Source organism: Cricetulus griseus, chromosome 2 (genome assembly GCF_003668045.3).
Source record: "Cricetulus griseus strain 17A/GY chromosome 2, alternate assembly CriGri-PICRH-1.0, whole genome shotgun sequence".
Classification (NCBI taxonomy): Eukaryota; Metazoa; Chordata; class Mammalia; order Rodentia; family Cricetidae; genus Cricetulus; species Cricetulus griseus.
In genome coordinates, this window is record NC_048595.1 from 172,931,106 (window position 1) to 172,999,038 (window position 67,933).

The window sequence follows — 67,933 nt, forward strand, 5'->3', positions numbered from 1 at the left end:
TCCACAGGCATGCCAAAGAATGCACATACAAGACACACACACACACACACACACACACACACACACACACACACACACACACACACCACACACACACACACACAAAAATAAAATGAACTGCATTAAAAATAGTGTTTTGAGAAGTTTTGTTTTCTTTTTATTCTTTGGTTTGTTGAGACAAAGTCTCACATGTAACCCTGGATGGGTGGATGGGTTTGGGCAATGATATGTCAGATGTGTGTCACCACACACAGCTGCTTTGAGGAAAACATGGGCTATTATCACAACAGTAGACAAAGAATCCCTGGCTATTTATTTGAGTGACATCTTTAAGCAAGACAGCCTTACTAATGTGCTAATTTTTATCTGGGGTTGCTATCAAACAATATAGAGTAGGCCTGTTGTCCCAGCTGTGTGTGTGTGTGTAACAGACTCTTACCATGTAGCTATCTTCCAACTCACAGTCATTCTACTTCAGCCTCCTAAATGCTAGGATTACTGGTATGTGTCATTGTCTTCTTGCTCCAGAATAATTTTAACATTTATTTGTGTGAGACGTCAGGGAACAACTTTCAGTTTCCTCTATGTGTGTCTGGGGATGGAACTCAGGTTGTCAAAACCTTTACACATGGAACCATCTCCCCAGTCTTTCAGCCTCTTCTCACGTGGTAAAGTAGCCTCAATTGGAAGTATATTTCTGTGACAACTGCGCCCTCTTGTGGTAAAATAGCTCATGGAGAAAGGCAGGCTTTTGGAGAAATGCACTCAAAAGAACCTGGTGACTTAACTGAGAGTTTAAAACCAGAGCTAAAAGGAAAATGCTTAGTGTCTTAACTACAGTGCAGATATGATTAATCGATTTAGTTGAAACCAAACATATGATTATTTTATTTATTTGTTTTGAGACAGGTTCTTATTTTGTAGCTGTCGCTGTCTGGAACTTGGTGTTTAGATCAAGCTGACCTTGAACTTGAAAAGATCCTCCTGCCTCTACCTCCCCAATGCTGGAAGCACTGTTCTGTTTTGGTGTTTAGTTTTTATTGTTGTCAGATGTAAAATATTGGCAAGACCGGAGAATGAGCTTGTAGTTACTAATGCAGGGAAAGTGGTCTGTCTGACCTACTTAGGAAGTAAGTTTCAAATGTGACCTGTTCTTACAGTTTGAATGGGCATCTCACCATTGGGAATTCCTGTGTAGGATACTTTTATACAAAACTCAAAAGAGGGCTAGGTGTTGGTGGTGCATGCCTTTAGTCCCAGCACTTGGGAGGCAGAGGCAGGCAGATCTCTGTGAGTTCAAAGCCAGCCTGGCCTACAGAGCCAGTTCCAGGACAGCCTCCAAAGCAATACTGAGAAGTCCTGTCTTGAAAGCCCCCCCCCAAACAAAACAAAACTCAAAAGAGGTATGTGGGGGAATATTCCACATAAATAAAAGTGGGGAAGGTGGAAAGAGAGTAACCCATGCTTCCAAAGAAAGATCTGACTAGAAAATCTGGCTCATTCATGCAGTGGACTATTACAGAATCATACACATTGACAGAAATTGTTGGGTGAAAATAAGAGATGATGGAATGGGCTAATTATTACAGTTTCCTTCCTTCCTTCCTTCCCTTCCCTTCCCTTCCTCCCTTCCCTTCTTCTTCCTCTCTCTCTTTTGGTTTTTAGAGACAGGGTTTCTCTGTGTAGCTCTGTCTGTCCTGTAACTCACTCTGTAGACCAGGCTGGCCTCACACTCGGAGATCTGACTGCCTCTGCCTTCCTGATGCTGGGATTGAAAGAATTTGACACCACTGCCCAGCTACATACAGTTCCCCCACCTTTCTCCCCGAGACTGTGTAACCACCCTAGCTATCCTGGAACTAGCTCTGTAGACCAGGCTGGCCTCAGATCACAGAGATCCATCTGCCTCTGCCTAGGATTAAAGGTGGTACCCTTAAAGAAACCCTGCCTTGTGGTACCACCTTCCGTTTTTCTCTTAAAGACAAGTCCCTCTACATAACCCTGGCTGTCCTGGAACTCACTGTATAGTATAGACCAGGCTGTCCTTGAATTTACAAAGACCTGACTGCCTTTGCCTCCCCAACTGCTGGGATTAAAAGATGAGAGCTATAATACCTGGTTAAATAAGTAAATCTTTTTTTAATTTTCTAAAGAATTTTATTATTTATCTGTGAAAACAGAAGATCATATACATTAGACCACAATATGCATCTTGGATTTAATTACAAATAAATCAGGTTTAAATAATACTAAATAAGTAAATATTAAAAAACAAAAACAAGCTGGGCGTTGGTAGCGCACACCTTTAATCCCAGCACTCGGGAGGCAGAGGCAGGTGGATCTCTGTGAGTTCAAGGCCAGCCTGATCTCCAGAGTGAGTGCCAGGATAGGCTCCAAAGCTACACAGAGAAACCCTGCCTCGAAAAACAAAAAACAAAAAACAAAACCAAAAAAACAAAAACCAAAAAACCCAGAAAACCACAGGTGAACAGAGTCCTGAGGAATGACACCCAAGGTCAACCTCTGACCTCTGGTCTCCACAAGCATGTGTACACATGTGAACACTCCCATTCACATTTGCAGTGAGCACACACACACACACACACACACACACACACACACACACACACACACAAATAAAATGCAGTAAAATAAACAGTTCCTTAGATTAGAAAATGAACAAACCAGCAAATCAAAGGAGGGGAAAAACCCACACCACAACAAAATAATGAGAATCTATGAACTCTGCTCATTGACAACTCTCAACATCAGTAGTCTTAACTGCCCAATAAAAAGACACAGAATAACAGAATAGATTCAAAAACAGGACCCATCCTCTGCTATATCCAAGAAACACACCTTAATATCAAGGATAAGTACTAACTCAGGGTAAAAGAATGCTAAAAGGTTGTGGTGGGAATCTAGCAGTTATTGTATCTAGGTTAAACGTTAGAATATAACAGTTATTTCTGTACCTAGGGTAGAATGTATTCGTGTTTGTTGAAGATACCTAGCTAGACCTTGAAATTGTAGTAAAGAACAGTATTGTTTTCTATGACTTATAGAGTTGTTTTTTTCTGAAGGGGTTTTCCATCTGTTGTGTCACTACGGTCACACTTGGAAGTCTTGATTTATTGGGTACTGCACACAATACACAATAAGTCCTTGTCCTGTGTTTCAGCTATGTTGCATTTCTCAGAGCCTACTATAGGTGTTGTTGAGCGCTGGTGGAGACACACTGTCCTGGCTGTTATTGATTGTGTTTTTACACTGGTGTCTAGGCATCTGGATTTGGAATGATTATAGTAATTCTGGTTGCTAATATCTGGTCTTGTGTTTGTTGGGTGGGTGTTCTGTTCTTTGATTCTGTTGCTTTCTTGATTCTTTGGAAAGTGTGGTAGCTGTGGGTTTCCTGGTAAGAAATGCTTCTGAGATCCTGCCAGGTGTGGGTACCACGGTCCCATAGCATGTGTTTCCTGGTATTGGGACTGACACTTAGGGATGGAGGTGGCCTAGAAGGGGACCGAGGCACCTCAGGAGGTTCGCAGGAGGCAGGAAAGCAGGGTGTGCTACCAGGAACTGTTTAGTCTGATAGGAATGAAGGCAGAAAGGGAGGGGAGGCCACAGCAGTAGTCTGATACTGGGCTGTGGATGAGACTGAGGATTTGGTTTCAAAGGGAGGAGAGACGGGAAAGATTTAAAGCTCTGCTACCTACTTCCCTGGCTTACTCTCTTTTCTGGCAGACTTGGCTGGCAGGTTCCCAGGGAATGTCTGCTGGAATTGGGGGCTGGGATAACAGGATGAGTGGAAAAGAAGGATGGAGGAAGATCTGACTGATCTCCTGGAGGTGGGGACAGAGAGCAGGGGAAGCTGCCTCAGGTGCTATAGAGTTGGGGATGATGGGGAAGGATTGGATTTGGAGGAGGAGGGAGAGTGAAGGTCTGAAGCTCACCTACCTGTTTTCCTGACTGGTGTGGCTGGTGGGGTCCCAGGCAATGCCTGCTTTCCTGGCTGGGCTTGCCAGCTGGTCCTTTTCCTTTTTGCTTTAGAGACAGGGTATCACTATGTAGCTCTGGCCCGCCTGTTCTGGAACTTGCTGTGTAAAATAGGCTGGCCTTGAACTCACAAACTCACAGAAATCCATCTGCTTCTGCTGCCTCAGTGTGTCACCATGCCTGGCCCACCTCAAATTCTTTTTTTCTTTTTAAAAATACATTCATTTTTGTTTCTGTGCATTGGTGTTTTGCCTGCATATATGTCTGTGTGAGAGTGTCAGATCCCCTGGAACTGACTGGAGTTACATGCAGTTGTGAGCTGCCATGTGGGTGCTGGGAATTGAACCTGGGTCCTCTGGAAGAGCAGCAAGGGCTCTTAACCACTGTGCCACCTCTCCAGCCCCCACCTTAAATTCTTAAGAGTAGCATCATACTGGACTGAAAGTGGGGAGACACAAAGGTGTTTTTGTATATTACCCTAAGTAGCACATGCGTTACAGTCATGTGGTTAAGGATACATTCTTGAGAAGTTTTCTTTTCTTTAGGGAACATTCAGTTTTGAATACTGTCCTTAGTTGTCAGACTTCTGTCTAACACCAGGGGTGATTCTCTTTTACTTTCCTAACAACACTAATTTGATCTTGCATTTGGAGCTGTGTGGGGAGCTGTGTGTCTAGATCACCCCTGGACTTCTGTTCAAGTCGGCAGGCCAGTGACTGAGTCTGCTATGGTATATCAGAAAACATCCTCAGTGTAAGTCATTTGAGCATCAGTGTGCTATCATTGCTGATCAGGGCCAGGGTTGGTTCATTCAGCAGCTGGGAGATGTCTTCTAGGTCAAGGGCCTCTTGACTTCATTACTCTATCTTTGTCAGTAGCTGATTTTCCTCTAATTGGCTGCATTTGGACCTATAAGATTATAAGTACTATGTTTTCTTTTTTATTTTAAGTCAGGTTTCAAATTTACATGAATTTTTTAAAAGCTTTTGGGACAGGAAACAGGCTCTGCTGTCCCCCAGCTGGGCCTTGAACTCCTGCTCCTGCCTATACTTACAAGTATGCACTACCAAATCAGTGTCATTCAATAACTTATCTTTAATAGGGTTCAAACTTTGTAGTTGTACAGTTCTATGACTTTTTTTTTGAGACAGAGTTTCTCTGTGTAACAGCACTGTCTGACTGCCTGGTTTTCCTGGAACTCTCTTTTTGTAGAACAGGCTGGCCTCGAACTCACAGAGATCTTCCTGCCTCTGCCTTCTAAATACTGGGATTAAAGGTGTGCACTAACACCACCCAGCTAGTTCTATGAATATAGTCATATAGGTAACATATGTTCTATGACTGGGCACAGTGGGCTTGAACCTGGTAATACAGATGTCACTTGAACACAAAGTCATAATGAGCATCACCAAAGCATGAAAGCATGGAGAAAGATTCATTGCAGTAGCAAGGAGAGCACAGGTGTTATGTCCAAGGCAGGGCTCTCCTAGAACAAAGGAACCATGGGATGTTATTCAGGGAGTCTAAACAGTAGCCTTATTCTGAAGTACTCCCTCAATTGGGGAGTATGACACTGAGCATGATCAGTTTCAGGTCATAGTTGAACAAACGATAGGGACCCGCGTTTGGGGATGTGCTTAGCTGAAGGTTGTAGAGCACGAGCATAAACATGGAAGCAATGGGGCCATTGAGCTGGCTCAGTGGTGCCGCCAATAGTGAGCACATGAGCTCAATTCCTAAGTCCCAATAGGTGAGAGAAGAGAACACTGTCACAGGTTGTCCTTTGAACTTCACACATGTATGTGACATTGTGCGCTCCCACACATACGTACTTACACATACACACAGATAAATACTTTTTTAAAAAAACCCAAATTTAAAGTGATGCACAGGAATGCCTCTTTCACCATGGACTTGGCTGAAATGGAAGGAAAGGACACTTGGAAGTGTGTCACTAGGACTCTGCTCCTGAGCATGCCTGCCTTGCTTAGTGGCTACCAGGTCCACACAGCTAGGGACAGGACAGTTTGTTCCACCCCCATTCCAGGTCCTCCTTTCTGAAATGGGAGGCGCTCTTGCAGTTTGGGCAGTTGTGAGAGAAGCGGCTCCTTGATGGGAAGGAAGGAGAAAGCTGTCAGGTAGACATGCAGGAGAGCTTGCCATAATCTCTACAGCAATCATTGCAGGTGTTTGTTTCTGCCAGGGTCCAAGGAGGTCCTGCTCTTATGCTTTGTGGATCTGGAAACCAAGGCTCTGAAGACTTTGGTTCTGTGCTCCAGCCAAAGTTTAGGGGAGCCTTGAACTTGGGTCTTACTACAGTAGTAGCTCGGTTTCCAGAACCACGTGAAAGACATCATCAGAAACTGAACTTATGACTTATGACCAAAATAAGAGCGAACAGGGAACTTTCATAACTGGCAATGCCTAGACGCCTCTGCCACAAACGAACCATTAAGTTAAGCAATTGTCCCTAAGACTCATTCAATAAAAAATGTAAATATAGGGCTGGGGACATGGCTCGTTTGATACAATGCCCAGTATGCATGAAGCCAGGATTCAACCATCAGTACCACATAAATTTGGCATAGTGATGTGCTCCTGGAATCTCAGCACTCAAGAGGTGAAGGCAGGAGGATCAGGAGTTCAAAGATCAGCCTCTGCCTCTTAAGAGCCCAAGGTTAGCTAGGAATGCAGGAGATGCTATCTCAGTATATACATATACATTTGCATACATTAACAGTTGATTATGTTTAAAATATTTACTTGATATTCTGGAATAGCACAGAAAAATTTCCTCCTTGAAGGGCAGGAGTGTGCCTCTGTATAATTCTTTTTTTTTAAAATTATTTATAAGCTGGTCATTGGTGTCGCACGCCTTTAATCCCAGCACTCGAGAGGCAGAGGCAGGTGGATATCTGTGAGTTCAAGGCCAGCCTGGTCTACAAGAGCTAGTTCCAGGACAGCCTCCAAAGCCACAGAGAAACCTTGTCTCGAAACCCCCCCCCCCAAAAATTATATTTTATGTATGAGTGCTCTGCATGTATGCCTGCATTCCAGAAGAGGGCATCAAATAGAAGAGAGCATCAGATCCCATTACAGATGAGTGTGAACCACCATGTGGTTGCTGGGAATTGAACTCAGGTCCTCAGGTCCTCTGGAAGAGCAGCCAGTGCTCTTAACCACTGAGTCATCTCCCCAGTATTGCCCCTGTAGAATCAGTCCGGGCTCCATGAGACTGTCTCCAAGGGGGGTGGGCAGAAAAAGAAAATTAACTTTATATTGTTATTAGCAGATACCATCTTTTCTTCCTGCTTCCCTTGGAATCAGAAACGAATGAGGAAACATTCCTTAAACTATATAAATGTCTGAGAGATCAACTAGCCCTGTGTTTTGCCACCCAGAGTCCCTGGGCTGTCCTTGGGTTTCTGTCTGCTCTGGTGGGCACTATAAGATTTTTCCTTATGGAGTCACCCAGTGGCTCATGGGAGATTCCATATCCACTCTCCAGTAGGGTAAATCACTGAACGGAAGGCTGGCTTTACCGGGCTGTTTTCAACAATAGCATTCATAGTATTCTGCGACAATTTCACGCGTCTACTCTCCAGCGCTACGTGTTATTAACTGAAATACCTAAAGATGGCGCTGTGGGTCCAAGAGAAAGAAAAGAAAAAGCTTCGGTGCCTGGGCTAACCTTCCTGATGATCTGGAAGCCTCAAAATGCATTTACACCCCTCGCCCCCGCCGCAGATTTGCTTAAAAATGCCAGAATGAGCATGTGCTTAGAAAAATCATTTGCTTTTTAGACCCCCCCCACCTCTACCCCCAGCTCCAGCCCCCAACTTGGTAAAAAAAATTGCAAAGGGAAAGGATCTAGCCAGGATGGAGTGGATGACGACACACACGTGCCCTTTGGAAAAGCTGCGACTGTCATACGTGACAGCCTAGCTTAAAGGACAGAGCTGAGTGCAAGGGAATGGGGGGAAACCAGATGAAACGAAGTGAGAAGCGAACACAAATAATTGACACCAGAAGTCAACTGCTGAGCTTTTTGGAATGAGGTGAGTGTGTTTCCATGTGATGAGCATATTTTTGTATCTTTCTCCAGCTGTTAATTGAAAGTCAAAAGCTTTGACTCTGGGATTGTCCCAGATCAAAGTCTTCTATGAACATAATCTAGTCTCTGTAGCAGTTTTTCATGGTCACAATTTTCTTTCATTCTCACATATCAACTATGTTAGAACCAGAGATGCTCCCTTAGGAGAAGAAACAGAAAGCAAGGGTGGTGGGAGGGGTGGGGGTGGCTCACTGATCCCCAGTACTACAAAAGCAAGCAAAACAAGGAGATAAAGAGGTTAGAGGGCAAAAGAGTTAAGGCAGAGGGTGATGACCAGATCTGAGATGTCAATGGCTGTCTACCACCTGGGCTGTTGCATCATCCTTTTTGATTTCAAGGAAGCTGTTTGCTTATGAGACTTCTTCCTGACTATTGGGGTTATAGGCCTGGATCACCATGGCTTTTTTGTTGATTGTTTTTGGGACAGGGTCTCACCATGTAAACTTGGCTATAACTTGTTATATAGACCCGGCTTGCTTCAAACTCACAGAGATCCACCTGCCTCTGCCTCTAGAGCATTAATGATGGGATGGAAGGCTTGTGTACCACCATACCCTGTCCACTGTGTTTGGTTTTTACATTGTACTGGGGATTGAACCTAGGGTTTTACGAATGCCAGGCAAGCACTCTACCAACCGAGCTACAGCTGTAGCCAAGTTCAGTTCAAACTGGTCTCAGATTCATGATCCCTCTGTCCCTACTCCCTTTGGCATGTCTCACCATAATGTTAGCTTTTTATTTTGTTTTGGAGAAGTCACACTATGTTGACTATGAAAGCCTTGAACTCACAACCTTTCTGTCTCAGCTTCCCCAGTGTTGGGAACACAGGCACATGTCACCACAACATGGACATTTGGAGATGCTTTAAATGTATGTGTAATCAAGTTGGTCCACACATTGAAAGGATGGTTCTCCAGACATGTGAGCTCTTCTGGTCCAGTTCAACCCGCTGCCAGCACCCTTCCCAGAAACACATTCCTTTCCTGTGGCAAGCCCAGTTCTTCTTTCTGTACTGTGCCAGTAAGGAGCATCTGGTTGCCATTGGCTTGGTGAATCATTAGCTTGTTGAATGGGAAGCATCATCTCTGAATGGCAAAGCAACCTGTTCCCTCCCCTTTCACCAGAAACTGTGTCCTCTGGGCTATTAATGTGGCTTTGATGGGGTTGAAAGCTGCCTGAGGCCTTCCAGGCCCTCTTACATAGCATAACCTTAAGCGGCTCTGTGTGTCTGTGAGGTCCCTCCCCCGCCCCCCCAGACAGGATTTCTCTGTGTAGTCTTGGATGTCCTGGAACTCACTCTGTAGACCAGATTGGCCTTGAACTCACAGAGATCCGCCTGCCTCTGCCTCCTGAGTGCTGGGATTAAAGGAGTGCACCACCACTGCCCTGCAAGTGTCTGTGAGTTTTGATGTCCATGGACAGAGCCTCTGTGTTTCCTTCTGGCTTCTGGGACCTACTCATCACCTGGTCATTTTGGTGGCAGCCTCCTACAGTTGGAGTTCTTACTAAAGGACACCAGAAAGATGATTCTGGTTCCTGTTTGCTTCTGGGATCTGAGTTCTCACTCAACTCTTAAAAAACCCGAATTCTCCCTCTCTCCCAAAGGTGCAGGGATTTTGGGGTTTGTTTGGGTGCTCAGGGAAAAGTATCTTGGAAGAGAAGAAACAGTTGGGGCACTGGTTGGCAATCTGTCCAACTATTTGCAGTGCCGGGATTTGGGGGTGTAAATAATTACAGCAATCATGGCTTTCCAAGAGAAGATTGGGATTCAGATAATTCTGGTGTCCTCCCTCTTAGACAACCTTGTGTTCAGGTGGCTTTAGTTTATGACCTTCTGGGACCATTTAAAGCTATATTCCATTTAGAAAAGCCAACAGCATAGAGTTCATGGATACACGTCATCTGTTTCCTCAGCAGGCAAAACAATCCTGCATTTATTTAGTGAGGTTCTTCTTTTTATTGCTTGCTCCCCTACACACACACACACACACACACACACACACACACACACACACACACACATACACACCCTGCCTTATTTTGGGTAGAAATATTGGAAAAATAATTAGTTATCATAGTTTTGCTTCTAGGTGTATCAGCCAACACTCCCCTGGGGATGAGCAGTCTCTAGCATAAACATATGGACATTACTCTTAATGAACTGAATATTAGTTCCATAACATCAGCTAGTGTACAGTCCATATGCAAATACCCACACGTTTCCTCAAATGATTTTGTAGAGCTAGCCCATTTTCTATTCCAAAATCCATTTTCAGTTATTTGCACGGGTATCGTCAGTCCCTAGAGTCTTTTTCAGCCATTCTTTCAACTTTCTATCATCTTTCAAGACTTTGACTTTTTTTTTCTTCTTCTAAGGATTCAGGCCAATTGGTCTTGTAGAGTGTCCCATAGTCTGAATGGTCTGATTGCTTCCTTATGGTTAGATTACAGTGGAAACAGCCATGCCAAGAAATCTGCACTGGTATTCTTGCTTGGTTCTTACTACATCACATCGGGAGGTCCAAGCGTTCATGCCGAGTTTGATTCCTTTCCTAAGACAATGACCACCAAATACCTCCAAGGCAAGATGCAGTTTCTCTGACTACATGGTAAGTAATACATGAGTGGTTTTTGGGATCTGTAGGAATAGCTGGTCCTCTAGTAGGCTTTCATCTGGTGGCCTTGTCTGCAGTTCATCTTTGCATGAACAATACAGGAGGCTGCAAATGACAATTTTCTAATTTTATCCTTCCTCCAATTTATTAGCTGATATTGTAGAATATTCCTTTTCCCTCCAATTAATGAGAGGGGTTACCAGCTGAATTACTTACCCTTCTTGTAGTTGTGATCAAACATATGAATTAACTAAGGGAAGAGGAATTTGTTTGGGCTCAATGTTTGAAGGTATGGACATTTGTGGCAAGGACGACACAGCAGCAGCATAGCTTTCTTTGATGGCAGCAGAAGCATGTATCTGCTTCTTCACATCCAGGTGGATCAAGAGGTGGATCATGACATGCTTTTAATCCCAGCAGTCAGGAGGTTGGATCTCTGTGAACTTGAGAACAGCTTGGTCTGTCGGGCAAGTTCCGGACCAGCTAGGGATACAAAGTGAGACCCTGTTTCAAAACAAAGCAAAATAGAACACATCAAATGTGAGCCTGCACACACACACACACACACACACACACACACACACACACACACAAACTGTCAAGTAATTATACATTGCTCAACATGAAAATTAGCTTTTCTCTGCCTCGCTCCTCCACCGCCAGGATTTTCAGTCTTTAGATAAAAGCATTTTCACCTAAATACTTCAGTTATTTTTCCTGGTCTCTATTTCCATATTCTCCATCTGTACATCTGTACATTCTTATACTAATTTAAATGTCATGTTTTAAATATTCTCTCATGACTTCTTTACTCAGAAGATGCTTTGCTGAAACTGTTTCTTCTCTTTAGTCTTTCTTCTCCCACTCTGTCCTCTTTCTGACCACTGTAAATCTGTCACAGGTCTTGGCGAAATTGATATTCATGTGTACAGATGAGGGGTGAACAATTTTCTGTTTTGCTTAGAGATAATAGACATTTTCTTTTTCCCATTTGCTTAGTGGTCTTTGCATCATTAATCTACCCTCATCATCTCAGGCAGCAGAATAAACGTTTTAGGATTTCAAACACATCTCTCAAGCCTTTCTGTTTTTCTTTTTGAAAGGTCTCTTCTGGAGTCTTTCTCCTGAGTGTGTTGGTGGCTCTCAAGGCCTGCTATAAAGCTACAGCCCTGGGATATCCTCTGGCTGCCACTCTGGAATTTTCTCTCCTGGTTCATCTCATTCCCTGGATCCCACAGCCTTGTCGTCAAAGTCATTTTCCTTCTCCTCCTCTTCCATTCCTCTCTGCTCGTCCTTCTCCTTCTCCTTTTTCTTTGATTCTGGGTCATGTAGCCAAGGATGCCACTGGACTCCTTATCCACCTCCCCAGTGCTACAATTCCAGGCCTGTGCCATCATGCCCAGCCCCATGTCATCCTTCTTGGTTAGTTTAGTTATCTAACTCATTTCATATTCCAGTGGATTCCTAAGAAATGACGGTAGGAGGATAAATATTTAAAAACACTCCGTGTATAAAATTATGTTAAAAAATTATGTCAGGTACGGGGGCTGAAGAGATGGTTCAGTTGCTAAGGGGACTGACTGTTCTTCCAGAGGACCTGGGTTCAATTCCCAGCAACCACATGACAGTGAACTACTCTAAGATCTGACCCCCTCACACAGATATACATGCAGGCAAAACAACAGTGCAGATATAATAGAAATAAATAAATTATAAAAGAGTCAGGTATAGTGATGGACATCTATGATCTCAGCTGAAGCAGGAAGCTTGTAGGTTTAAGGCCAGCCTGGGTGGCATAGAATCACATTTTGAAATAATGATTCTAGTTTCTGTTCACTTCTGGGGTTTTTATGAAGGCATCTGTTGGCTTTCTACACACTTTTGGGGGTCTTGCTTTTGAACTTATGTTTTAAAAGTTCATAGTGATTTGTTTGTGTGAATTTAAAAAGATGGCTTAGTCATCTAGTAGGTTCTTCTGGACTACAAATTGATGTGCTTCAGTTATGCAGAATTTCCTTGAATTGTTTCCTTTGAAAAAGTTTTTGGTGTGTGTGTGTGTGTGTTTCTATGTCATATGTATGCAGGGGCCACAGAGGCCAAAAAGGGCATGAGATCCTCTGGAGCTAGAGTTGCAGCAGTGTTGGGAACATAATTGGAGACCCCTAGAAGAGCTGGAAGTGCTTTTGACTACTGAACCTTCTCTCCAGCCCTTTGAGTTTTTTCTTTTACACCTATCTCTCCATGTTTTCTTTTCCTGGTATACTCTTTTTCCTATTGTGAGGATGTTGAGCCACTCATGCTAATTTAAACTTTCCATCTTCTCTACTTTACCCCACGTCTTCAGTTTGCAACCTTTTTTTTTTTTTCTGCGCAATTTCCTCAATCTCCCTTCCAATCCTGTTATTGTGGTTTTCAGTTTTGCCACAATAATTTTAATTTGCAAGAACATTAGTCTCTGCTTCTTTCACACCTGTAATCCCAACATTTGGGAGATGGAAGCAGGATGTTTCATGAATGAAGCATTCTCTTAGTGTCTTTGTGCACTTTATTATTTTTTTTATGGAAAATGTTCTCTTTCTGTGTTGTCCTTTTCTTGATAACTCCTTTATTCACGGAGTTTGAACTTATGTTTATTTATTTATTTATTTATTTATTTATTTATTTATTCATCTATCTGTTTTTTACTTAATTTTGAGACAGGGTCTCACTATGTGGCCTCCATTGACCTGGAACTTGCTGTGTGGTCCAGGCTCAGGCTGACCTTGATCTCGGAGAGATCCTGCTGCCTCTGGTGCACCTGCCTCTGCCTCCTGAGTGCTGGGATTAAAGTCAGGTGTCACTCACTCTCCCTTCTTTTTCTGAACCTGGTTTCTGGAAGGATCTCTCTTTACAGCCTCTCTTGCTTCTGTCTGGGAAGTTAACCTTGCCTTTGCATCAGGCCCTGTGTTTAAGACCACAGTCTCTGAGCTTATCTTTACTGACGACAGTTTTATCAAGGGGACACTCAGAAGGCATCTTGTAAGAATGAGGTGACTATAGTTATAATCTGTTGCAAAAGACTTGATATTTGACCTTTTGACAGATGTTCTTTTTGCTTTTGGCAGCTGTCATATTTCAGGGATAGCAGTCAATTACAGCCACCTGAGTGTGACTGCACGGGTGGTCTAAGGTGCTATTATCAATGTTCTTTATAATGACAGCTTTTCACACAGAGTAGTGTCTGGCCGGTGCCACTTCCTCAGGTTTCATGAATGTGCCCAACCTGACAAACAGCACCAGAACCTACAGGAAGCCCTATCCTATTTATATGATGCCTTTTTCTCTCATTCGTAACCATCCTCCTAAGTAGTAAGGGAACAGAGAAGCCTGGAATATGAGGAGAAACCCTGTGATGGGAGAGGCTTTGCAACTTGCTGTGAACATTTTTTTTTTCCTTAAATGACGGGGTCTCATGGAGTCCAGGATGGCCTTGAGCGAACTAGTTGTGTGGCCAAGGATGACCCTGAATTTATGATCCTCCTGCCTCCATTTCCCAAATGCTGGGTATACACGTGTGAGCCACCACAGCTGACAGTAGATACTTTATCCTGTTGGGGTGTTTGGATTATTAAGAAGGGAAGACACTCAACAACAAATATCTCCCCCTTTTTTCTGCTTCTGAGCTTGAACTCAACCAAGACAAACAAATGGATATTAAAATAAGAGCTTTGTTTTCTGATGATGCTGACCAGAATATGAGGCTTCAGATATTTATCTTGTGTGATGGCTAATTTTATGTCAATGGGACACAGGCCAGAGCCATCTGAGAAGAGGGAAGAAGCTCCACTGAGAAAGTAAGATCAGGCTGTAGGCAAGCTTGTAAGGCATTTTCTTTCTTTCTTTCTTTCTTTCTTTCTTTCTTTCTTTCTTTCTTTCTTTCTTTCTTCCTTCCTTCCTTCCTTCCTTCCTTCCTTCCTTCCTTCTTTCCTTTCTTTTTTTTCAAGACAGGGTTTCTTTGTGTAACAGCCTTGGCTCACCTGGAACTCACTTTGTAGACCAGGCTGGCCTCAAACTCATCGATCTGCCTGCTTCTGCCTCCCTAGTGCTGGGATTAAAGGTGTGCGCCACCACCACTGAGTAAGATATTTTCTTAATTAGCGATTGATGGGAGAGGGCCCATTCTATTGTGGGTGGTGCCATCTTTGAGCTGGTGGTCCTGGGTTCTATAAGAAAGCAGGCTCAGCAAGCCATAGGGAGCAAGTTAATAATAAGCATCTCCCCTCTATGGCACCTGCATCAGCTCCTGCTTCCAGGTTTCTGCCCTGCTTGAATTCCTGTCCTGACTGCCTTCATTGATGAACCGTGGATGTGGAAGTGCCATGGTGTTTCACCACAGCAACAATAACCCTAAGACTTGTCAATTCATACTCCTGATAATTAACACAGATGAAAACTCTGGGCTCCTGTGTGCAGACAAATCATGGTATAAATGTCACCACACTATAAGGTCCATATCAAACCGTAATGAACTTTCTTGGCAAAATGTCTTCTCTCAGAATGATGTTGGAAACTTCATACTCAGTTCCACAGTCCTGGGAGTTGGTGGCAGATAAGAGGTGATTAGGTCACATGAGCTCTGTGGCCATGAATGGACTAAGGTCTTATTTTTTTTTAATATTTGTTTTATTTTATGAGCCGGCACATATGTCTGTGTGAGGGTGTCAGATCTTAGAGTTACAGTTGTTAGCTGCCATGTGGGTGCTGGAAACTGAACACAGGTCCTCTGGAAGAGCAGCTAGTGTTCCTAACCACTGAACCATCTTTCCAGCTCTCTGTTTTTGAGACAGAGTTTCTCTGTGTAGCTCTGTTTGTCGTGGAACTCACTTTGTAGACCAGGCTGGCCTCAGACTAGGAGATCCACATACCTCTGCCTTCGGCATTCTGGAATTAAAGGCATGGGCCACCACTGCCTGTCTTGCCCTTTCCCACCCCATTCATTCTCCACTTCTTAAACTTTTAAAATGAACTATTCTTTCCCTAGCTGCCTGGAATGCTAGTTCAAGCTGTGCACTGTTACGATAAATCTTTCTGCCAAAAGCCGCTTGAACCCCACCACCACGTGTGAGCTTTACGCCAGCAGCCCGCCCGAGTTAGGCCCAAATGAATACACAGAAACTTGTATTAGGTTCAAAGCTGCTTGGCCAATGACTAGGACTTCTCATCTGCTAGCTCAGTTTTAATTATCATAAATCTATATATGAGACTTATCTTATCAGACGCCTTGTTGGCGTCCTCCCTTGCCAGTGGATCACATCCTGCGCTGGAGGAGGCAAAGGGAAAAAAGGGCCCTTCCTGTTTCTCCTTCGCTTAAATATGAGTCTCCTTGCTATGTCACTTCCTGCCTGGATCACCACTTATCTACTACATTTCCCAGAATCCTCTTTGACTCCTAGTCCCATCTAACTTGCTGTCTCATTGGCCAAACAGTATTTTATTTAACAATCAATAAGATAAACATACACAGTACATTCCCCATTAGTGCACTGTAGCTAAAGGCAGGTGGAAGGACTTTCGTTGTTAGTTCTTTTGGGCTACAAACATCAGGCTCCAGGTTTTACTGTGATATTCCAGGCCTGGTTCCAGTTTCTGAGCCCAAACAGAGATATTAGGGTTTGAGAGTTCAACAAATGCATTTGCCCAGCTTGTGAAACAAGTAAGAAACAAGAAAGATGAGCAAGTGAAGACCAAAATGTTAGCAAATGCTGATTAAGCCTATGGGAGAATGTACCATCTGACCAGTGGTTTTACTGATAAGCTACCCTTAAACCAATTAGCCACAGGCTCAGTGTGCTGACAAACAGACCAGAGAGTGCTCTGTGTGTTGGCCATTGCATCTGAAAGAGACACACAGAAAGAGCAGAGCTGCAGGCTGGTGGTGGTCGACACATTTATTTGTTTTTCCGAGACAGGGTTTCTCTGTAGCTTTGGAGGCTATCCTGGAACTCACTCTGTAGACCAGGCTGGCCTGGAACTCACAGAGATCCTCCTGCCTCTGCCTCCCGAGTTCTGGGATTAAAGGTGTGCACCATCATTGCCTGGAGGGTCCACACATTTAATCCCAGCACTTAGGAGGCAAAGGCAGGAGGATTGTTTTAAGTTCGAGGCCAGCTTGGTCTACAGAGAGGGTTCCAGGACAGGCTCCAAAACTACAGAGAAATCCTGTTTCAAAAAACAAAACAGAAAGGCTGAGCATGCTCAGTTCCTTCTCAAATTTGGGGCTGGTAAATCACTGCTCTCATATTTCTGGTTGTGAGCCTAGTCTTCAACAGCTAAGCCATCTCTCCAGCTCACATCGCTGCTTTTCCCGAATGGAGCAGAAGGATCAGGAGTCTCTTCCGCAGCCTTCCTGTTGGGAACTGTGCAAACACTCTTACATGTGGGACAAATCTGAGGATAAGGATGAAGATGTGTCTCCTCCTGACACTGATCTGGATTTCCTCAGTTGAAATCACATGTGAAAACTGCTTGTGCGTTATACTAGTACTAAGAGGCACCAAAGGGCTACAACTGTGCTAGGGAAATCAAGACTACAAATCACCTGACTTAAAATGAAACAGGGAATCACAGTGGAATTTTGTTACCTAGATATTCTTCTATTTTTGTTTTGTTTTGAGGCAGGGTTTTATGTAGTCTCAGCTGGCCTTTAGCACATTTTATAGCCAAGGATGACCTTGAACTCTTGATCTTCCTGCTTCTGCTTCCCAAATCCTTGGATTACAGGTGTACACTCTTCTATTTTAAGTAGATACTAACCAATAATCACACTTCTCTGCCTTGCCCCTATATTATTATACCCTCATAGGGAAAGCAAATAGAAATACAAAAGTGTGTTCCAGTCATTTAAGATAATAACATGCATTCTAAAATAAATGCCTGTGGAGTGCATAGATGTAGAGGTGAAAGTAGGTAATTTGCAAATTATGTTCTATGGTGATTCAGGTATTCCCTCTGTTAATTTAAGAAGAAAGAAATAAGGAGAGAACCACTTGATATCACTGGGGAAAATGGAACTCATTAGATTTTGTTCCAATTCATGTGACTCTTGGCCATACACCACAAAAAGGTAAAATTACTGAACTGGTCAGAAAATCACCCAGAATCTATTTCCTGATGTTTAAAGAGAAACACTCTTCACAAGGGTACTGACTGCTAATACACCTTACAGTTGGGAAAGATTTTTCTATTCTCTCTTTTCATTTCCTGTTTCTTATCTTGTGTTCTTAAATTGAGGCCATTCCTTGGCCAGAACAGCATGATTCTGTGTGCTCTGCCTTCTGCCTTTTATCAAAACTTTGTCTGATTCTTCTCAGTTAATCAAAACCAGGAGAGAAAATTCCATGAAAGGACAGAAGTTTTCCTTTTTTTCTTGTAAGGATCAGTCACTCTGTGTGTGTGTGTGTGTGTGTGTGTGTGTGTGTGTGTGTGTGTGTGTGTGTGTGCTCACATGCTCACGAATCCAAGTTCACACATGTAGGGGCCTGTGTGGCTTCGTGACATTGCAGGTGGTACTCATGTTAAGACCCTTAACAGCACATCCACATGGGTCAGTGGTGTGCAGCATGAAGGACTTTTAAGAAAGCATCGATGTAGTTAACATTTGAGACCCTTGAGGAAGTGACCGTTTCTTGTCCCCTCTGGGAGTATGATGTGGAGTTCTTGGGATTGTGAGTTTTGTCAACCTGACACAATGTAGAATCATGTGGAGAGAAGTGTCAATGAGGAATTCTCTTGATTGGGTTGGCCTAGTAGGCACTCCTGTGGGGGATTTTCTTACCTGGGTTGACTGATGTGGGAAGACCCACCCTGAATGTGGGTGTCACCACGTCAAGGATTGGGCCCTAGACTGAATACAAAAGATGAGCTGACCACCATGTGTATACATTAATTCATTGCGCTCCACTTGCTTTTGACTGTGGATGTACAACAATCAGTTCTCTCAAGCTCTTAATGCTGTAATTTCCCTGCTATGATGAAGCATACCCTGGGATTGTGACCTGGAATGGACCCTTTCTCTTCTAAGTTGTGTTTGTCAGGGTATTTTAGCATCACAACCAGAAATGAAACACTGACAATACACATGGCAGGATCTTTGGTGGCATGAATAAAGTTGACAGACATGAAGCCCACTTAAAGGTTTTAGCACTGAACTTCTGTTTTTCACTAAACATGTACTTAAGATTTCCATTTGTGGGTCCCCAAAAGGAAATTATTTGACCATGATCCTTTTCTACTAGGTTCAAATCCATCATGCTGAGATTAAACTGTTTTGTCATAGTGATGGACACATGTCAGTGACGTCAGCCTGACTGGTCTGCTGGGCAGTGTCCTGACCTGTGACCAACAAAGCCATCAAAACATACAGTAGCATTCTTTTTGACAGTTATAGGAGCCCCACTCTTATCCATTGTTATCCTGTATGTGGTCACTTATGGTCTGCAGATATTATACTGCAATGAAGAATCAGGCTATTATGAGGGAGGCATCCTATACACATAACTTTTATTACTATTATATTACTAAAATTTTGTCATATTTCATTATTAATGATTGTATTAATTTTCTTGTTGCTGAGACAGAAGATACTTAAGAGAGGAGGGCTTTCTTTTGATTCACAGTCCCAGAGGTTACCACCCATAATTCCAGGGAGGGCATGGTGGCAAGATCAGCTTGGTTTATGGTGGTGAGAGTTTGCAGTGCCTTTTGTTCATTTCTTGGTGGATCAGGAAGCAGAGAGCTCTGGTTGAAACAGAAAAAGATCGCAACTCAAAGTCTGCTTGTGGTGGCCCATTTCTGCTGGTTAGGTCACAGACCTGGGGAGTCAACATGATCTCAAAAACGTGCCTCAGCTGGGGGTCAGTCTTCAGTCACCTGAGCCTCTGCAGGCACAGTTCATATTCCAGCCACACAGTCAAGTTAATTTCTTGAACAAGTCCAACTGTGGGTCTCTGTAGTTGTTCTCAAAACTGCAGGAGGTAGCTTCTCTGATGCTGGCTGAACAAGACATGGATCTATGAGTACTTATCTATTCTATTTCCCTTTCCTGGGTACATTCATCCCTTGTTCCTATTCCCTTACTCTACACCTAATTTCTGTGGTTATACAGATAGATTGTAGCATAGTTATCAAAGAGCGAACACCCACATATAAGTGAACACATACCATATTTGTTATTATGGGTCTGCTTTACCTCACTCAGGATGATTTTTTTTCTAGTTCCATCCATTCACCTGCAGATTTCATTCTTTCAGTGGCTGAGTAATATTTCCTTTCTTCCTTCCTTCCTTCCTTCCTTCCTTTCTTTCTTTCTTTCTTTCTTTCTTTCTTTCTTTCTTTCTTTCTTTCTCTCTCCCCGAGATAGGGCTTTGGAGGCTGTCCTGGAACTAGCTCTTGTAGACCAGGCTGGCCTTGAACTCACAGAGATCTGCCTGCCTCTGCCTCCCAAGTGCTGGGATTAAAGGCATGCGCAACCACCGTCCAGCTTCATGGTGATATATTTAAGTTCACTTATGTATACAATCATATTATCTGCAAAAAGGACAGTTTGACTTTTCTTCCTATTTGGATTCCCTTGATCTCTTTCAGTTGTCTTATTGCTCTAGCTAAGGTTTCTAGTACATATTGAAGGCAAAGTAGCAGAAGTGGTGAGCAGGGTTTGGTCAGCTGTGAGCGTGACAGAAAGAACTTTGGGAAATCAGCTTCAGAGAGAGGGCTCATTTTATTGTTCCAGGTATATAAGGGTTCTTAGGGTTATGGGTGGGAAGGGCTGATTGGTCCGCATATAATTATCATATGAGTGGGAGGAAAGAGCAGGATTTGTGTGCTGAGTCATACAGCGCTGGGCTGGCAGGTGCTCTGTGCAGAGTCATACTCTGAATAAGGTCAGGCACCTGAGCTTAGAGACACTCTCCAAATAAGCTTAGTCAGGAAAGGGGAGTCCTACTGAGAGAGGGAGTCCTCCATTTTGCATTGAACTCAAAGAGCTATCCAGACATGGTGGATTGCAACCTTAAATGTAGGGTTCTCTAACATCTCCCCCTGTTTTATTTCATGATGGAGCGGTGTCATCATAGGATTTGAGAGCCTTATAACCTGTATTGGAGGGGTCCAGGGTCTGACAGTGGACCATAACTTGGTGGTGGTTATTCTAGCAATGGTGTTAATCTGTCATTGGAGAAATTGTGTAAGACAGGGAGCAAGCTTCAGAATAAAACATAGCATCTCCTAATACTATGCAAGTCTCCCCATGTCCAGCAGTTATTAAATCTAGGGCCTTTCTGTTTTGGAGTACAACTCCTGCTAGGGAGGTTGTCTGTCATTGAAGAGACTCAAGGCTGTTTGTGGCTATGGCTAGTAGTCACTCGAGTTCCTCAAGTTTTTATAGGTAGACCTGAGGGTAAATCATAAGAGTTAACACAAGGGCTAATGGTTCCTTGACACCAGAGAAAGGCAGGGAGCTAGCACAGATGGTTTTAGTAACAGTGATGTTGGAAGAGCACCTAGGGAGGGATTGAGAAGGGGGTCCCACAAGGCAGAGGGGGAGGTAGGAGTCATAAAAAGGGGGGGGTGTCACAGAGCTTTTGTAGAAGAGGGGGTATTGAAGAAGTATCTTGTGAGGGCACGTTAATGGGAACAACTGTAAGCAATGGCTGAGAAAGTGAAGCACAAAAGAAACATCCAGAAGCATTAGGTGGTTGGGTTGAGCCCTTGCCTGGTGACCATAGGCCTAGGACAGGCTGTCAGTGCTGGCTTCAAGGAAAGCTAGCCACTCCCTTTGTGCAAGGGCTGGCTTTACCCTGGGAACAATGCCTGAATTATGAGAGCAGATAGGTAATAGGGACATGAGTGCTAGCTAGAGGGACATAAGCTGCAATGCTGGGCAGAACAAACAGGACTGACTCTCTACTGCTGCTGAAAGCTAACAAGGAAAACCAGCATGGGCAGCTGACAGTGCATGGGAAGTAGGATGGGGGTGGGCATCTGATGGGGGGGCTGTGGGCTGAGAGGGAGAAGACAGAAGAAGAGGACCACTCCACTACTCGTGGATAAGAACAACTATTTCCATTGCCTAGACTCCTTCTGTGAGCCACAGCTTGAGAATTAGACAGAAACAAACAAACAAAAAACAAGAACAAACTCAACAACTACAAACAACTAAGTGAATGGACAAGCAATATCAGGTCATTACCAGTGTAAGCAGTCTGATTCATCTGTTGTGATGCTGCTTACTTTTCATTTGTTTATTGTTGTTGTTTGAGATAGGGCCTCTTTTTTGTAAAGTTTTTGTTTTTAAAGATTTATTTATTTATTATGTACACAGTTTTCTGTCTGCATGTATGCTTGCATGCCAGAGGAGGGCACTATTGCAGATGGTGTGAGCCACCACGTGGTTGCTGGGAATTGAACTCAGGACCTCTGGAAGAGCATCCAGTGCTCTTAACTTCTGAGCCATCTCTCCAGCCCCGAGTTAGGGTCTCTTTAGCTTAAGCTGGCCTCAACTCATTAGAGAGCTGAGGATGACCTTGAGCTTCTTCTTATCCTCCTGCAGCCATCTCCCATGTTCTTGATTCATATTTTCTACCTACAAATGAAAATGTTTGCATAACTATACTTCACCTGTAAAAAGGTAACATGGCTGGGACAACATGATTTCACACTATGTAATTTTTAGTAATTACACATGGAATATAAAGGCATGTAGGTGGAGTTTTCCTGTCTTGCTAGTCAGCTCCCAAATAAGTACACAGAGACTTAATATTAATTATAAATGCTTGGCCCATAGCTCAGGCTTATTACTAACTAGCTCTTAATTTTAAATTAACCCATATTTCTTATTTATACTCTGTCACATGGTGGTACTTTTTTCAATATGGTAAGATCATCTTGCTTCTCTCTGAGAATCCTCCTGACTCTGGAGACTCTGCCGTTCCTCTTCCCAGCATTCCTCTGGCCCCCAAAATCTCAACTAGCTCAGTCCTCTCTTCATAGCTGACACATCATCATTTTAGCATCTAGCCTTCTAATGTGTCCTTCACAAGCAAGGGGACCAGGGACAAGTGATGAACCTAAAAGGGAAGGGTGAAATCCTGCTCTTGCTATATTGTCAGACTTTTGATGAGGCTGCCACTGCTGAAGATACTGGCTTCCAGGTAAAGTAGGACCCAGGATTCCAAACTTTCTTGTTTGTCTCAGAAACAGCATGCAGAGCAAGCCTGTCTTAGGTAGCCCATGGTCAAGTCAGTTACCACACAGCTTCTTTCTATGTGATGGCACACTACTGAAATTCACGTGATACCGATAGCCACTGTGCAGTAGTCACTCCAAGGCCTCTTAACAGAAGGCTTTTCTAATATCCCACAAGAGCTATAATGCAATTGTTGCTGACCATTGATTGTCTTGCTCTAATGTCTCCTAAATAATAATAAAGTTTAATAATAAAAACTCTATTCTCATTCAGGAATATGTTTCTTGTTAACTGATATATGATATGAAAATAAATTTCCCTCTTGCAAAAAAAGAAAAAAAAGAAAAAGAAAAACCCTTGCCTATCTATCAGCAAGTCAGCTCTTTATTAACCAATGATAGTAATACATATACATATTGTGAAAAAAGATTGTTCTACAACAGAAACGTGCCTCTGTTTTCATTTTTACATTTTTATCAATTAAAGGAGCCTGAGAAGTGAGGTAGAAAAAGAAACACACAAAGCCATGGAAGAAGAGCTGAGATGGTAAGGACAACAGGGCTTCCATAGAAAGACAGGTACCCCAGCAGTTAGGCCTGCAGGTTAAGCAGTGGAGGGCAGGAGCACTAGCTGCTGTTTTGCACACTAAGACATGCAGCTAGGGGCTAGAGAGATGGTGTAGTGATGTGAAAAAAAAAGGCCCCCAAAGGGAGTGTCACTATTAGGAGATGTGGCCTTGTTGGAATGGGTGTGGTCTTATGGAAGAAGAGTGTAACTGGAGGCAGGCTTTGAGGTCTCATATATGCTCAAGCCATGCTCAGTGAGACAGACCATTTCCTGTTGCCTGTGAGTCAAGATGTAAGAACTCTCAGCTCCTTCTCTAGCACCATGTCTGCCTGCATGCTGCCTTGCTTCCCGCCATGATGATAATGGACTAAACCTCTGAACTGCCACCCCAATTAAATGCCTTCCTTTACAAGAGTTGTCATGGTCATGGTGTTTCCTCAAAGCAATAGAAACCCTAACTAAGACAGATGGCTTAGTGGCTAAGACCATTTATTGCTCTTTCAGGGAGTCTGGGTTTGATTTCCAGAACATATGGGGTGGCTCACAATCATAGTTCAGGGACTCTGATGTTCTCTTCTAGCCTCTCGAGGAGCAGACTCGATGTCATGCACAGACATATGTGCAGGTGTAATACTCACACACATAAAAAACAGAAAGACTTGCCAGTTATAAATGCTGCTTGTGTGGACCTCAAGTTTGGCAGGATGATATGTGGGTCAACACAACTGTTAACACCTTTCTTTACCTCTTTTAGAATAAAGTGAGAGAGGCAAAAGCTGCAAAGGAACAAGGGTTTATCCAACTCACAATCCTAGGAGCATGTTGTGGGTTCAGAGCCAGCTCCGAGTTTCAGCTGACTGCCAGTGTCCTTCAGCCAGCCAGATGGAATGCTTTCGAGGTACCATCTCTTTATTCCTTGGAGATGGAGGATTTGCCTTTGGGAAATAAATATACATCATGTCATACAAATGGAACACAATGTCCTCAGTCTTGTTGTTCTCTGGAGAAGCAGACATTGTCACAGGCTCTGCCAAGAATATAGCAAGGCGGGGAGGGGAAGACATCAGTGAACGGACTTCAGGCATGAGAGGTTTGGAGACTTTTATGTAGATAGCTAGGCTAGGAGTCTGCAAGCTGGAGGCACCTCTCTTGGGACACTCACATTCAGGACTCAACTCTTAGTTGTTTTGCTTTTTACTATATTCAGGAATCCATGAAGATAGAACCAGCCAAAAACAAAGGGCCAAGTCAAAAAAAAAAATGAGTTCAAGGTCCTTAGAAGCCAAGAGCTCAGCTAGAAAGAAATGGGAAACTAGTCTAGAGGTGGAAATGTAGCATTTCCTTTCAAACCTGTGTTTCTTCTCCCTCCCTCCCTCCCCTGCCCCTCTCTCTCTCTTCCTCCCCCCCTCACTCCCTTCCTCCTTCTTTCCCTCCTTCCCTCCCTTCTTTCTTAAAAGAAAAAGTAGAGGCCGTTGTGTCTCTGACACCATACACCTATGCTGAAGCAAGGAACTGACTGATTTGAGATTCTCACGTGAAAACAAACAAACAAACAAATAAAAAACCAGAAAAACTTCATTAAGAACCAAAGGAAAGTACAGGGGAAGGATTTGTAAAAAAGGTCAATGAGCAGGTAGAGATGTGTGTAATCAGGAGGCACAAATAGCTATATGAAGAATCAAAGCAGCAGCTGGAGAGATGGCATGCACTTTTAATTCCATTACTGGGAGGCAGAGGCAGGCGGATCTCTGTGAGTTCAAAGCCAGCCTGGTCTACAGGGTGAGTTCCAGGACAGCCTCCAAAGCTACACAGAGAAACCCTATCTTGAAACCCCCCCCCCCAAAAAAAATAAAAACAGTGATTTTTCAGGCTGGTCAGGGTTACCTAGTGAAACCTTGTACCAGGGGTGGGGGAGAGGGTGAGGGTGAGGGAGAGGGAGGGGAAAGCAGGGAGAGAGAGAGAGAGAGAGAGAGAGAGAGAGAGAGAGAGAGAGAGAGAGAGAGAGCATGATGTGTGTGTGTGTGCACATGCCACAGTGCAATGTGGAGGGCAACTTTGTGGAGTTGACAGCTCTGTGGAGTTTGTTCTCTCTTGTCACCTTAAGTGGGTTCTAAAAACTGAACTCAGGCCACAAGGCTTTCATGACAAAGTTACCTTCATTTGCTGAGATCTTTTCCAGTCCCAGGAATATTTTAAAATTTAAATTTATTCTACCTCTATGTAGCAAGCAATATGGGAAAGTATTAAATGATTTATATTTTGTGTATCTTTTTTTTTTTGTCACAGTACTGGGGGTTGAACCCAGGGCCTTGATGATAACGCTAAGCAAGTGCTGCACCACTGAGGTCCATGTGGGATCTATGTGAGAATGATAGTAGTTTTGCTGGCTAGAGTAGGCTCAATGAAAGCTTTTGGTTGCTAGAGTACACTCTATGAAAGACTTGATGGCTTCAGTGGGCTCTATAATAGCATTTGAAAGTTACAGTGAACCCCACAAAAAGTTTTGATTATTATACCAGCTCTATGACATGTTTTGATAGCTAGAGTGGGATCTATGACAGGTTTAGAAAAATAAAGTAGGCTTGATGCTGGCTTTTTACTACTACAGTGAGCTCTAAGATATCTTTGGAAAATGACAGCGGGCTATGACATCCTTTGATGACCACAGTGGGCCCTATAACAGATTTTGACAACTGTGGTAGCTTTGTGATAGCCTTTAACTGCTACAGTGGATTCCATGACAGCCTCTGATAGTTATAGTGTGCTATATGACAGCTTTGGAAAACTACAGTGACATATATGATATCCTTTGATGGCTACAGTGGGCTGTATGATAGCTACAACCAGCTTTGATAGCTTTTGATGAATATGGTGGGCTCCATGAACGCTTTTAATGGCTATCATTTCTTCTATGACAGAATTGACAAGTATATCAGTCTCTCAGACAGTGAACTCTATGGAAGCTTTTGATTGCTATAGTGGTGTCTATGACATCAATTGATGGCTATGTTGGTTTCTATGACAGTCTTGTAGCAACAATGGGATCTATGGCAGTTTTTAAGGGCTTCATGGGGCTTTATGACAGTTTGTGATGGTTACAATGAGTTCTATGGTAGCTTTTGATACCTACAATGGGCCTCGTGAAAATTTTTGACTTGTATACCAGGTTCTATGGCAGGTTTTGATGGGGGAAGCAGTACCCTGACAGGTTTTTATAATTACAGTGGATTCTATAATGGTGTTTGATGGCAGAAGTCAGCTCCTGGAGAACCTGTGACTGCTATACCAGGATCTATGACAGGTTTGGTAGTTAAGGCAAGAGCTAGTGCAGGTTTTGACCACTATATTTGAGCTCTAAGACAGCTTTTGAAATCACAGAAGATATTTGGACTTAGCCTGGGTCAGCACAAATATTTCCTATTAAACCCAGAAGAATGATGATTAAAATGCTTTTGGCCAACATGCTCTTACATGCTCCTTGGTACTGAGTGTTTTCCAGTTCAGCATAAAGACACTGATTCTGAGTTCTGACCTGGTCAAGGGGAGGCTTCTTCACTGCTGAACTCAGCACATAGGCTGCATCACATAGTGTAGAGGTATCTTGTTCCATCAGTGGACTTGGCATGGCTTCAGGTGTGCAGACGTGACCCCTTATAAGGAAGAGGAGGTGTTGGCTCTCTCTCTTGGGTGTGATCAGAGCATCCTGAAGATACCACTTCAAGATACCACTACCACTGCCTTTGCCTCCTGAGTGTTGGAATTAAAGGTGTGTACTGCCACCATCCAGCTTGTGTTGATTTTTGACTCAATAGTTTCCAAAAGATTTGAAGTAGCTCCAAAGAATAGCCTTTCTTAAATGAAAAAGAAAACCTTAAAGTTCTCTTTAAGGCTTGTAGGAATGTTGCTCCCTGCTCCCCCTCAAGTTCTGACTATCACAGGAACAGAGACCAGCAAGGCTCAGCTCTGCAGACTTGAGACTAACCTCTGGTACTTAGTTGGCTAGCCCAAGACAAGATATCTATTGTCAGCTCCAGTATCAAACACTAAACTTCCTGACAGGTTTTCTTTTTCATTTAAGAAAGGCTATACTTTGGAGCTACTTCAAATCTTTTGGAAAGTATTGAGTCAAAAATCAACACAAGCTGGATGGTGGCAGTACACGCCTTTAATTCCAACACTCAGAAGGCAAAGGCAGGCAGATCCCTGTGAGTTCCAGACCAGTTTGACCTACAGAGAGAGTTCCAGGACAGCCAGAGTTGTTACATAGAAAAACCCCCGTCACAAACAAACAAACAAACAAACAAACAAACAAACAAACAAACCAGACACATTTGAGCAGAACTGTAACATGGATGTCACAGATGGGTTATGGCTCTTCTAGAGCGGACCTAGCTGGAATTGGGCTTCCACATACATCCCATGTCACTATCAAAGAGTTACTCCACAGCACTGCTGGTATGTTTTAAGGGGGCTTTAATGGAAGGACCAGAAACCACTGTATCCTCCTCACTATAAGTGCTGATGTACAGAGAGCAGCAGATATTTCTCTGATGACCTGGATTTGTTTGGTCTCTAAAATGATTATGAACAATAAGAAATATGAAAGGTTGTATTTTTTCTTCCAAATAGCTTTAAAATGATCTCCCAAGTGTTAACATTCCAGCAGTGAAAGGACTGATAATTAAGACCAGAAAGTGCATGTCAGAAGCAAATAGATAAGAACACAGAAAAGGAGAGTTCAGAGGAGGCAGCTAATAAGCCCCACAAAGGAGACTTTAATGGGGAGGCCCCAGGAACAAATGGTGGAAGAACTTCCAAACATCATTGTCAAAACCACAAGAGATTTACTAACTACTTAAAAAATCATTTTATTTTATGTTTCATTTTATGTGCATTGGTGTAAAGGTGTCAGATCCCCTGGAACTGGAGTTACAGACAGTTGTGAGCTGCCGTGTGGAACTGAACACGGGTCCTTTGGAAGAGCAGTCAGTGCACTTAACCACTGGGTTAAGAGCCATTTCTCCAGCCCCAAGATTTAATAACTAATTTTTATAAAATAAAAGAAATTAGGATTTTTATGTATTTAGAATGTAGTAGGATTGTGTATTAATTTAATAGACTCAAAATCAACCAAAGTTGATAGGATGGATTACTTCCTGCCTCATTTGGGATACTCCCTTTTTCTGGGTTTATTGATTCACAAAAGGTTGAAGCTTTATATAAACGATGAATGGCATTGTATTAAGAATGAGGGAATGGCTGTTGAGATAGATGACTTAGTGGATAAAGGCATCTGCCATCAAGCCTGTGACCTGAGGTCAATCCTCAGGAACCATGTATTGCGTGGGAATCAAGATTCACTAGACTCAGTATAGGTTAAGTGAAGTTTATTCTGGGAGAATGCACTTACACAAGAGGTGGGCGATCGCTGCTGGTTCCAGCTCCAAGGATCCTCCCAGGCTGTTCCCTGTGACCCGATCAGCCGCAAGAGAGGGCAAGCCGGTCCCAGACCCCAGACCAAATTCCACACGGTCATGTATGCACCTGTGACCACAGCCAAATGGGCATGGTCAGCGCCACAGGTGTGTCTGTTAGAACTCTCACTACACTCATGTGGGGGTAGGAGAGTCTCTACTTACCCAAGTTGTCCACTAACCTCCACACATGAACATGTGTGTGCATTGGGAGCTCACAGAAGGAGTTTTTTTTTTTTGTAGTAAGTCTTGAATTTTTTTATTTGAATTAGAAACAAGATTGTTTTACATGTTAATCCCAGTCACCTCTCCCTTCCCTCCTCCCCTACAACCTCCCCCAACTAAGACCCTATCTATCACATATCCTTTCTGCTCCCCCTGGATTGTGAGGCCTTCTATAGGGTGTCATCAGAGTCTATCATATCCTTTGGGATAGGGCCTAGGCCCACCCCCATGTGTTTTGGCTCTAGGAGTATCACTCTATGTGGAATGGGCTCCCAAAGTCCACACCTATACTAGGGATAAGTACTGAACTACTACAGGAGGTCCCGTAGATTTCTGAGGTTTCCTCAATGAAACCCATGTTCCTGGGGTCTGGATCAGTCCCTTGCTGGTATTCCAGCTATCAGTCTGGGGAGCAAGAGTTCCCCGATGTTCCGGTCAGCTGTTTCTGTGGGTTTTACCAGCCTGCTATGTACCCCTTTGCTCATCACTTGTCCTTCTCTGCAACTGGATTCCAGTTCAGTTCACTGAGTAGTTGTGGGTGTCTGCTTCTACTTCCACCATTGCTGGATGAGGGCTATCCGGTGGTATATAAGTCAGTCATCAATCTCATTATCAGGGGAGGGCATTTAAGGTAGCCTCTCCTCTGTTGCTTAGATTGTTGGCTGGTGTCATCTTTGTAGCTCTCCAGACATTTCCCTAGTGCCTGATTTCTCTGTAACCCTAAAAGGTCTCCCTCTATTATGGTATCTCCATTCTTTATCTTCTATTCTTCCCCTGACTCAATCTTTCTGCTTGCTCATGTCTTCCTCACCCCTCCTTTTCTCCCCTTCTCATTCTCCTAGCTCCCCCCCTCTTCCCATGCTCCCAATTTGCTCAGGAGATCTTGACCCTTTCCCCTTCTCCAGGGGACCATGTATGTCTCTCTTAGGGTCAGAAGGAGTTCTTAAAGTGTGAGCAAGAGAGATCTTTGGGCTGCTATGGCTACTGACACACTCACAAAGCACCAATGCGTAGAATAGGGCACAACAAGTGGAATTTGCTGGGAGGCCAGAGGAAGACGACTGAAAACTCCATCATTTGTTCACTGTTTGGAGGAGAAAGGAATTGGTGTCTCACTTTGTTATATAAGGCTGGCCCCAGGCACAATCTTGCAATCTCTCTCTCTCTCTCTCTCTCTCTCTCTCTCTCTCTCTTTCTCATTAGGCAAGAGCAATCATGGCAGTAGTCACAGTGGCCAGGTGTTCTTGATTATTTTGTAGTCACTCTATGAAGACTGGGCATAATTATTAGCTTTCCTCATAAATAAATGAAAACTATATCTGCTAAGTACTAAGCCATCTTTCTTAAATACAAAATAACATTTTTATTTTTATTGGAAATTCATACACTTAAATAATACATTTCAATCCTATCCCTCTACTACCTCCCCCAATTCTCCTTGGTATTCCCCCATCTGTCTCCCAATGTCACGTCCTCATTTTTTATTGTTATTCACAACATACTGGTTTCAATTAGTGCTCCTTTTATGGGTGTGGGGCCATCCACCGGGGACTGGGCAACCCAGTAACAGCCACATTCTCAAAGGAAAGTGTCCCAAATTATTTTCTATCTCTTTGTACTTTGCAGTTCTAGGCACTGAGCCCATGGCCTTCTGTGCAAGGCAAGCACCTACTAATCTATGTCCCCAGCGCCAATTTTTTTTTTTTTTTTAGGCAGGGTCTTGGTATATAGCCCCTGCTGTCCTTTAACTAGAAATCCTTCTGTCTCAGCTCCTGAGTCTTGGGTTTAAACATGTGTGCCACCACATTTATCTGCTACCAACCGGTCAACCAGTACTCTGGTTCTATGGCCAGGAGATACAGTGTATTCTTTCTCTTTTTGTATCCCTTCCCAACCTCCACTGCAGGGCAGGATGTCTGATTAGAAGTTTTCTAAAGCTTCATTGAATTTAATACAGGGTTCACAGCAGGCATTTCAGTAGTGTTTGTAGGCTGTCAAACATGAGCTAAGAGCTGGAGCTTTTGGTTGCTTCGAGGTTACCTGTGAATGTAACCGATGTGCCTCAAGAAGGTGAGCAGCAGGAGGGAAGACGATGCAACGCAGAGAACACAAAGCAAGGACCACTTGCTTTCACTCATTCCATTCTTATTTCTGCTAATAACTGCTTCTCCTTGCCACTGGCAAGGAGAAGGAGGCTAAAGGGAATAGGAGTTACTCCGGCTCCCCACATAGCTAGAAAGGAGGTCACTTTGCACCAACTACTCTGCAATAAAAGAAAACAGATATACAGTACAGCATTCCACTCAACAAAAGCCAGAACTGACATGTGTGTTTCAAGGGGAGGAGAGATGTCTAACTGATTTTCTCATTGTCTATACATCAATGACTCATAATTTATTCTTAAGACGACTTCAGAGCTCTAAGAATATATGACATTGCTAATTTGCTCTGTGTCAGTTTCCCCCCATGGGTTCTTTCTACTATGCATTCGCTTTCAGGTACCGTGAGGAAGGTTACTTCTCCAACCCATAAATTCTTCCCAACACTACCCAAGCGTGGACAGCAGGACCAGATGTTTGAGAAGGCCTGGAGGAACCTGCATCTGAATTCAATATCATCAAAATGAAAGAGGGTCAAGAGTTTAGGAAACCGTATAAAGCAATAACCACACAAGATATTTTATTAATAAATTCTATCCAGTTTTGACATGTACTGTCATACATCATAAACATAACTGGTACACTTTTCCTATCATTTGTTGTGAATTTCTGGATCTAAGACTACTTCTTTAGTACAAAGGGAACCAGTACATTAGATAGAATTGTGTTAACAATAAATGTATAAATACATTAACTGTAAAATGGTATATAAGACTGGGATTGGAATGTAAAAATAAATTAATAAAAAAAGCAAAAATGGCACATGATTAATAACTATATGCTTGATACAAAATACTTTCATCCGACTGGGCATTGGTGGCGCACGCCTTTAATCCCAGCACTCGTGAGGCAGAGGCAGGAGGATCTCTGTGAGTTCGAGGCCAGCCTGGTCTCCAGAGCAAGTGCCAGGATAGGTTCCAAAGCTACACAGAGAAACCCTGTCTCGAAAAACCAAAAACCAAACCAAAACAAAACAAAAACACAAAAAACAAAAAACTTTCATCTGAAGGTCTTATAACAGTAGTATATAGTTTGGGTGTGGATAGCAGTCTCTTTATCTGGGAAAGTAGAGGAACTGAGGGAGAAAATATTTATTGACTGACTTTGGAGCTTTGAATTTTAAGAGGGTTGTTTCTTACCTAATACTAAAAGTGTTCTAGTTTGTGAAGAAATTTTACATTTTCCTTAAAGCCTTCAAAATGTCTTTAAATTTATTTTATTTTATGTGAAAAAATTTAACTGTATTTGTATATTTGTGCAGGATAATGTGCTCTTGAGTGAGGTTGCCTAGGAAGCAAGAAGAGCTGGAGCTGGAGTTACCTACACGGGTGCTGGGAACTGAACACGTCTTCTGCAAGAGCAGTAAGTGCTCTTTATTGCTAAGCCATCTCTGCAGCCTCCTACATTCATTTCTAAAATGTTGCATACCTGGTGTAATAATACACATTTTGGGAGACATTCACCTGGTGTAATAATACACATTTTGGGAGACATTCCTTATCAGATAATAGCATTTTATGATGTTGGAAACAGACAAGAACAAAGTATTGGTGGGGGTTGGATAAACTAACTAGCTTGATTGGGTCTTCCTGCAATGTGGGACTATATACATAGATGCAGTGTATCCATAGATCAAGACATACTGACGGGTGGTGATGGTGCACACCTTTAATCCCAGCACTTGGGAGGCAGAGACAGATGGATCTCTGTGACTTCAAGGCCAGCCTGGTCTCCAGAGATAGTTCCAGATCAGCTAGGGCTATTACACAGAGAAAACCTTGTCTTGAAAAACAAAAACAAAAGACATACAATGTGTCCCCTGAATACACATATTTTGTATTATGTCTATTTAATTGACCTGTCAATTAAAAACAAAAAAAGGTCATGCAAGATGGCTCAGTGGGTAAAGGCACTTGCCACCAAACATTACAACCTGAGTTCATTCCCCAGGTCCTACCTAGCGGAAGGAGAGAACTGACTCCTGAAAGCTGTCTTCTGCCACACATGTGCACCCACCACCTTTTTTTTTTTGAATTACAAACAAGATTGAATTACATGAAAATCCCAGTTCCCTTCTCCCTCCCTTCCTCCCCTATCACCCCAACTAAAACCCTACCTATCACATATCCTTTCTTCTATTCTTCACCTGACTCAACCTTTCTGCTCCCTCATGTCCTCTGCATCCTTCCTCTTCTTCCCTTCTCATTCTCATAGCTCCCTCCCCCATCTTCCCATGCTCTCAATTTGCTCTGGAGATCCTGACCCTTTCCCCTTCTCCAGGGGACAAAGTTTGTCTCTTTATTTTATTTTTTATTTAATTTTTACAAATTATAATTTCACATGTCAGGGTCCTCCTTGTTTACTAGTTTCTCTGGCAGTGTGGATTGTAGCCTGGTTATCCCTTACTCTATGTCTAAAATCCACAAAATCTGTAGCACTACTATATACGATGACACATTGGTGGAGAAAGAAATCAGAGAAACATCACTCTTTACAATTGCCACAAACAACGTAAAATACCTTCGGGTAACACTAACCAAAAAAGTGAAAGACCTGTACCGTAAGAATTTTGAGTCTCTAAAGAAAGAAATTAAAGAAGATACCATAAAATGGAAAGATCCCCCATGCTCTTGGATAGACAGGATCAATATAGTAAAAATGGCAATCTTGCCAAAAGCAATCTACAGATTCAATGCAATCCCCATCAAAATCCCAACACAATTCTTCACTGACCTTGAAAGCACCCACCACCTTTATACACACACACACACTCACTAAAACAAAGGAACAAACAAACAAATATAAAAGAAGCCCAAAACACGGAATCCAAACTCAGTGAAGGGAGCAAGCCTCCAAGGCTTGGGAGAGGAGGCAGGAATCACTGAGCCCACACCCAGTGGGGCCCAGAACCTCAAAGCTCTGGCTGCTGGAACATCCTCCAGCTTCTCCATTTGCACGAGAGGCTTTTGACTTTCAGTCTGAGAGCAATAAATGCGGATTTATGAATGATCTCACACTTCTCCCCTCCAAGGCACTCAGCTGCCTTTTGATCTCCAACTGGAAACATCTGAGCTATAGTTGCTCTGTGAGACTCTTCTCCTCAGCCACAGAGGCAGCAAAATGACTTGCTGAGCTGTGGCACTTGTGCTTCCCAAGGAGGGTCCCGGGACAGCTATGTTGCCTCCTCCTAAGTCGCATGGCGTTCCTCGAACCTGGATATTTGTGTGGTTGTGGTTCCTTCCAGGGAGTTGAGGCAGATCACCGAGGATGGTACTGTGGCATATTTATCCACTGAATTCACAGGCAGGTCTGGAATGAAACAGTCCCTGACATCAGGGGAAATCAGGTTGTGGCGTTCACATAATCAACTTTACAGCAGAGAATTCAGCACACAGCCCACCTCTTTCCAGGTTCTGCTTTCAGTCAAGCTCAGGTAAAGTGTGGGTGGAAAACAGAAAAGCTAGACCTTGGCACCAGTTTTGTTTGCACTGTGTGCTTAGCCTGTACAACACAGACTCTCAGTAAAAATTGCTGGAATGAACACACTGTAATAATTAGGTATTAGAAGAGAAGTGTTTGGACTGGAGATACAGCTCAGTAGTGGAGTGCATGCCTAGCATTCGTGAAACCCTCATATTCTAATCCATCCATCCATCCATCCATCCATCCATCCATCCATCCATCCATGTATGCATGCATGCATACATACACACATACGTTTTCTAATAGTAAATACTTGTGATTCATTATTTATATATTGCTGTATAGCATTCAAATTATTGTTTCTAATATTCACTGTGATGACTTCATTATTTATTTATTTGTTTGTTTATTGGGATGTTTTGTTTTGTTGCACAGTCTGGTGAGAGTCTCTTGTATTGCTGGGAATGAAGGTTTGTTCCATGAAACCCATGATTTTAATGTTTTGAGCACAGTGCTAAGGTTTTATTAATATTTGTTTTTTAGAATTTTTATTCTCTTTTATACTGTATCCTGACCACAGCTTTCCCTCCCTCCCCTCCCCACAATAAGCATTATGTTTTTGGTAGTGGAGGTGGGTACATAAAAGACAGTGTAAAGTTGAAAGTGGTTCAGCTTCCAGAGTTAAATATCTTTGGAGGGAACTTGATGCTTTCTTGTTTGTTTTTGTCTTTAACTAAGAAAGTTAGATAGAATGCAAGGATGGCCAGCATGTGTGCCCACAGATTAATCTACAGATTAATCTATATAGATTAATCTGTACTTAGGAGCCAATAGATTCTGTACTTAGGATTAATCTATACAGATTAATCTGTATTTAGGAGCCAATAGATTCTCAAATCCCACCCCCCTCTCGTTTTTTCAAGACAGGGTTTCTTTGTGTAGCCCTAGATGTCCTGGAACTTGCTCTGTAGACCAGGATCTCAGAGATTCTCCTACCTCTGCCTCTTGAGTGCTGGGATCAAAGGTGTGTACCTCCACTGCCTACTCCTGGAATCCAGTTGTAGAGAAGGAGGAGTGATGAACAAAGGGGTCAAGACCATGCTGGAGAAACCCACAGAAACAGCAGATCTGAGCAAGGGGGAGCTCACAGATCCCATTTTGACAGCTGGGGAACCAACCCTGCTGAATGTGCATATCAACTAGGAGGCCTGGGCAGTCTATAGGGCCTCTGACAGTGGAACCAGTATTTATCCCTAGTGCATGAGCGAACTTCGGGAGCCCATTCCACATAGAGGGATACTCTCTCAGCCTAGATACAGGTGGGAGGGTCTAGGCCTACCCTAAATGATGTGACAGACTTTGATGGTCCCCCATGGGAGGCCTCACCCTGCCTGGGGAGTGGATGGGGGTTGGTGGTAGGCATGGGAGGATGGGAGGGAGAGGGAACTGAGATTGGTATGTAAAATAAGATTGCTTCTAATTTAAATAAATAAAATTTATTAAAAAAAAGATGAAAGTTAATGAACTAGAGCAAAGTGAGAGAAGCAAAGCGGAAACCCACTTCTGACAAGCCTGGGTAAGTCCTGGCCTCCAAGAAACATGTGTTCTGTTTCTGCAGCCCAGGGTTCTGTGGGACTAATGCTGCTGTGTTCTCACAGGTGAAGACTGTCCAAGTGTCCTTTTTACTTTAGTACCAAGGATCCTGGTGAGAAAAGGAGGTGAAATAACTTATTTCATTCTACACAGCTGACAAATAACAGCCTTCCCTTTGGGAACTTAAATGGAGGCTTGTTCTTAACTGAGCTTCCAGCACCCGGTGTGAGAGAGCCTGGCCGTTGATGTAGAACAAACTTCAGGAACAAAGGACAGGGGAGGAAGAAGAATGGAAAACAGATGGGGAGACTCCACCCCAAATGCTCTGGGCTGTGTCATGTGAACCCCTGAGTCATTTAACAGTGGGAATCCATTCAGGCTTTCCTTCCTGGGTTTCTTCTTTGTCACCAGCATTTCTCAAGTTCTAGAACACTCCCAACTCCTCCCATATCATCACCTCTGAGTTATTTTGTCTCATATTTACAGAGGGTCTGCATCCGTAGTTCATTAATTTGATGACTTAGTGGCAAGAGGTGGTAATGGCTGCTAATAGCACTCACTGTTACTCCATAGAATTATCTTTCCATGTGACCCAGAAGGAATGGCCAAGGTGAGAGTCTCGGGCATCATGGGACAGGCACTGGGTTTCCACTCTGTTTGATCACCATCACCAATAACTATCCTTAGTTCAGGTGAGAAGCCCAGCTAAAGGACTGGAGAAAACAGCTGTGTTTTCCCTCGTGAATCCTCTTTGGAGGGCTGGAGGGATGGCCCAGTGGCTAAGAATACTAACTGGTCTTCCAGAGGTCATGAGTTCAATTCCCAGCAACTGCATGATGGCTCAACCATCTGTAAGGAGATTTGGTGCCTTCTTCTGGCTTGCAGGGATACATGCTGACAGAACACTGTATACATAATAAATAAATATTAATAAAAAGAAAATCCTCTTTGGAACTAGAAACCCTAGAAACTATAGTTTGTTTGTCTCATCCTCCCCCACCCCCTTCCTCCCTTCCTTCCATAGCTCATTTGAGATCCCAGTGTTTATTAAAAAACTGTATGTATATATGTATGCATGTATGTATGTATGCATGTGTGTGTGGGGGGGCACACATGTGCTATGGCACCTGTGTGGGGGTCAGAGGACAATCTTCTGAAGCTGGTTTTGTCCTTCCATCATGTGGGTCTCAGGTCATCAGGCTTGGTGGCAGGTGACTACCAGCTGAGCCATCTAACAAGCCATATGGCAGCACATTATGGGGGTTCGATGTCTGGATTTCCAAAATTCCACTAAAAATTTCTTTAAAATTTAAACTCAGTTTCTTCTGTTTGTATCTGAGTGAAATTGGAGCTCGGCCAGGGAGTTATTCTTCTTGTTGGATATTTGCTTGTACAGTAGTGACAGCAATGATCTAGTGCTGTCCTCTGCAGGCAGTATGGCCTCAGTTTCTCCATAGGACACACACGTACTGCTTTTGCATCATCATAGTCCTTTTCTGGACCTGTTCCAAGGTTTCTCTTTATTTCAAAATCTCAAGGGTCTTGTCCAGTAGCTGTGGTTACTGTTTTGTTTGGAAAGCTGCCAATCTACAAAGCTTGTGCCATGCCCAATGGAGCATCCATTTCTTCAGGGGCATGGTCGCACCTTCCCGAAGCCTGAAAGTTAAAAATAGAATAAAGCATGATCTCAGACTCTTCCCCCATCCCATTTCACATAGGACTTTGTCCATGCTAGATATATACTCTACCACAGAACTATATTCCCAGCCCTCTTTTATTTTATTTTATTTTTTTATTTTGAGATTAAGTTGCCTTTACACCCCAGGCTCTGTGTGTGTAGGAAGTATACGAGTGGAAGTCAGGGGACAAGTAGCTGGAGTCTGTCTGTCCTTCTAACATTTGGGTTCTGGAAGTTTGAAACCAGGTTGTCAGGATCAGCAGCAAGCACCTTTCTCCACTGAGCCCTCTCATTGGCCCTGCCTCAGTTGGGTAGCTGGGACTACAGGTTGGTGTCACTAGGCTGGAGCAATTCCAGTCTTCCACGTTTCCCTGAACCTGAGCAAGATCCTTAGGGGCAAGTGCCGGTTTTAGTCATCTTTATGTGGTTCACAACACTTGACAGCTGACCTTGCTTGTTGTCTAATGGGTGCCGACGAGCGGCTTCTTCAGCCCCAACTATCTTTCTCATTTGTTATCCTCTCCATGTCTTCCAGTGTTCATCTTTAGCAAACAGACAGAAATCAGACTCTAAACAACTGCAGTGTATTTCCACTGCTTACTCAGAGCTTAATCTCTTGTCACATTTTTGAGCCTGCTTCCTAAGCACGGGATTATATGTTGGAAATGATTTTTCTGTGGGAAGGCAGTGCCCTTAGGGATGTTTATGCTGGAGAAATTGGAGTCTGTTCTTTCTTCTTCTTCTTTTAAGGTTTAAATTTTAAAATTTAGAGAGAGAGAGAGAGAATGTGTGTACTTGTGTGCCAGAAGACAATGCCATCCCCTGGCGTTGAAGAGACAGGCAGTTGTGAAGGGCTTGATGTGGGTGCTGGGAGCTGCACTCTGGCTCTCTGCAAGCTCTTACCAGCTGAGCCCTGTCTCCAGCTCTCACTTTCCCTTTTTTTGATATAAAGCTCTTCATGGGGTCCAGGCTGAACTTACACTCTTCCTACTTCTACCTCCAAAGTGCTCACTCAGATCACAGCTGAACGCCACCACACCTAACTTGGTCCTTATATTTTAGCAGAGTTATTACCACTCTAGGAGAAGGTGACTGTTCCCCACCCAGGAGGGAAGAGTTAGCTATCTTAGCCTCCTGGGTAGTTCCCTGGTAGGTTCTCTAGAGACATAGGCATCATATAGAGTGAAGTGTAAAAATCGCCAGAACTGCAACAGTTCTGTGGAAGATGAGGGCTGGGAGGAGCTTGATTTTCCTTACAGAGGTCCTCATCTCTTTGGGGAGGAGTTCAGTGGTCAAGTTCATTGTATGGGGGGCACACAGGCACCTGTGCAGAGGGCAGAAGATCATGCCTCCACTGTCTGATAGTGTTCAGAGACCCAAGAGCTCCTCCACTTTACCCTTTATTTGTAAATGTTTATTGCATTTGCTTGGTGTGTGTGTGTGTGTGTGTGTGTGTGTGTGTGTGTGTGTGTTTGTGTGTGTGTGTGCATATTTGTGTACTCAGATGCACATGATGGCATTTCTGTGGATGTCAGAGGACAACTTTTTTTTTTTAAGATTTATTTATTTATTATGTGTACAGTGTTCAGCCTACTTGTATGCCTGCAAGCCAGAAAAGGGCACCAGATCTCATTACAGATGGTTCTGAGCCACCATGTGGTTGCTGGGAATTGAACTCAGGACCTCCGGAAGAGCAGGCAGTGCTCTTAACCCCTGAGCCATCTCTCCAGCCCCCAGAGGGCCACTTTTAAAAGTCAAATTCACTCCCTCCACCATTGTGGATCCTCGGGATCAATTCCAGGTTAGACTCGGTGGCAAGTGCCATTACCCACTGAGTTATCTTATCAGTCCCCTTTTACCTTGTAAGATGTCATGATTAGCACTCCAAAAATGTGCTGTCACTATAGTGCCCATATCTGGTTCAGGATTTAATGCAAGAACTATAAGCCTATTAAATCCACAGTAGACATTTCAAGGATGTCCCCACAGTTTCCTTAACTTCTATTTTTTTTTTTTTAATCTCAGGCTTGCTTTATATTTGCTATGTGGCCAAGGATGACTTTGGAATTCTGGTCTTCCTGCCTCCACTTCCCTGGTGTTGGGATCACAGATGTACATAAGCTTATCATGGTAATGCAGGCTGGGACTGGAACCCAGGACTTCAAGCCTGCTGGACAGGCTCTCTGCCCATTTGAGTCACAGCCTCTGCAGTGCCTCCTGACGTGGAGCACCCCTTCCCAGTTCAGGATCATTTTGTTCTTTGTCTCCTTGCTCTATAAAGGAAGTTTCCAAGTCAGCTTTACAACCCTGACAAGTTAAAGAATCCTGGCTTAGCTGGGCAGTGGTGGCACACTGCTTTAATCCCAGCACTCTGGAGGCAGAGGTAGGCAGATCTCTGAGTTCGAGGCCAGCTTGGTTTACCATGTGAGCTCCAGGACAGCCGAGGCTACACAAAGTAACCCTGTCTCACTCACCCCCCCCCAAAAAAAGAATTCTGGCTTGCATATTGGTCATCTGTAATGCTGGCTACCAGGATATAGAGGCAGGAGGACTGCCACAAGTACGGGACCATTCTGATCTCCACTGTTTCAGACTGACAGGATTATATAGTGGGACCAGTGTCAAAATAGTGAACAATGAAAATAACAACAACAAAAACCAATCCAGATGACTACTTCATATGAAGTTCCTCATTGTGGGATTTCTCACCCACGTGGTGTTTCCCATGATTATATCTAAGGAGATGCTGGCCTATCTTCCACAAGAGGCTAGAAATAATAAATTCTTCAATGTTCTCCCATTTCATTCAGAGGGAAATCTTGAAACTGTAAAGCCCTTGAATGCAGGAGTCCCATTTTCCTGTCTTTGTCATTTCTTTACTGCTCAAAGCCTCAGGCCCTTTGTACCTGCTGTCTCCTCACATTTTATTATTACTTTTTGAGCTAGGGTCTTATGTAGCCAGGCTGGCCTTGGATTTCCTGTGTAGCTTAGATGACTGAACTGACCTTCCTACCTTTGTATCCCCAGTGCTGTGATTACAGGTATGTGCTACTATGCCCAGTTTATGCAGTGCTGGGCTCGAACCTAGGGCTGATGCTGCTGTCACTGTGTGGTCCACCTGCACCTGCATTCCCATTCAGGCACATGTCTTTGTGTTTCTGCCTCATTTTATCCAACTATGCTTCATCAGAAACATGCTAACCTCAGATCCGACCCACAGTTCTTTCATTGCTTTGATCCCTCCCACCCTGCCACACTTCCGAAGGCCAGTCTATTCCTGTCCTTTACCCCCAGTGTGCATGTTGTGCAACCCTGACTAACCCTTGGTTAGAATTAGCCTGTGACTGAAGCTCTCAGTGAACCCTGGTAATTAATTTAGGGGAGGGCTCCACCTAGTGGTCTTGAGGACAGCCTTTGTGCTAAATGGTATTGCTTGCTTAAGGAACCCCAACAACAAGAAAAAACATGCCTGGCTCTAGACTCTAGAGCAGTGGTTCTCAACTCCTTTGGGGATGAATGACCCTTTCACAGGGGGTCACATATCAGATATCCTGCATGTCAACTATTTGCATTATGATCCATAACAGTAGCAAATTTACAGTTATGAAGTAGCAATGAAAATACTTTTAGGTCTGGGAGTCACCACAACATTATGAACTAAAGGGTTGCACACAGCATGAGGAAGGTTGAGACCCATTGTGATAGAATCTCATCTGTGACCAGCAGAACCTGGTGAGATCCCTGTTGGTGATGACATGGTCACTAATGGTTCAGATTATGTTAAGATTTAAGTTTCTATCATGTGTGTAAGGGTGGGAAGAAGAAAAGCTGGCCAGACTTGAGAATGATGAGACATTTAAGAGTGCTAGACAGCCGAAACTTGGAAGGTCAACAGTCAGAAATTCAAGGTCATCTTGGGATACTCTGAGAGTTTGGGACCAGATTGGGATTCATGAAACTGTCTCAAATAAAAATAAAAAATTATAAAAATATAAATGTATCTTTTAAGTGTCTGATTTATTTCTTAAAGTGAAATCAATGTGCCATTTAACCAAGGGATGATTCAGAATTAGGGATGCTATTAAGTGTGTTCAGCTGAGCAAGAGGTTAGTCAAGTTTGCTTTTTATCAGGCTTTAAAATATAAGAATATTGTGGCCAGGTGTGGTGGCTTATACCTTTAGTCCCAGCACATGGGAGGAGAGGCAGGGGGATATCTGTGAGCTCAAGGCCAGCCTGGTTTTCAGAGTGAGTTCTAGGTCAGCCAGAGCTACCTTTCTTGAAAAACAACAACAAAAAACCCTAAACCATATATGCAAACACACATGTACATATATGTCTCTATGTATACATATGTTAATGTGTAAATATTGAAACATCTAAAAGCAAGCTTTTTTTGGGGGGGGAGAGGGTTTCTTTGTGTAACAGTCCTATCTGTTTTGTAGACCAGGCTGGCCTCACAGAGATCCGCCTGCCTCTGCCTCCCAAATGCTGAGATTAAAGGCATGTGCTACCATACCTGGCTCCTAAAAGCAAGCTTTTAAAAATGAAAGACAAATGGACATGTTAGTCACTATCATATGTTTCAAAACTTTCATTCCAGTGAGTTGGGCAAAACAGTGTGCTTCATCAGTCTTCTCAGTAGACAGCTTAAGAAATAAAACAAAGCTTAACTCATGATCTTCAACTTCTTTAAATTGTGAACTTGTCTCACCATGTACAACTTTCTTCTCTGTAAGCCATCCCGTTTTTCTACCAGATTATTGGTCTTTAAATATGTAGAGCTCTTTATTGATTGCTCAGTTCACCCTTTGGGACAGGAGTTGCATGTTTTCTCCAGTGTGTGATTTATTTATTTTTAACTGCTTATTTTGCCAGGCAAAGATTTTTCTCTTGCTTTCTTCTCTCCCTTCATTCCTTCCTTCATTCCTACTGGGCATTGAACCCAAGGTCTTTCAAATACTAGACAAATGCTGTACTCATGAGCCTCCAGCCCCAAATTTTTTATTATTTGAGTTTTTGTATTATAGCTTCTGAGGCCACAGGAGAATGCATGATTGCTGACAGCACTTTCATAGTCCTTAAATTAATATTTGATTAATCTCATGTTTGTAGTGTTCTCATTTTAAGTTTTCTTGAATTATTTCAGTATGTTTCATTCTATAATACCCTTTCGCCAGCTGACTTAACATGCTACTTTACATTGCATTATTTCACGCTTGTATGTGGTAGCTTGTTTTTGGTGCCCATCCATGATGGTATGTAGGATAGGGGGGAGCTTTAAAAGGCGAAAGTGTGTGTGTGTGTGTGTGTGTGTGTGTGTGTGTGTGTGTGTGTGTGTGTGTGTGTATTGCTAAGGACTGAACCAACAGCATAGTTCAGGCTAGGGAAGTACTTTTCCTTAGACAGACAGTTTGTCTCATTCCTCTAGGATATGGTTAATATGTCCCTTTCTGAAGATAGGATGATGAATGTAATAACCTTTTAGACTTCCCTGTAGCGCCAACATTAGAACATTTACACTGGTTGGATTACTTGGAGTTATTACTAATGTCAAGAGGCTGCACAGCTCATGCCTTATAGCCAACTAACTTTTAGCAGATGAACATTCTCTAGACCATCTCCATTGTAAGCTGCCATTTTTGTAATCTGCATGGTCCCTTTAAAAGGTGGAACTCCACCTACTCTCCCCCTCCATCTCCCTCCCACTCTCTTTCTCTCTCCCCTTTCCCCACTCCCTTCCCTTCCCTTCCCCCACTAAAACTTTTCCCATAAGCTCTGTCTGCCCTTCACCAGCTGTGGTGATTCCCGCCAAGGTCCCTCTTTCCCCATATTATAACTCGAAGACCTCAGCAACTGCATATTTCTTCACACCAGGAGGTCGGAACTGATGCACATGCTCCATCAGGATGGAGGTGTTTAGTCATTCCTCAAGCTCAGTGGCTCTAGATCAAATCCTGCCCATCAAAAAATATGTTGATGTTATGATGTCCACCAGCACCTGTGAACGTGACCTAGCCGATTCTTTGCTGCAAATTACATCACAATAAGACAACTATCATTAGAGCCACTTTGTACTGTCACAGAGTCCCTTGGCCTCTGATATGTGAACTCTCACTTAACAATAGTCACATCATGGGTTTCCAGCAGCTGGTTTCCCCAGAAGCATCCTTCCTTGCTCACCATCCTCAGTCAGGGTAATCTCTGCTATGAAGAGGAGGATTGGTCCTGCTGGCCTACATGAAGGACACACTTTTTGGTAATGCCTTTGTTCACAGAACCCTAGGCTCAAGATTGAGGATAGCATTACAACTATGTGTTCCCAAGGTTTTCAACCATGAGCAAATGATTTGTTGCTCACCATATTAAGAAAAAAAATGACTCCTTGCTCTTGAATAGTTGGAGAAATCAGAGGAAATGTGAAGTTAATGGATCAAAGAAGGTTTGGACAGTAAAATGGACAAAGCTACTCGCTTTCCAAAAGCATACTTAAACATTTCACTAGAATGTCTTCCCAGAGTTTATAAATAGTGTCTAGCTCCATTCCAGCATCAACCTTGGCCAAACGCTTCCAGCTTTATGACCAAGCCGTGGTCATGGCCAAGGGGTTTGGAATGGAAACTCTTTCTTCATCTGGCTGATTGTTGTTTCCTTCTGTGGCCACAATATTTGTCAGGGCCATGGGATTACTCAATCAATTGAATATTTATTGAGTAACCAGACAACAAATGGGAAAATTCAACTTGGATGATATTGAATTCTATACTCTAGGGCTAAGTGGATCTGCCTTCAACGTTCTAAGGCAATTGAAATGGCTAATACTTGTCTTTGCTTTGGAGCTTAGAGAACAATCCACATGGCCAGAAAGATACAAGCCAACATGCCTGTGACATTTGCAAACACAAACACTTACGTATTCAGTCACCTGCTCCAATGTCTGTTTGTAAATATTTCCTTTCCATCTTAGCTGTTTTTTTCTTTAAAGGACAACAATGCCAGAGACAATCATTTGAAACTAGAAACCTTGAGAATTAAGTTTCGATCTCTAATTTTTTGTTGGAACGGGGAGGTTCTCTAAGAGCAGAGACTGCAAGCTTAACAAAAACTGTGCGCATGTGGTCGTGCGTGCGTGCGTGTGTGTGTGTGTGTGTGTGTGTGTGTGTGTGTGTGTGTACGTACGTACGTGTGTGTTGGGGAAAACACACACAGGTTTGTTAAATGGTTGTTGTGCAGTCACTAGTGCTGTTTGACAATATTTTCTTGTCTACTGGAAACACAGATTTTTACTCTTTCATCCACTTGTATTTAGATTTGGCCCCATGACTTGTTTCAGTCAATGAGATGTGAGCAGAAATAGTATGATTCACTTTGGGAGAGATGGCGTACTTTTTTCTGTCCTCTTCCATAACAGTGACTGATATTCCCTGTTGGTTCAGATTCCATCATCTTGGGTCCCTGAGTAAAGCTAGTATAAAGTGTCTTCCACTGACTCAAACTGGATATATAGCAGAAGAAGGCAATAATTTCCCCTAAGCTACTGAGATGCCAGAGTTTTACCCCTAACATTGCATATTTTGAATAAGAAGGCTATTGGTACCCTCATTCTATGGAAGTGGGCTGCTATGTTGGCATAAGAGCCATGCAGGGGCGATGGAGGTAAGGAGTGGGGTCTGCAGGAATTCAGAATATCCTAGGTTGCACTTCTGCCTTTAGGGGAAGAGACTGGGGATAGGGTTATAATCAATAACACATACTGGCTGTTTTGAACGAAGTTGCAAGAGGTAAACCCCAAAAGGAATTGATTCCCTTTAAGTAGTAAAGTAAGAAAATTGAGTTCATGGGCATAGAAGCCTAAAAGACAACTTTTAGGGGATATCGATTCTAGATATCAGTGGTAGGGGGGTCAATGAAAAGCCAGCTTTACATCAGGGGACAAATTAGGGAATAGTTTTCATAATGTTATAACCCATGACTGAATTAACATGACTCTGAATAATGGTTAATAAGCAGAGTGTTAAAAAAGAATGACTCAAGGCTAAGAGACACTCTTGTTAAAGGTGATTTCTCCAGGGAATTGAGTAAGATTGGAAGAGGAATGGGGGGGGGGAGGAAGAAAACCAAGGTAAATCTACACATATGTCTCAAAAGGAACCGTGGTCAGTGGCATACAAAGCTGACTGGGATGAAATGTATGAGACACTGTGTTTAGGGCAGAGCCACATTAACAAAAGAAGCATCTGTTATCACTTTGAACAAAAGAAATGGTGATAGTTCATTAAGACAAATGAAGGACTGGGTAGTCAGCTCAGTTGAGAAAGTGTCTGCCTCAAAATCACGAAACCCGCAATTTGGATCTCCAGAGCCATGAAAAAATCTGGGTGTGGTAGTATATAACTGTAACTCCAGCCTTGATGGGGAGGGGACAGCAGGGGCAGGAAGATCCCTGAATTTGATTGGCCAGCTGGTCTTGCCAAATTTATGAACTTCAGGCTCAGTGAGAGACCAATTGTGTCAAAGCCATAAGGAGGGAAAGGGGTCAAAGAGGAAGACACCAGATACCTTGCTGTGGCCTAGGCAACTGCACACTCACATGCACACGCACCACACATGAGCATGCAGGAGTGCACACACACACACACACACACACACACACACACACACACACACACACACACGTACACAGGTGCACACACATGCATACACATGCAGACTTAAATAGACTTGGAATTTATCATCTAAGAGCAAGAACTGAATTGAGAAAGCTCCCACTTTTGAGAATACTTTCCCTCCTTTTTCCTCCCCTTTTCCCTTGCCCTCCCTCCTCTCTTTTCTTTCCTTCTTCCCTCTCTTTTTGACAGTGCCTCATGTGTCTCAGGCTGGCTACAAACATTCATTATGTAGCCAAGGACTACCTTGGATTAAGTTATTTTTGTATTATTGAAAATAGATTTTTTTTGGAGATAGGGTTTCTCTGTGTAGTCCTGGCTGTTCTGGAACTCACTCTGTAGACCAGGCTGGCCTTGAACGCAGAGATCAGAAATCCACCTGCCTCTGCCTCACGAATGTTGGGACTAAAGGAGTGTACCATCACCACTTGGGCTGATTTTTGTTTGTTTGTTTGTTTAGGCCAGGTGTACTGAGGCAGGCCTAGTCTACAGAGGGAGTTCTAGGATAGCCAGAGATACATAGAGAAATTTTGTCTCTAATGCCCAGCCCCTGCAAAAAAAGAAAATACATATTTTTTTTCATGCAGTATATTGATGACAGTTTCTCTCCGCTCTAACTCCTCTGGTACCTTTCCCATCTCCCCTGTCATCTGAACCAAACATCTCTGTCTCTCATTAGAAAACAAACAGCCAAGAAAAAGAGTCAAAGAAAAGCACAAGGAGCACACACAGATGCACACACACACACACACACACACACACACACACACACACACACACACACACACACACACACACACACACACGTTCCTATGCACAGGAATCACTTAAACAAACTAATCTGGAAAGTGTAATATGTATGCAAATGGCCTGTAAAACTAAAAAAAAAGTTTGGACAAAGCATTTTGAGGCAAAGAACTTCCAAAGATGCCATTGAATTTGTTTGTGTTGGCCATCTAATGTTGGGCATACGGCCTGCATCTGTGCTAATAGGGGAAATTGTTCTGTAATTCTCTTTGTTGGGTGGGTCTTTGTGAGTGGTTTGGGAATCAGGATAAAATTCTGTGCTAAAACCATCTGCCCCTGTTTTTGCTTTTTTTTTTTTAATTGGGAGAATTTTAATTACTGTTACTACTTCACTAGAGGTCATAGGTCTGTTTAAATTGCTTATCTGTTCTGATTTAACTTTGGTAGCTGCTACACATTGAGAAAGTTATGCCTTTTTAATAATTTCCAATTTGGTGGAGAATAGGTTTTTAAAGTATGTACTTATGATTCTCTGGATTTCATTGGTGTCTTTTGTTAAGCTCCTTTCTCATCTCTAATTTTGTTAATCTGGGCCATCCCTCTCTAAAATTTAGTAGTTTTGCTAAGGGTTTGTCAGCCTTAGTGATTTTCTCAGAGAGTCAATTCTTTATTTCATTGATTCTTTGTATTGTTTTTGTTTGTCTGTTTCTGTTTTGTTGATTCCAGCCTGGAGTTTATTTCTTGCTGTCTATTCCTTTTACATGTCATTTCTTCTTTTTGTTCTAGAGCTTTTAGGCATGCTGTTAAGTGTCTAATGTGAAACCTCTCGTATTTTTTTTTTTAAATGTAGGTACTTAGTTCTTAATAGAATTTACCCTCTTAAAACCATCTTCATTGTGTCCCATAGGTTTTGGTATGTTGTATTTTCATTTTCATTCAATTTTTAAAAAGTTTTTAATTTCTTTGTTGATTCATTTTTCATTCAGTAATGAGTTGTCAGTTTCCTGGAGTTTGTAAGTTTTCAGTTGTTTCTGTTGTTATTGATATCCAGCTTTAATCCATGGTAGATAGAATGCAGGGTGTTATTTCAAATTCCTTGTATTTGTATTTCTCTTGAGACTTCTTTTTTTTTTTTTTCAACTTCCAAGGTGAGACCTTCCATAGGGTGTCATCAAAGTCTATCATATCCTTTGGGATAGGGCCTAGGCCCACCACCTGTATGTCTTGGCTTAGGGAGTATTCCTCTGTGTGGATTGGGCTCCCATCCACACCTATGCTAGGGATAAGTACTGAATTTCTGCAGGAGGTCCCGTAGATTTCTGAGGTTTCCTCACAGAAACCCATGTTCCTGGGGTCTGGATCAGTCCCATGCTGGTATCCCAGCTATCAGACTGGGGAGCAAGAGTTCCCGGATGTTCAGGTCAGCTGTTTCTGTGGGTTTCACCAGCCTGGTCTGGACACCTGTGCTCTTCACTGAGACTTCTTTTGTAACCCAGTATGTGGCCAATTTTGGAAAAAATTCTGTAAGGTGCTGAGAAAAGGGTATATATATTCATTTCTTTGTGTTTGGGTGAAATGTTCTATAAATATTGCTAAGTCTATTCGGATTATAACGTCATTAAGCTCCAGCATTCTTCCGTTTAGTTTTTGTCTGAATGAGCTGTCTATTGATAAGAATGGAGTGATGAAGTCACCTTCTATTACTGACGGTCAATAAGTGATTAAAACTGTAGCAGTGTTTTTTTTTTTGTTTGTTTGTTTTTAATGAACTTGGGTGCCCTTGTGTTTATTGCATAGATGTTAAGAATTGCAATATCCTCTTGGTGGATTTTTCCTGTGATGAGTATGTAGTCCTTCCCTATCTCTTCTGCTTAGCTTTGGTTTGAAGTTTGTTTTATCAGACATTAAAGTGGCTGCAGTGGCTTGCTTTTTGGGTCCATTTGTTGGAAATATCTTCTTCCATTCTTTCACCCTGAGGTGATGTCTTTTCCTTGTTGTTAAGTTGTGTTCCTTGGATGCAGAAGAAGGATGAATTGTGTTTTGAACCCAATCTGTTTGTCTGTGTCTCTTTATTGGGCAATTGGTGCTGACAGTTACCAATGAGCAATGTTTGTTGATTCCCATTGTTTTGTTGTGGTGTGGGGTTTTCCTCCATTTCTTTTGATTTGCTAGTTTGATATTATTTATTCCTTGTGTGTTCTTGGGTGTGATTAACCTCTTCAGGTTTAAATTTTCCTTCTACTCCTTTCTATAGAGCTAGATTTGTAGATACACTGATTAAATTTGGTTTTATCATGGAATGTTTTTCTTTCTCCATCTATTGTGATCGAAAATTATGTTGTATATCTGAGGGGTCTTTTAGAGTTTATGGAACATCTGTCCATGCCCTTGTGGCTTTTAGTCTCCATTGAAAAATCAAGCATTGTTCTAATAGGTCTGCATTTATATGTTATTGATCTTTTTTTCCTTTGCAGCTTTCTAACATTTTTCTTTGTTCTAAACGTTTAGTGTTTTGATTGCTATATGTCATGGGGGCTTTCTTCTTTGGTCCATTCTATTCAGTATTCTGTATACTTGTTGTACCTTAATAGGCCCCCCTTCTTTAAGTTATGGAAATTTTCTTTTGTGATTTTGTTGAAAATATTTTCTGTGCCTTTGACCTGGGTTTCTTCTTCTTTCTCTATTCCTATTGTTCTTAGATTTGGTCTTTTCATAATGTCCCAGATTCCCTGGATGTTTTGTGGCTGGATTGTTTTAGAAATAACAATTTCTTTGATTGAGATATCTATTTCTTCTATTTTGTTTTCAGTGCCTGAGATTCCCTCTTGCATCTATTGTATTCTGTTGGTCAGGTTTGCCTCTGAGTTTCCTGTTTGAGTTCTTAAATGTTTTATTTCCAGATTTTCAGGTTTTCTTTAGTGATCCCATTTTCCACTTTCATGTCTTGAATTGTTTTCTTCATTTTATTCCACTGTTTGTGTTTTTCTTAATGGATTTATTAATTTCTTCTTTGTAGTCCTTGATTCATAATAGCTGTTTTGAATTTCTTGGGCTTCAACTATTTTTCATTTCTCACGCCCTACTGTAGTAGGGTTGCTGGTATTTAGGGGAATCATATTGACCTGGCTGTTATTGTGTTTTTCATGCTGACACCTAGGCATCTGGGCTTGGGATGATTGCAATTCTAGGTGCTGATATATGGGCATTTGTTTATTGGGTGGGGTTTTGTTCCTTGGTCTCTTAGGTTCTGTTTCTCTGGTTCTTAGGAGAGTATGGTGGTCGTGGGTTGCCTGGCTGTGAGTGCTTCTGAGAATCTGCTGGGTGTGGCCACTGGGGGTCCTGGGTAGAAAGTGTTTCTAGTTATTGGGATCTGACCCTAAAGAATGGGGATGGGCTAAAGGGAGGAGGGGTGGTGGTGGGAGTACAGAGGAGGGAGAAAACCTGGGTGTGCCACCAGGATCTGTGTAGAGCCCTGGGGATGGAGGCAGAGGGAGGAGAGGCCACAGTAGGTGGTCTATGTAGCTGTTAAGACTGATGTATTGGAATTGGAGGGTAGGAGGTAGAGTGAACATTGCTGACCTGATTCAGTAGTCTGAGTGGCCAGCAGGTTTGTTGGGTGTGACTCCAGGAGTTGGTGCCTGACACAAAGGTTGTTGAAGAAGGCTGCAGGAGATGATTTGCATGATTAGCAGGGAATGGGGCAGAGAGTGTGTGGAGGCTACAGCAGGTGTGTCTGGGCATAAGTCTAGGGGAATGGAATAGGAGGATAGGAGGGGGACGGAAGATAGCTCCTGATTCCCAGGAAGGTGTGGCTGGTAGGCTTCTAGGCAGTGCCTCCTTGAGTTGATAGCTGAGACAAAGGCTTAATTGTGTGTGATTCTCTTGCTTCTACCTCTTGAGTTCTGGGATTACCTATGTGCACCACCATGACCAATTTTATGCAGTGCCAGGAACCAAACCCTAGCACTTCCTGCATGCTAGCAAACACTTGACCCACTGAGCTACAGTCCTAGCCCCCAGGAAGGCTGCTTTTTCATTGCCTTCTGACTTAGTATACTTGAGGAGCTGTAACAAAATGCCACAGACTGGGAAGCTTATAAAGAAGTAAATCTATTTATTGGGATTGGGAGATTGCTCAGTTGGCATATTGCTTGCTTTGTAAGCACAAAGACCCAGGTTCAAACCTCAGAAACCATCCTTGTAGAGGAAGGTAACTGTACATGGAATATGGATATAGATGGTTAATTTATTAAGGGGAAATCACTTACACAAGGAACCGATGACCCAGATTGGCCCTCCGAGATCCAGTCTCAGTAGCTCTCTGAGACCTGACTTGAACCCTGTGAGAGAGCCAAGTGCCCCTCTCCTCTGATTTTTATCCCATATGCACCTTATGCACCTGTGACCACGTCCAAACGGCCGCGGTCAGTGACACAGATGCGTACAGGTCTCTCCCTACAATTCCCCTTTTAGTCTAAAGAAAAGATTCACTTTATGCAAAACTATATACAAAGATGGCAAAATTCAAGTATGTGCTAGGGAAAGGAAGAGTATGAACATACACCCTCAGGTGCATAGAGGTCTCTCCCTACACATCCTCTCCCCCTGCAAACAAAAAGCTGATGTTGTGATGCCCATGTTGTGGGGGGACAGCAATGATCATGAGTGTTTATAATTCCATTACCGGGGATAGCAGAAATGGGAAGATTACTGGGGCTCAACAAATGAGTATTCAGGTCAGTGAGACACACTGTCTCAAAACAAAACAAAACACCAAAATTAAGGTGGATGGCACTCGAGGAACAACATTTGAAGTTGTCCCTGGTACACACTATTTCTTTCTCATAGTTTGAGTTGCTGGGAATTCTAGGACCAGGACACTAGCCTATTCATCAAGCATTGGCATTCTCAGTCAGTGAATGGTCTTTCCATGGTGGAAGGGACCCACTAGCTCTCTGGAGCCTTTTGTGAGTGCGCTGATCTAGTTTAAAGGGCTAGAGTCCTCATGACCTAATCATTTCCCAAAAGTCCTTCTCTCTCATACCAGCCCCCGAAAAAGACGCAAAGATGTCAACTTATGCACTTGGTGATGGTGGGATGTCACTGCCATTCAATCCACAGGGCCTGCTTCAAATGCTGCCATGGAGAATAAGGGAAAAGACTCTTTTGGATGTTTGAGCGAGGCTTCAGGAGAGTCTCTGGAATATCTGTCTAGTGGAGTCAGAATTGCTACCAACCAAGGTCTGTTGTGTCTACTCCCCACCTCCAAAGGGGAGTTCTCATTGTAACAACTCTATTCCTGCTGCACTGTTGAATGGTGGACAGAAAGTTGAACTTCCCATTCAAAGATCCCTGGATTGATATGGTGCAGATCTTAGGCTTGATGTATGTAAACGTGGCCGTGTATGCCTCTCCTGGAATCTGAAACTTAAGACTGAAAACTACATCAGAATGAGACTTTTCACGTGCATGGTTGGAGGAAGGGATGGGAGAATTCTGCTTTTCTAATCTAGGTTCTCAAGTGAGGACAATGTAGAGTAGAAAGCTCTGTCCACCCAATATGGATATTTGGGAATGAGAAACAAGCTTGTGATGTTTTAAATCTCTAAGAGGCTGGGCATGTTTGTCACAGTAGAGTAATCTCACTAGTGCTGACTATGTAGACAAAAATGTTTAAGCAGGGTAATAGAAAGCAATATCTCTAGTAGGTAACTATTCCCACTGAGGACTCCCAGTCTTAGTTTTTCACATTTTTGTTGAAATTTTAGAAGGCAAATAGACCCAATGTTTTAAATTATAAGGATGCCATAGAACCCATTATATATAAGGTGTCTCCCCCCCTGCTTTCATTATCAGGGTACATGTTTTTCTTTCTCGACACTTGTAAGATTCCAGAATTCAACCATATATCTGACTCTATTTTTTTTAAATCACACCTGTTGCAAAAAATAACATACAGTTTTTTTGAAATGTATGAAGATAAATAATTGCACTTATTTTTATATAGTTACACCAAGAAGAGAGCTACTTTTGGAGCATTTGGTATGAGTTAAACAACTGCCGTTGAGCACTAAATCCTTTCCTGGCATTTCGTTATGAAGTTGTCATTGCATGATAAAAGCAAGTATACAAATTTATCTAGGGACAAAACCCCCTTCAGATGCTAAGGACGGGTAACACAGTACAACATGTCTGCAACCACAGTTCTGAGGAGATAGGAACATTTTCTTCCAGTTGATTCCTCATTCCTCGCCTCCAAGATTTAAGGGCATGGCATTAATCTTAATTCTGTGAAGGTTAATCCTCTGGGAGTGGCGATAATACAGAGCAGGTTTGCTGCTTTCTGATGACCTAATCACTTCAGGGATAGGCTTGCAGAGCTCAGAGAAATGGAGAAACAGCATATTTCTTCTAAATCCCAAATGTTTAAAGCAACCTTTTGGCCAAATGCTGAACTGTAGCTAGTTAGGAATTGTAGTTTTTGACAAATGTCTGATATACACATCCTTGTGGTGGTCATCTCTCCTCTTGTTAATATTGTCCCTTTACGACCCTACGCTTCTATGTGAAATCATTTATTTAAGAAGACAGATAGTGGGTGTGATGTATTTGCATGCTGCGTGTAGTATGTAGTATGTGTATATGCAATGTAGTATGTGTGCATGTATGTGGCATGTAGTAGGTAGTTTGTGTGTGTGTGTGTATATATATGAGTCCATGTTTCTGTGGATGAATACAGGCATGCATGTGCCATGGCACATTTGTGGCAGTCAGAAGACAGCCTTGGGTATCAGTTCTCTTTGTGGCCTGTTAGAGGCAATCTCTTTATTGTCATTTTTGGTAAAGACCAGGCCAACTGACAAACAAGCTTCTGGGTGTCTCATGTCTTCATCTCCAATGTCCCCATAAGAGCACTGGATTACTACAGATGTGTGCTACAATGACCAGCTTTATGTGGGTTCTAGGGATTCACACTCAGATCCTTACAATTTACTCACTGACCATATCCCCAACTTTATGTAAAACCCATACCCACTCCCACCCCCCCATGTAACATTGCAGAATTCCCTCTTTATTCATGATTTTTGTTTCTTTAGAGACAGAGTCTTACTAAACACAGACTGGTTTGGAACTCACTATGTAGTTGTTGTGGGTTGGTCTTTAACTCTCTGCTTTCCTGTTTCTACTTCTCTCTACCTTCCAAGTGCTGGGATTACTGTGAACACCACTACTTTTGGGGGTGATTTTAAAATTTATCTTGTGATGCTGGGGTCCAAACAAGGGGCCTCACACATGCAAGGTAAGCACTCTACCAACTGAGCTGTAGCCTCAGGTTATACTCATGCCTTTATCTTCTCTGAGTTCAGTTACTCAAGGCCAATGAACATTGCTGTATCCTCCTCCTGATTCTGCTTGCATCACTCACCTTGCGTCATCTCAGCAGATGGGAAGAGCACCATCTTACCTTCTCACCAGAAGCATAAATACAACATAAGAGATTTCCAAAGAAGAGTTCACATTCATTCAACTTACGTTATCGTACATAATCACAATTGTTCTATTTTATTATCAGTTAGTGCTAATCTCATAGTATGCCTAATTTACAAATTCAACTTTATTATAGGCATTCACATATATGAGAAACATAATATATGCAAGATTTAATATTGTCCATGGTTTCAGGCATTCACTGGGAGTCTTGAAACACACCCCCTGTGGATAAGAGCTTTACTATATTTAGAGATGGCATCTTTGGGTGGTAATTAAGTTTGAATGAGGTCACAAGGGGGCCCCTATGATGAGATCAGAGGGGAAACTAGATTCTGTCTTCCATTTGAGGACACAGAGAGAAGGAAGCTCTCTCTCCAAGTCAGGACAAGCTCACACACCAGGAACGGAATCTGCTAGTATCTTGGTTGTCTACTTCTTCACCTTCAGAACTGAGAATTAGATGTTTCCTTGCTTTTTATATCACTTAAGTCTATGGCATCTTGTTATTTTTGTTAAAACTAACTGACTGTTCTAGTTTGGTTTCTGCTGTGGTGATAAACACCATGACAAACAAACCTTGAGGAGGAAAGGGTTTATCTGGCCTACAGGTTACAGCACATCCTTGAAGGAAGCCAAGGCTGCAACTCAGACGGAAGCAGAGACCACAGAGAAGCACTGCTTACTGGCTTGATCCCCATGGCTTGCTCAGCCTGCTTTCTTATGTACCCAGGATCCCGCGCCCAGGTGGCACCACCATAATGTGCTTGCCTCTCCCATAGCAATCATTACTCAAGAAAACGCACCATAGACTTCACCTACAGGCCAATGATGCAGGCATTTCCCTCAGTCGAAGCGCTCTCTTCCCAGATGACCCTAGCTTGTGCCAAATTGACATCAAATAAATAAATAAATAAATAAATAAATAAATAAATAAATCTAACCAGCACACCAGCATCAAAATTCTCCTTGCCTTTTTAGGTCTGGCTAAAATGCCAAACCTTCTTGAAACATTTGGCAGAGGCAACAATGGCAGCTTATACTTGTAAGTAAAAGGTCTCATGTATCAAATGTTCCTTGGATGAACTGGGTGCCAGCTTGTTTAATTTTCATGGTATATTTGGGATATGGGACTACTGATACCATGTTGGGCATTTTCCTGCCCAGCGTTTCCTGGCTGCAGAAACACTCTATTTAAGGTTGGACATACCTGGGTTTATTTCCTACCTAAAACTCACCATGCTAGCTGCATAGCCTAGCATCGATGATTTAACTTCCCAAGTCCACAGCCCCGGGGGATTCCTTCATGGACAAGCCAGGACACCCTGTGCCTCCTCTTCTGTTAAATCCTAACTCAACTGAGGCTTTGGCTTCCTCTTTGTTCCAGCAGGGCACGTCCTCGGCATGCTTTTAGACAAAGTAAACAGAAGCTGGAGGCTGTGTTTATGAGACAAGACATGTGTGATGCTTTACTTGCCTGCTTCCATTAGAAGCCTTTTGCCTCATCTTCTTGAGCCCTCTGGGTCCCTCCAACATTATTCCAATTGTTTCTGGCTTTGCCCATCACCGACTTGGGTATTAGTTTTTGCTGCCAGGCCAAGTTAGTTTCTGGTCCCCCCCCCCCCCCGTCTTCTGAAACTGGGTAGCTGTCTTCTCTCCATGGACATTTTGTCCTTCCTGGTTTATGCTTTCTTTTTTAATCTTTTGATTATAATGTAATTTTATTGGGCTTTTAGAAGGATCACAGACACCCCAAGTATTCAGTTTACTATAGTTGATGACAAGGAAGACTTGTGAGTTAGCAGGAAGACTGAGTTCCTTTCTGCAAGGCAGCCCTATTCGTCAGTGCAGAGACCGAGTATGAGAGGAATTAAGTGGGGAGCCAATATTTTCCATTTGGGGCAAGTTGATGCTGCATGCATGGCAGACATTTAAAGAGAAACTTCTTGAATTCTCTGGATAGAGGAACTTAGCAGATGATTCTGGGTTAGATGAAGGTACATGGGCATCATCAACACAACAGGCTGTCCTTCAGGGTCACACCCAGGAGAGTGTGTGGTCAGGAGGTATGGCTGTGTCTGAGGGTGTGGCTTGGTTAAATACTCTGAAATTTCTAGGGTTAAAAGAGAACTTTAAGGCAAAGTTCCCCTCTCCTCTTTGTTTGCTTGAGACAGTCTCATGTAACCCAGGCTGGTCTCAAACCTGAACTGTAGCCCAGAATGACAGAGTTCAACTTTTGATGTTCCTGTCATCACTCTCCAGGTGCTGGGGTTACAGGTAGTGCCACCATGTCCAGTTTATGTGGTGCTGGGAATTGAACCCAAGTGGTACATCCTTTGCCTTGTTTGTTTTGAAGACTCCTCTATGTAGCCCAAGTTGCCCTCAAATTTACCATTCTCCAATGTCCTGGAGTTATATGAATGAGATATCATGCACAATTTTTTCTAAAAATATTTTAACTAGGCTTTATTTATTTAGGAACAATTTCAGGTTCATAGTAAGATTGAGCAGAAAATAGAGTGCCTATTTCTGATGACCTCACACACGCACAGCCTTACCCATTGTCAAAGTCCCCCTCCAGAGTGGCATTTTAAAAAATTATTTATTTATTATGTACATAGTATTCTGCTTACATGTATGCTTGGATGCCAGAAGAGGACACCAGATCTCATTATACATGGTTGTGAGCCACAATGTGGTTGCTGGGAATCGAACTCAGGACCTTTGGATGAGCAAGCAGTGCTCTTAACCTCTGAGCCATCTCTCCAGCCCCAGAGTGACATGTTATAGAGCCTGAACCTAAACTGACACCTCATAATTATAGAGTCCGGAATTTACATTACATCTCATTCTTGGTGTCCTTTCTGTGGGGTTTGACAAATGTGTCCACCAATAAAGTATCATAAGAAATAGTCCCATTGCCTTAATCCCTGTGCACAACTCTCCTCTTTGCAAGAATTAGGTGCCACATTTACCCTCATCCTGAAGACTGCTTTCATAGCCTCAGTGACAATGGGATAATTAGAATAAGTGAGCTGAAATGGAGGGTTGTTTCAAAAGTTTCAGATTGCCTTCAAAGATCTAAGAGACTTAAAGAACATCACTTAAAAAGATAATGTCCTTAAACACACATACCATGTCTGGTGTCACAAGCCTTTAATACCAGCACTTGAGCATTAGAGGAGGGTGGATCTTTGTGAGTTGGAGGTCAGCCTCGTCTCTATAGCAAAATCTAGGCAGGGGTGGGGTGGAGGGAGGAAAGAGAGGAAGAGAGAGAGGGAGAGAGCTGAGCCAGTAGCTCTACACAGAAATGGCATATGCTAGTTTATAATCCAGTCACTTATAACAGGAAGCCAATACCCCAGCAACATTAGCAGGACAGTGCCTCAGAGTTACTAGGTGAATTAATGCATTCACTCATTATGTTCAAATACAGTGTACATAACATCATTTGAGAGAGAGAATGAAGTTACTCACTTAAAATGTATTGCTTTTCCTAAGACTGTCAACAGAACTGGGAATCACCCATGGTGTGGCCTTCCGGAAAGGAGTTAGAACACTCCAGTTCTCTAGCAACAAGAACAGTCTTTGACAGGATTGACATCTTTAAGAAAGCTTTGAGTGTGTACAGGGATGTACACAGGTAAGTGTTATCAGCTAGTTACAAGGGCAAGAACACCCACCAGAGGACCTGTAGACCATCTGAAACTACCCATAACATAGTTCATAGTTTTTCATGGACAATGGTTTTCCATCTTGGTGTTTATTAGAATCACGAGAGAAACCTCTAAAAACATGGAGTCCAAGGCTGTTGGGGTAGAGTTTGACTTGATTGGAGCAGGACGTGGGCAATTCTGAATCTTGCACTCAATATCACTCTGGTGGCTGTACATGAAGCAGGTCTATGGAAGTTATCATTGTCAGTGCTACCAGCTACAGAACAAGGGGACCTGTGGGAAGAATGTGAAGAGCTGTTCAGATGTTGATACCCACTGACAAAGTAGTCCAGCATCAAGGCTACAGTTACATGATAATTGTGGAATGAATCAACCTCCTTAGACTACAGATAAGACAGAGGGAGGTGAAGGCTTTCACTTCATGTGACTAGCTTAGAGGAAGAATCAGGATCTGTCATTGAGCCTCCTGACTCACGGTCATCAGAAAGTAGACTTAGCCTTTTTCTTCTTTATCACTTTGTGTTAGACATCAAAGCCCATCTGTCACCTTCATAGAGCTATATCACATTAGCACTGCCCAGCATGTGGGAAGGACCCTGTATCCTAGGGTTCCTTGGTTGTATCTTAGAGATTGTTCACACAAAGCCAGCAAGTAAAGACAAGGATCAAAGGAAGGACAAGAGCTGACCAGATGCCTTGATTCAGTAAGAATAACTCCATTCTTATCTGTTTAGTTTAGTGTTTTGGTCTTCCTTGCGGGGCGGGGGGGTGGGGTGGGGTGGGGATTGTTCAAAGCTAAGATTTTTTTCTTCAAGACAGGGTTTCTCCGTGAAGCTTTGAAGCTTATCCTGGAATTCACTTTGTAGACCAGGTTGGCATCGAACTCACTGAGATCTGCCTGCTTTTGCCTCCTGAGTGCTTTGTGCCACCATTGCCCAGCAGGAATATTCTTAACAAAGAATATTAAGGGTTATTATGCAAGGGTGGGCAAGATGGCTCACTGGATACTGTGAAATCATGAGAACCAACACTCTAGAGTGGTACTGGGAAGGATGACACTGAACACTCTGTATTATTCCTGAGTCGGTAAGAATATAGTGCTTGACTGATAAACCTTTTTGGTGTAGATGTTAATCTTTTTTGGTGAGGTGAAGGGGGAATCTGCTGTTGGAAAGTTCACTGCATTATGCTTTTTCTAAGGATCAGAAAATAATGACAGGGTTGGCTCTTCAGCTACATGTGAGGTTTTGTAGACTCTCAAGTCTCCATCCTTCTTGCACTGCCAGGTGCACACTTTCATCATCATCATCATCATCATCATCATCATCATCATCATCATCATCATCATTATTGATAGACTTTCACTATGTAGCTGTGGCTGTCCTAGAACTCACTGTGAAGACCAAGCTACTCATAGAGATCTGCCTGTTTCTGCCTCCTGAGTTCTGGGATTAAAGGCGTGCCCCACCATGCCCAGCTTTCATTTTTTTATTTGTGGTGACTTGTTTTTTCAATCCATCATTTTAAGTTTGAAATCATTTTAGGTGGACTAGTGAGATGGCTCAGTGGGTAAAAGCATTTACCATACAAGCCTGGTGACCTGAGTTTGACTCTAGAGCCCACAGAGAAAGGAGAGAACCCACTCTCTGACCTCTACATGCCTGTGTACACCCCCCACAAGAAAATAAATGAAGTAAAAAATTTAAATTACAAAAATAAAGACTAGGTTTAGAGGACATTGCAAAATTGACACAAAGTAGTCTCAAATTTCCCTCATCAAGTTTCTCCAATGAGTCCATCTTACATAATTTCAGGACAACACCAATTTGGGAAGGGGGCATTGGTATGAAGTTTGCATAGGTAGCCCCTCCTCCCTATTACTTTGCATAGGTAGCACCCCTCCCCATTTCTTTGCTGAAGGTTTTTTTCAAAATTCAAACATTTTATTTACAAAGTTTCTTTAATATTAAACTCAATACTCAACAGAATTATATATATAATAAATGAGCTGTATTTTCATAGTTTATCTTGGACATATTTTTTTCCTGGTAAAATATATGTAGCAAAATTTTATAATATATATTTTATAATAAGAAGGTACCATTGGCAACTTTTTGCTGTTTCTTTCTTTTTTAGAGACAGCATTTCATGTAGTCCAGGCTAACTTTTAACTTGTTGTGTATCTCAGAATGACCTTGAATTCTGATCTTTCTGCCTCTACCTCCTGAGAGGTGGTGTGGTGATGGTGATGGAAAGTGAACCCAGGGCCTAATGTACTCTAGGTAGGTGCTTTACTTATTGAGCTTCATCCTCAGCCATATTTGTTACCTTTAGATTTTACATATGAGTGAAGTCATGTGGCCCTTTTAAATTAATTTCTTTAGTTGACATTCAAAGCAATAGGTTTCACTGTGACATTGTTTTTGACTGTACAATTCCATGGCATGAGACATATGTGTAAAGTTGTAAAAGTGTCTTTCTAGCCATTTCCAGAATTTTCTTAGCACCTCAAACTAAACTCTGTCCCCATTAAATAACTCTGTACTACTCGATCCTCCTAGCCTCCGCTAAATACCATTTTACTTTTTGTTTATATGGATTTGCTTAAGCTTTTAATTTTAAAATTAATTTTATTTGTGTGTGTGTGTGTGTGTGTGTGTGTGTGTGTGTGTGTGTGTGTATGTATGTGTGTGTGGTTGAGTACAGGCATTTATGGAGGCCAGAAGGGGGCATTAGACTCTCTGAACTGGAGTGACAGGTCACTCTGTGGGTGCTGGGATCTGGTCCTCTAAAAGAGCAGCATTGCTCTAGAGCCCCGAGCCCTCTTTCCAGCTCTGTGTTAGGTATTTAATCCACCATTGTTTTCATTCTACAGACTTAAATGAACTTTCTTATTTGTATGGTTTTAGAATTTTGATATTGCTAAGATACAGACAGCTGTTGAGAGTATGCAGATTGTAAGCTGAATTTGGTAATCCCCCATCCTTTTCTGGTTTTTTGGAACAATAGAGATTGCACTGGGATTGGTCATTTATGACTTTTTAAAAGAAACTCCATGGAAATACCATCCGGCCTAATACTTTAAAAATTAATCTTAAAGATTTATTGAGCATGACCCACACTTTGGTTATCTTGTCCTTGGCATTCATGAAGGAGAAATTGGGCAGAAGTGAACAAGAGCAGACTCAGGAACGTTCAATTCTGAGAGCTGGGTGAGACCACAGAGATCTCCCAGTCTCATCTACTTATTACAGATTAGTGCTCTGTGCCCTGGAGGATGAGGACATTTGCCCCAAAGCGAGCCAAAACAAACACCCTACACTCCTGATTCCCCTCCAACAGAAAGACACACCATTTCAGTTCCCATCTTTCCTGGAGGTGAGTCAACAGAATCAGACTGATGCAAGAGGAAGATAATGTAGATGCTTTTCCTAAGATTTGTTAAGGATGTATGCTTGTGCTTCCCCCTAAGAACCGTCCTCTAAGGGTTCCTGCATATGGGGGAGGCTGAGGCCTGGTAGACACCAGAGCTGGTAGAGGGAGTGCCTGTGACTCCAAACTCAGGTTGACACTGAGGGCTCAACTGGGCAGACCCTCAACAGCATGTGGGCTGCACGTTCAGTAGGCAATTAAGAAAAGTCTGAGGCTGCCAGGGAAGACCAGAGAGGTGGAAACAGAAATAGTAAGCAAGGAGGGAGAAACAGCTATCCACAGAAACAGGACAATTTGTCTGCCAATGGCCTTTAGGTATTGTTACATTGAGATCTAGAGGAACTCAACAGGATCTTCTGATGGCCTTTAAGTGTGTAAACTAGGACAAGGAAATGCTGAAGGTCCTACCCTTGACAGGACTGCCTCCTCTCCTCCATACTTGGTGTACGTTGTTGAAGTCTACTTTGTTTTCAGCAAGCATGCTCCCCTCTGTGCTCTGGAGTTCGTCTGTTCTAGCTGAACAGATTCCAAGTAACCTTGGAACTGAATAGCTCATCCTTTGGAACTGAACAGCTCATCCCTGAGAACAGAGTCAGCACAGGGATTACTTATGCTTCGTTATATAGATTAGAAAAGTTAAACCACAGTTAGGGTTAGCATCAGTATTTTCTTGACCATTTCAGTAAGAGGAAATAGTAAGAGGAAGTGGAGTATAAAGTAGATAGATAGAATTTGAAGTTCCAAAGAAGTAGAAAGTTGGAAACAGTGTGATGAGGCCAGGCGCCCTTAGAGAGTTAGAGCCTTTCTCAGAGCAGGTGGGTGATCTGGCAGCCACAGACAGGATTTCCCCATGGCCAGGACCTCTAGACAATGGTTGCTGCCAGAGGTCTACAGACTGAGTTCCCAGGCTCGAGAGCAGAGACCTTCTCCCAAGAAGAGGGCTGGTTGGGGCCAGCCACTTTCAGCTAATTTCTCACAATGAGCAAAACTCAGCATATGAGCAGTTTCCCTCTATTGCATTGATAAGAACTCAGATACAAACGATGTGCCATTTGGCCTTCTGTTGTTTGATCAAGTAGACTTCATTTTCTTTATTTTAGACTACTAAGGTCTCAATAATCCAACAAAGGATTATATGCACACAGTGCATGCATGGAAGTACTGTTTATGGAACACAGCATGCATTTCCTAGAACTTTCCCAAAGACAGAAGTTCATAGCTTAGCTGGGGGTTCATTCACTTAGCAATCTGGAGGGTGGGGCTTGCTTCTGTGCTGTGGCTTAGGAATGGGAGAGGGTCTAGGTTTTGTAATTGGAACCTGCCAAAGAGGTTATAGTGGGTTACAGGTCCCCTCTCTACATGTCCAGGTCCCTTTTGCTACTCTGTCACAGACTCCAAGAGACTCCAGCAGATACTTGGGTAGCATGAGGCTGACATCACACTCCCACTCCAAACTGCTGCTTTTCCCAGATAGATGGAGATAAACTGTGCAAGACCCAGCCTACACAACTGTCTTGTTTCCTTCTTTCTTGGAAGAGAAGGGTTAACCCATGCATTCTTCTTGCTCCTCAGGTAGTTCAGTTACATTTATCACCAGTGGACATTTCTAGAGCAGGCCAAAGGAGGAAATGTCACATTCCTGTTTTTACAGCCTTGGGATCAAATGTAAAACTGCCCAGTTCACAGAGTAAGCAAGAGACTGGCCTTGGAGGTGGCAGGAGTGATGGTTTGCAGAGGTGACACTGTATCTCAATATACAACAAGCAGGTAGTGAAGGATAGTTTCTGGAACTGACCCTGTTCATTTCAAGCAGGAATCCCCACTGGTTTCCTGAGATGATGTGTGCCCCTATTAATTTATTGCTTATCCTTAAGGAAATATTCCCTCTAGCCTCTTTATGACCCATAAGGAGGATAGAAAGTTATAATGAGATATTTTCCAATATGTGTTCCAATAGATGCTGCTAGGGAAAAAACAGTTCTGCGGTCAAGTGTGTTTGGGAATCACTACATTCAATACATTTAAATGGGTTTCTTTGCTACAGAATTTCTTAAATGTTTTATAGACCAAATATATTACAAATCCCTACAGGTGGCAGACAGCAGGCAGAGCTTCCAATTTTTTCTGCATAATTTCTTCTTCGGGGACCAGTTTATGCAACAAGGAGGCAGTGTGCCAACAAAACATACCTTAAGAAAAAGTTAGGGGGCTGGTTAAGAGCACAGGACCAGAATTTGGTTCCACATCTGGAGGCTCACAACTACTGGTAACTCCGGCTCCAGTGGTATCCAACACTTCTCACCTCCATGAGCAACTCACTTGTGAGTGAGGGAAAGCTCGAGTGTGCACGAGGACACACACACATGCATATGCAAATACATACTTCTAAAAAGAAAAAAATAGTAAGAGAATGAAGTACTATAATTTTTATTTTAATGTGAATGAGTTCGAGTAAATCCATGGACTATAACATGTTTCATATTTCAACCTGGTATTTTAAAGAATGTGTAGATTTCAAAAGACAAGAGGATTAGGAAATGGCCAATAGAGAAGTGTCATATCGGTTCCTAAGAGGTCACTGGTCACACTGACAAAGAACTATTTCAAGTCTTTCTGGGTGTGCAATAAAACTGCATTATTATTTAAACCCATGAAATGATCTAACTTTCTTGACTAGGGGTTCAAATTTGCATAAAAGAACCAGTGCGAACTGAACTGGAATCCATTTGCAGAGAAGGACAAGTGATGAGCAAAGGGGCCCAGATCAGGCTGGTGAAACCCACAGAAACAGCTGACCTGAACAATGGGGAGCTCTTAGTCCCCAGACTGATAGCTGGAAAACCAGCAGGGGACTGACCTAGACCCCATGAATGTGGGTGTCAGTGAGGAGACCTCTGAAATGCATTTGGGGCCTCCTGTAGTAGATCAGTACTTATCACTAGCATAGGTGTGGACTTTGGGAGCCCATTCCACAAGAGGGATACTCCCTGAGCCAAGACACACGGGGGTGGGCCTAGGCCCTATCCCAAAGGATATGACAGACTCAGAAGACCCCCATGGAAGGCCTCACCCTCCCTGGGGTGCAGAAAGGATATGTGATAAGTAGGGTTTTAGTTGGGAGGACGGGAGGGAGAAGGGAACTAGGATTGACATGTAAAACAATCTTGTTTCTAATTCAAATAAAAAATGAAAACAAAGAACCAGTGCAAATTGCAACATTAATAATTGAAATAAAGTGTCTTTATTAAGAAAAGAATATGATGATACAGGCAGATGTGGTGATACACACCTGTAATTCCTGCACTTAAGAGGTTGAGCAGAAGGATTGCTACAAGTTTGAGACCAGCCTGGGTTATAGTGAAGGAGCCTCTCTAAAAAACAAGGAGGAGAGGAAGGATGACAAGAAAATATGAGGTGGGGATGCAGTTCATTTGATTGAGTGCTTGCCTAATGTGCACAAAAGCCTGAACCCATCCCCAACACTGCTCACACTGGGTATGGAGGTGTCTGCCTGTAGTCTCAGCACGTGGGGGGGGTAGCAGGATCAGAAACTCAAGGTTATCTTTGCTTAGAAAGTTAGAAGCCAGACAGGGACACATAACCCAGTCTCAACAAATGGGAGAGGAAGGAGAAAGGGATTGAGAGAGAGAGTGAGAGAGAGGGAGGAATCATTATTGTAAAAAGTCCTGAGTTCAATTCCCAGGGACAGAATGATCATGCTGTCATACAAAATCATTTTTTTAAAAGAAAATTCATTTATCACACACACACACACACACACACACACACACACACACACACACACACACACACACACACACGAGGAGTGTTTGGCTGCTACATGTGTGTCTGGTGCTCGTGGAGAAGAAGAAGGTGTCAGATCCTCCAGAACTAGAGTTGGATATGGTTGTGAGCCACCATGTGCTGGCAATTGAATCCTGGTCCTCTCCGATAGCAGAAGTGCTTACCCATTGAACCATCTCTTCAACCCCAGAATCTGCTCTTAAACGTCACAAGAAGCTCATGTGTTAAGGCTTTCCAGAGACAAAGGAACAAGAATGTGTATGTATGTGGAGAGAGAGAAACTGACTGAGAGACATAGAGACAGGTAGTCAGAGATAGCAATTGATTTAGGAGACCATCTCACACAATTGTGGAAGTTGATAGGGAAGACCCGACACAGCCTGAGGCCAAAGGCTATCTGCTGGAAGAATACCTTTCCTTTTTCTTTCTTTTTTAGAAAAAAAAAACCTGTCTATTTTTTATATGCATTTGTGTTTTGCTTGCCTATATGTCTGTGTGAGGGTGCCAGATCCCCTGGAACTGGAGTTACAGACATGTGTGAGCTGCCATGTGGGGGCTGGGAACTGAACCAGAGTCCTTTGGAAGAACAGCTAGCGCTCTTTTTTTTCTTTTCTTTGTGTTACAAACATGATTGAATTACATGAAAATCCCAGTTCCCTTCTCCCTCCCTTCCTCCCCTACCACCCCCCAACTAAAACCCTACTTATCACATATCCTTTCTTCTAATCTACACCTGACTCAACCTTTCTGCTCCCTCATGACCTCTGCATCCTTCCTCTTCTTCCCTTCTCATTCTCGTAGCTCCCTCCCCCCTCTTCCCATGCTCTCAGTTTTCTCAGGGGATCATGACTCTTTCCCCCTTCTCCAGGGGACAAAGTTTGTCTCTTTTAGGGTCCTCCTTGTTTACTAGCTTCTCTGGCAGTGTGGATTGTAGTCTGGTAATCCCTTACTCTATGTTTAAAATCTACATATGAGTGAGTACATATCATGTTTGTCTTTTTGTGATTGGGTTACCTCGCTCAGATTGGTTTCTTCTAGTTCCATCCATTTTCCTGCAAATTTCAAGATTCCATTGTTTTTTTCTGCTGAGTAGTACTCCACTGTGTAAATGTACCACATTTTCTCTATCCATTCTTCGGTTGAGGGGCATCTAGGCTGCTTCCAGTTTCTCAGCCAGTGCTCTTAATGACTGAGTCATACCCTATCTTAAAGGGAGTTCTGTGCCTTTGCTCTTCAGCCCTTCAGCTAATTGGACAAGGCTCACCCATATTAGAAAGTAATCTACTTCGGTCATGTCTACTAATGTCAATGTTAATCTCACCTAAAATATACCTTTACAACAACGGTTAAGTAGGTATTTGACCAAGTAACTGAGTATTGTGGTCAACTATATTTTATATGTATGATCCAAGTTTGTACGTATCCAAGTTGATTTGTACATTAACTAGTACCAAGAACTCTAATGTAAACCATCCAAGTCATGTATTATAAATAAAAATTATTCTAGCACCCTGGCATGGTGGAGCAAACTTGTTGTTCCAGCACCCCAGACAAGAGGCAAGACTGGAAGGTAAAGGGCAGCCTGGGCTGAATAGCAAGGCTATCTGTATCAGTTTTTTATACTGGGACTAAAAGTGTTTAATAAACCAACAGTCAACCAGTGAGCAACATTTTCTGCAACCCAGCCAAGATTCTCCCAGAATCCCTCAGAGCAGGGGCTGACAATGTGCAGCCTGTGGCCAACTCTGGCCCTGTATTTTTATGTTTTTCACATTTTTCAATGGTCAGGGAAAAATCCATTATACTATTTCATGACCCATGAATGCTACATGAAATGCAAATTTCACCGTGTACCATAGTAGCTTTATCGAAATTCAGACAGCCATGCTCGGTGATTTGTGACTTTGTGGCTATTTTGAACTACACTGGCCTAAGTAATTGGATACAATAAAGCTCACAGGGCTTCCAAGTCCTAAAATATTTCATTTGGACCTCAACCAAAAACGCTTGTTGAACCCTGATTTAAAATCACTGATAGGACACCTTATATGTATGTG

At 42.7% G+C, this 67,933-nt stretch overlaps 1 long non-coding RNA gene across 2 annotated transcripts; it reads left to right on the forward strand.

The window, feature by feature from the left end:
• Positions 1-7,706: 7,706 nt before the first annotated feature.
• Positions 7,707-33,027, forward strand: LOC103164142. Of its 2 annotated transcripts, none has more exons than XR_003482785.2 (3): positions 7,707-8,054; positions 10,555-10,719; positions 32,632-33,027. It is a non-coding gene; the product is annotated as an uncharacterized LOC103164142 (long non-coding RNA). The 2 variants fall into 2 exon arrangements; XR_003482784.2 differs by lacking the exon at positions 32,632-33,027 and adding an exon at positions 31,710-32,125.
• The last annotated feature ends 34,906 nt before the right edge of the window (positions 33,028-67,933 follow it).